The following is a 71,452-nucleotide window of genomic DNA, read 5'->3' on the forward strand; positions in this document are numbered from 1 at the left end:
CAGTGCCAGTGGGTGGGTAGAAGTCTAGGGGAGGAACCAATGTGCTAGTTACAGGGTGTTGCTCAGTTTAGGGGTACCATAACAATGGAGGAGGATAGAAAGCCACAAGAGGGGGGGGCACAGCCGATCTATGTGCCGTGTAAATATCAAGTGGAGGGAGACTGGATCCATTGGTTGAAAGCCTCAGTTTTGCTTTGCCAGGGCCCCAGTACAGCTGAGCACAAAGCAAGCGGATGGAGTTACTGGTTGGCACAGACCCCTCAGCTGGTACAGTTACTGCTTTATACTTGGCACCAAGTGACAATCCTTGGAATACAAGATCCCTGGGGAACTGATGCCCTTTGGGTTGGGGTGAGATTCATTCACTGGAAATTAAATCAGACACCAGCGGCCCCAAGCCAACACGAACCCCCTGATCTAGAGTCTCACCTGGGGATTACAGCCCAGACTCTTCATCTCACAGGAGCATAACTGTATCTTTGTATCCATGTACCTCTGTATCCCTGTATCACTGTACCCCTGTATGCTTGTACCCCTGTATCCCTGTACCCTGTATCCCTGTACCCTGTATCACTGTACCCCTGTATCCCCGTACCCCTTTATTCCCTGTACCACTGTACCTCTGTATCCCTGTATCCCCTCTATCCCTGTACCCGTGTATCACTGTACCCTGTATCCCTGTACCCCTTTATCCCCTGTATCCCTGTATCACGCTAGCTGTGTTTTTCTGCACCTGGGGGTGAGGTCAGTTTCTCCCTCTCTTGTGCTTCCATCACCTTGTTGGCTAATTTATTCACCCCTGTGCACCTCTCTCTGCTCTAATTAACCCCCTGCTTCCCCCTCCTGTGTACTCCCCTTCCCTGCTGCTTGCCCCCCATTCCCGTGCCTCTCATATTATTGTCTGTGCCGGGGGGCGGTCTCCATGCCAGTGGCTGATGTGCCTCCTGCTCTCAGTAATGTGATTGGGGGCTGCAAATCATTTCCAGCTCATTAAATCTCTCCCGAAACTTTCTCCCCCCCCCCACTCACTTTCCAATTCTCTCTCTCAGGATTCTCCTCCCTCCGCAGCATAAAACTCTCCATTTCATTCATTCAGACCCAAGGGAAGGAACTGGGAAGCAGTGAGAGTAGCGGGTCAGCGCCCCCTCATGCTGGGGAACCATTATCTGATCTGGGACAGATTAATAAAAGGGGGCGACAATTCCAGAGGGTGAAACATTGTGCCCTGTACCCACAGTGCCAACCTCCCAACGTCTGACAAGGTAAGAAGAGCCAGGGCACCTGCCCATAACATTCCCCTGTTTGTCTGGAGGGGGGGGGGGAGAATGCTGTAATTTGTGTAATATTACCTCTCCCCCCCAGCATTGAGAGTGAGGTGAGTCTGTCCCCAAAAACATGTTCTATCTCTGCCCCCACTATCTACATCCAATAAATGGATTTACCCCTCAATCAGTTTCCTCAAATATATTTGTTTCTACCTCCCCCCCCCCCCCGAGTTTAGCAAAGTGAGGAAATTCCTTCACTCTCACTGGTAGTCTGTTCCCTGTACCCACTACTCCTTCAGTTCTACCTTCTAATGTCTCTGCTGCCCTTCAAACTGGCAAGAGATTATCTGCCTTTATTCATCCTCTCAGCTTTTCTCGTGCCTCACGGTTACTGGAACCATCTAGAACTTTGCACAATGATCACTATATATTAATATATAAGGGGGATATGATCACTATATATAAATATATAAGGGGGATATGATCACTATATATAAATATATAAGGGGATATGATCACTATATATAAATATATAAGGGGGATATGATCACTATATATAAATATATAAGGGGTATATGATCACTATATATAAATATATAAGGGGGATATGATCACTATATATAAATATATACGGGGGATATGATCACTATATATAAATATATAAGGGGGATATGATCACTATATAAATATATAAGGGGGATATGATCACTATATATAAATATATAAGGGGGATATGATCACTATATATAAATATATAAGGGGGATATAATCACTATATATAAATATATAAGGGGACATGATCACTATATATAAATATATAAGAGGATATGATCACTTTATATAAATAAAAGGGGATATGATCACTATATATAAATATATATGGGGGATATGAGCACTATATATAAATATATAAGGGGATATGATCACTATACTGTATATAAATACATAAGGGGGATATGATCACTATATATAAATATATAAGGGGGATATGATCACTATATATAAATATATAAGGGGATATGATCACTATATATAAATATATAAGGGGGATATGATCACTATATATAAATATATAAGGGGATATGATCACTATATATAAATATATAAGGGGGATATGATCACTATATATAAATATATACGGGGGATATGATCACTATATATAAATATATAAGGGGGATATGATCACTATATAAATATATAAGGGGGATATGATCACTATATATAAATATATAAGGGGGATATGATCACTATATATAAATATATAAGGGGGATATAATCACTATATATAAATATATAAGGGGACATGATCACTATATATAAATATATAAGAGGATATGATCACTTTATATAAATAAAAGGGGATATGATCACTATATATAAATATATATGGGGGATATGAGCACTATATATAAATATATAAGGGGATATGATCACTATACTGTATATAAATACATAAGGGGGATATGATCACTATATATAAATATATAAGGGGGATATGATCACTATATATAAATATATAAGGGGATATGATCACTATATATAAATATATAAGGGGGATATGATCACTATATATAAATATATAAGGGGATATGATCACTATATATAAATATATAAGGGGGATATGATCACTATATATAAATATATAAGGGGGATATGATCACTATATATAAATATATAAGGGGATATGATCACTATATATAAATATATAAGGGGATATGATCACTATATATAAATATATAAGGGGGATATGATCACTATATATATAAATATATAAGGGGGGATATGATCACTATATATAAATATATAAGGGGATATGATCACTATATATAAATATATAAGGGGGATATGATAACTATATATACATATATAAGGAGATATGATCACTATATATACATATATAAGGAGATATGATCACTATATATAAATATATAAGGGGGTATGATCGCTATATATAAATATATAAGGGGATATGATCGCTATATATATAAATATATAAGGGGGATATGATCGCTATATATAAATATATAAGGGGGATATGATCACTATATATAAAAATATAAGGGGGATATGATCGCTATATATAAATATATAAGGGTGATATGATCACTATATATAATTTATAAGTGGATTATGATCACTATATATAAATATATAAGGGGATATGATCACTATTTATAAATATATAAGGGGATATGATCACTATATATAAATATATAAGGGGATATGATCACTATATATAAATATATAAGGGGGGATATGATCACTATATATAAATATATAAGGGGGATATGATCACTATATATAAATATATAAGGGGGTATGATTACTATATATACATTTATAAGGGTGATATGATATGATTACTATATATACATTTATAAGGGTGATATGATCACTATATATAAATATATAAGGGGATATGATCACTATATATAAATATATAAGGGGATATGATCACTATATATAAATATATAAGGGTGATATGATCACTATATATATAAATATATAAGGGGATTTGATCACTATATATAAATATATAAGGGGATATGATCACTATATATAAATATATAAGGTGGATATGATCACTATATATAAATATATAAGGGGGATATGATCACTATATATAAATATATAAGGGGGATATGGTCACTATATATAAATATATAAGGGGATATGATCACTATATATAAATATATAAGGGGGGCATACAATAAACTCTGTAAACTCACACTGATAGACATTGGGGGCTGATACATGGGGGGCTCATTAGCACTAAGGGCATTTGGGTTCCAGCTGAGGTCTCAGTCCTGCAGTAAATATGCGGTTGAAGACAAACAGAAGGCAAATGCTAATTTGTATCGTAATTAGTGAGTGGGCGGGGCTAAGATGCAAGTAGCAGTAACTGCTCAGGAAATAATATAAAGCCCCGGGTGGATTGAGTCAGGCAGCTAAGGATTGGGCTCAGGGGGGAGCATTACTCCAATAGGGGGGCTTTAACCCAATATCCACTATCCAATCACATGCCCTTGTTCTGTATTTCTGGCACCAAGGGGCCATTACTCTGTATGGTACCCAGGACGCACTGTAGGTTTTGGCATGAGGTTTGGGGCTTAGTCTATTGGGAAGGAATGAGCCCTTGGCTGCAGTAGGAAGCTCTAATACTCAGTCGGAACAGTTTGGCTTCTGGTTCTGTGTTTTTATCAGCATTGGACACCTGGTTTATTTAAATGTGAGTGTTCGGCCTCTGGTTTATGTACATATGGGTGTTGGGCCCCTGGTTTGTGTAAATGTGAGTGTTGGGCCCCTGGTTTGAGCATGAGGGGCCCCTTTGTGCCATTGTTGGGTGGGGAGAGATGCAGCAGGCAGGCCACCCTGGGAATACTAATCACTGTGCCATTGTCAATGGTTCTTTGTGCCGCTTGTTCTCCATTCAGACCCTCTCCTACGGAATGCCACAATAGTGCCAGTGTCTGCTCCCCGAAACATAACCTTTCAGAGTCGTCCTCCTCCCCCGTCTCTCTCTCTCTGCAGACTCCAATCCTGTTGGGCAGCCAACCTGCATAAGTACAGCCCTGTATCCCCCCCAGCCACCCCTCATTTCCCACCCCATACCCATCCCCCCATCACTCAACCCCCTTATTTATCCCCCATTCCCTCAGCCCCCTGTCTTTTCCCCAGGCGCCCCTCTGTATCAGAGCCCAGGCCACAGGTGCTGTTGGCAGTGAGGAGCCAGTTGGCATCATGTGTATAGAGCAATGTTGGGGGTTGGTGAAAGTTGGCATCATGTGTATAGAGTGATATTGGGGGTCGGTGACAGTTGGCATCATGTGTATAGATCAATATTGGGGGTCGGTGATAGTTGGCATCATGTGTATAGAGCAATATTGGGGGTCGGTGACAGTTGGCATCATGTGTATAGAGCGATATTGATGGTCAGTGACAGTTGGCATCATGTGTATAGATCGATATTGGGGGTCAGTTAATAACAGGTAGTTGTCTCTTTAGTGCAACCCCCAAATTCTCTGTCTATAATAACCAACAGTCGGGTCCTTTCCCTGCACCTCAAATGAAGGAATTTGACAGCTCCTGATTTACATAGGTCATAGATTGTAAGCTCTTTGGGGCAGGTACTCAACTCTCACAATCACATCAACTAGAAACTATTTGCTTGACCATTTTTGGCACCACAGAGACTCCCATTCAACTCATTGTTCCCACTGGATTGTCTCTGTATCTATTATTTATTAAAGGGGAACTAAAACCAAACAAAGAGTGTGGCTGTAAATTATGTGTATGGATCCCTAGGGTTTGCTACTCTGTAACTGTTCTCTACTCCTTCTGTGTGACTGGTCTCTACTCCTTCTGTGTAACTGGTCTCTACTTCCTCTGTGTAACTGGTCTCTACTCCCTCTGTGTGACTGGTCTCTATTCCTTCAGTGTAACTGGTCTCTACTCCCTCTTTGTGACTGGTCTCTACTCCTTCAGTGTAACTGGTCTCTACTCCCTCTGTGTGACTGGTCTCTACTCCCTCTGTGTGACTGGTCTCTACTCCCTCTGTGTAACTGGTCTCTACTCCCTCTGTGTGACTGGTCTCTACTCCTTCAGTGTAACTGGTCTCTACTCCCTCTGTGTGACTGTTCTCTACTCCTTCAGTGTAACTGGTCTCTACTGCCTCTGTGTGACTGGTCTCTACTCCTTCAGTGTAACTGGTCTCTACTCCCTCTGTGTGACTGGTCTCTACTCCCTCTGTGTAACTGGTCTCTACTCCCTCTGTGTGACTGGTCTCTACTCCTTCAGTGTAACTGGTCTCTACTCCCTCTGTGTGACTGATCTCTACTCCCTCTGTGTGACTGGTCTCTACTCCTTCAGTGTAACTGGTCTCTACTTCCTCTGTGTGACTTTTCTCTACTCCCTCTGTGTGACTGGTCTCTACTTCCTCTGTGTAACTGGTTTATAATCCCTCTGTGTAACTGGTTTCTACTTCCTCTGTGTAACTGGTCTCTATTCCCTCTGTGTAACTGGTCTCTACTCCTTCTGTGTAACTGGTCTCTATTCCCAGGAAGATCTAATACAGGAATTGTAATTAAATCTGTTAGGGTGAGGGACAATTGCCCCAATCAGCTCTCAGATACTTATCCCACAGGTCCAATAGGGATCCAGCAATGCCATGCAGTTCACTTGGGGGTGTTTTAATCCCTGTACAGTGACCCCTCCCTGGCATTGCTGGGCATTACACCTGTATAATGGCTGGTATTGGGGTGCCTGTACCCTTGTTTACTCACAGTCCTGTGCCCTTCATGTCACTATGAGGGAAATGTGGTTATAACACAGGTTACAACAAGTTTTCTCTTGTTCGGCTCTTTAATCAGCTGCCCCAGGGGAGGCAATGGCATTTTATTCCGTGCACTAGTTATCCTTTAACCAATATGCCGGGGGCAATGGAACATTCTGTTACCTGCCCCACACACAGCACATGGCAGTTGCTCAGCAGCCGGCACAGAGAAAACACTGAATAAATCATTAGATCCATCCACTAACGGCCATGGGCACAGCTTCAGCTTGGGGAGAAACTTCCCACAATCCCTTTCTCTTTGGCAGGTAAATCAGTCAAAACATGTTTGGGTTCAAGGTGGAACTCACGTGCTGAGTTAGATGTTACCTGAGTGGGTGAGGAAAGGTCCGGCACTGGTTCTTATGCGAGTGTGTATAGGTGTGTGTGTGTGAGTATATGCGAGTGTGTATAGGTGTGTGTGAGTTTATGTGAATGTATGTGTGTGTTTGTGAGTGTGTATGGGTGTGTATAGGAGTGTGTGTATGTGTATGGGTGTGTATAGGATAGTGTGTGTGAATATGTCTGAGTGTATGTGAGTGTGTATAGGTGTGTGAGTGTGTGTGTGAGAATGTATGTGTGTGTTTGTGAGTGTGTATGGGTGTGTATCAGTAGGTATAACTGTATGTGTGTGAGTGTATGTGTGTGTCTGTGAGTGTGTATATGTGTGTATGTGTTAGTGTGTGTAAATCTCACAGTAAGTGTGTAATTACATTACAAATCAGAAAGGGGGAAATTCCTGGGGGAGGGGATTCACCATGTTGATCCCTCATATTATCCCAAAGGCTCGGGCCCCTTTCTTGTCCCATTTTCCTTTCCATTAAGTGTTAAAGCCCAAGTGGAAATGCAGAGGAGTCATTAATATTCCTGTCACCCCCATTCATCCCCCTGTCACCCCCATTCATCCCCCTGTCAGGAGCAACAAGGGTCCAACATAAACCAAAGAATTCCCATAGGGAGGAAGCAAACCAGACACTTGACTTTGCCTTTTAGAGCATTTATTCCAGCAGAGTTGGCACAAGCTTTCGGGGGCAACCCCTTCCTCAGGTGCAACATAAACCCCTCTGAATAGGTAACCCCTGCCCCCTGCCCATTATCATTGGCTGAAAACTGCCCCCTAATGACCTGAGGGGCAGCTGCTTAAGTGATACCCAGAGAATCGGGTCCCATAGACTGTAAGTGGGGGAAGATATTTGAGTTCATAGGAAGCAGAAGAAGAAGGTTCCCCATACAAATATAATAGGGGGCAGCAATTGGTTCCCTGGATGAGAGATGGAGAGAATCTGCATTTCCCATAGCATTAGTTTTGTACCCCACGAGGGAGTAGTAAAGGGGGAGCAGCCCTTATAAATCTCTATGGTGGAACGTTCTAATACTTCTCATTGATCAGAAGAACAAAGGGGAGATGTGACAAGGCATCACCATGGGCTCAACCACAGACAAAGACTTGGAGACAAAGGGAGAACCAAGAGAGAAACCTGAGGCCATGGGGGGGTTGTGCTCAGGCTGTTTATTTCCCACACAAAGGAAGAAAGGAATGCCCCAATAGCAGCATGAATGGGAGAGAAAGAGGATAGCAGGGCTTTAAATTTGATAATTTCCTCCTGTTCTGACCCCTGGAATAAAACAGAGAAAGTCTCTTATTCAGCCTTTTCATTCCATTTGGAAACATTCCACATGGGAAGAGCAAACAACTGCCTTCTCTTTCACTGGCCTAATTCTCTCCTCATGCCCTGGCTAAATTCTCTCCCCATTCTGTAGCCTAGTTCTCTTTCTATTGCCTGGCCTAATTCTCTTCTCATTCCCTGGCTAAATTCTCTCCCCATTATGTAGCCTAGTTCTCTTTCTATTGCCTGGCCTACTTCTCTGCTTTTTCCCCAGCCAAGTTCTCTGACCATTGCCTGGCTTTCTTATTCATTATTCTGTTGCCTAGTTCTTTCTCCATGGCATCACCTCTCTCCCCACTACTTGGTCAAATTCTCTCCTCATACCCAGGCCTAGTTATCGCCCCATTGCCTGGCCTAATTCTCTCCCCATTCCTTGGCCATGTTCTATATCCATAGTTTTCTTCCCATTATCTTGCTTATATACCCTCTCTGATAATGGCCTACTTCTCTTCTCATTCCCTGGTCTAATTCCCTTCTCATCAAAGGGCCTAGTTCTATTCTCATTCTCTTGCATATTTTTACTTGTCAGATCCAGGCCTAATTCTCTTCCTATTGCCTAGCCTAGTTCTTTCCTTATTCATTGGCATATTTATCTTCCCATCCTCTTGCTTATTTCACTTTGCAGATACTGGTTCTCTTCCCATTTCCTGGTATAGCTCCATTCTCAAGCATTGGGCTTCTGCTTCTTTCATTTTCTTGGCTAGTTCTATCCCTATTCATTGGCCTAGTTCTCTTTTGATTCTTTACCTTCCTTTTTCCTAAAATGGCCTGGTTGTCCTCCTCTTCCCATTCCCTGTGCTAGTTCTCTTCATATTCCCTGGCCTGTTTCTTTCCTTATTCTTTAGCCTAATTCTCCTCCCATATTATCTTATTACCTTTTGCATATAATAGCATAGTTGTCGTCCCATTCCCTGGCTTATAGTTACATAGTTACATAGTTAAATTGGGTTAAAAAACACCATCAAGTCCATCAAGTTCAACCCCTCCAAATGAAAACCTAGCCCCAAACACACACCCCTCCCTGTTCACATAAATGATATATACCCATATCTATACTAACTATAGAGTTTAGTATAGATATGGGCTTAGTTCTCTTCCCACTCCTTTACCTAGTTCTCTTCCCATTCATTGACCTAGTCCCTCACCCATTATTTTGCATACCTCCCTTCTCATTATTTGGCCTCTTCCCATTCCCTGGCCTAATTTTCTTCCCATTCCCTGGCCTAATTTTCTTCCCATTCCCTGGCCTAATTTTCTTCCCATTCCCTGGCCTAATTTTCTTCCCATTCCCTGGCCTAATTCTCTTTCCATTCCTTAGCCTAGTTCTCTTCCCATTCTCTTATCTAGTTTTATTCCCATTCCCTGGCCTAATTCCCTTTTCATCCATTGGCCTAGTTCTCTTCTCATTCCTTAGCCTTGTTCTCTTCTCATTCATTGGCCTAGTCCTCTTCCAAATCCCTTGCCTGGTTCTCTTCCCATTCATTGGCCTAGTTCTCTTCCATTCTTTGGCCTAGTTCTCTTCCCATTCACTGGCCTAATTCTCTTTCCATTCTCTGACCTAATTCTCTTCCCATTCGCAGACCTAGTTCTCCTCCCATTCCCTGGCCTATTTCTCAACTCACTCATTGACCTAACTTCCCATTCCTTGCCCTAGTTCTCTTCTCATTCTTTGAGGTAATCCTCTTCCCATTACCTTGCCTAGTTCTCATCCCATTCATTGGCCTAATTCTCTTTCCATGCATTGACCTAGTTCTCTTCCCATTCCCTGACCTAATTATTTTCTTATTCATTGGCCTAGTTCTCTTCCCATTCCATGGCCTAATTCCCCTGTCATTCCCTGACCTAGTTCTTTTCCCATTCCCTGGCCTAGTTCTCTTCCCATTCCCTGGCCTAGTTCTCTTTCCATTCATTGGTTTAGTTCTCTTCCCATTCCCCGTCCTAGTTCCATTCCCATTCCATTTCCTAGTCCTCTTCCCATTCCATTGCCTAGTTCTCTTCCCCTTCCCTGTCCTAGTTCCCTTCCCATTCCATTGCCTAGTCCTCTTCCCATTCCATTGCCTAGTTCTCTTCCCATTGCCTTAGTTATTTTCCCATTCCCTGTCTTTGTTCTCTTCCCATTCCTTGTTCTAGTTCTCTTCCCATTCCCTGTCCTAGTTCTCTTCCCATTCCATTGCCTAGTTCTCTTACCCATTCCCTTGACTAGTTCTCTTCCCATTCACTTGCCTTAGTTATTTTCCTTGTCTTCGTTCTCTTCCCATTCCTTGTTCTAGATCTCTTTCCATTCACTGCCCTAGTTCTCTTCCCATTCCCTTGCCTTAATTCTTTTCCCATTCCCTGTCTTTGTTCTCTTCCCATTCCTTGTTCTAGGTCTCTTTCCATTCCCTGTCCTACTTCTCTTCCCATTCCATTGCGTAGTTCTCTTCCCTGTCCTAGTTCTCTTGAGGCTCCTCCTAAAGTTGCTTGGCCGCCTGGCAGTTAAAGGGTTTACAGATTCATTCCCAGAAGCCAATGAATGAGCAGCTGTGAGGAGGGTTGTGATTGGAGTGTCTAAATCTTTCCTTGCCAGGCATTTAATAAGTGGAGGATGATGTAAAGGGGAAGTAAGTCCCAACTGCTCATTCTCTTCCTTTCGTCCGAACCCCCCAGGAAGCTCAGATCCCCTTGTACTGAGAGGGATGTAGTGTCAGGCTCCAGAATTGTCAGATCCATTGTCTCTCTGACCCCTTGAGAATTTGCCCATTGGATATTCTATTTTCCCCCGTTATCCAGTCATGCTGCACTTGGGATTTACAGGTACATTGCCCCCTGTTGGGCTTCATGGGAAGTTAGCAATGAATGAAAAAGCCGAGACCTCTTTATGCATCAAACGGGGTGATCCCAAGCTTTATTCCATGGTGCTCTTAACACTGTTCACGAGATCAAACGTTTCTGGACCGCATGGCCCTTCATCAGTGATCACTGATACCCGCATCCCCTCCTGTCTATCGTTATTTCATGGGGAGTTATCCTTCCCTTCCTGGTTATTAGCAACTACATGGGGGGTGTTGGGCAACATTAATTGGGAATCCAGCGCCTGGTCTGTGTGTCAGACAACTCAGTGTATGGACATTTTGTCATTAACTACTAAACTGCCAGTGAAGAAGGGAATATGGAATCTGTTGAGCTGTGCTGCTTCTGTGTATGCTGGGGGTTAATTCATATCCTATTTGTTGGGAGCTGCAGCCATTAGTTTAACCTCAGTCTGTTGTGCAATTCATAATAAGGAGACATGGTCCTACAACCAGTAGTATTCACACTCTCTCTGGCACACGGAAGGTTAAGTATTTCCCTTTCTGTTTAATCTGTCATTACCGACTGCCACCTGCTAGCGACAGTTTCTCACCAGCCAGAAAACTTCCACTACATTGTTTCAATAGGCAGAACCAGCAGCACTGAACTGTCCAATCAATGAATATTGCAGAGCTGCTTATATGAGTATTTTTGTTGTTTAAGTAAACATTTTATGGTTTTACATCCCCTTGAATCAGTTTGTTTTGAGATTATTTAGCGCCACCTGTTGGTCCCCGTTGCCATCAGGAATTTTCTGTTCCACCTGTTCTAAATCCCTAGTTAAAGGGCCAATATATTATTGTGACTCCTTGTTGTCTTGGTTCCTTCCAGATGACTTCTGCAATGAAGGTCTATTACAGTCAGACCACCCAAACAGATAGTCGTCCTCTAATTGGCTCAAGCTTGAGAAGGAGGAGAGTCATGACCAAAGATGGGAGGAGCAATGTCCGCATGGACCACATCACAGACAAAGGGTTCCTCTACCTCAAGGACTTGTGGACAACATTCATTGACATGCAGTGGAGGTACAAGCTGCTCCTGTTCTCCGCAACCTTTGCTGGGACATGGTTTATTTTTGGGGTCATTTGGTACTTGGTGGCTCTGGTGCATGGTGACCTCTTAGAATTTAATGCTCCGGCCAACCACACCCCATGTGTCATGCAAGTGCACACGCTCACCGGCGCTTTCCTCTTCTCATTGGAATCGCAGACAACTATAGGCTACGGATTCCGCTACATCAGCGAGGAATGTCCCTATGCCATTGTCCTCCTCATTACTCAGCTGGTCCTCACCACCATCATGGAGATCTTTATCACAGGAACATTCTTGGCCAAAATTGCCCGTCCCAAAAAAAGGGCAGAAACCATCAAATTCAGCCAGAATGCAGTGGTGTCCCAGCATGAGAGCAAATTGTGCCTAATGATTCGGGTGGCCAATATGAGGAAGAGTCTGTTGATTGGCTGCCAGGTGACAGGGAAGCTCTTGCAGACCCACCTCACTAAAGAAGGTGAGAATGTCCATCTCAATCAGATCAATGTGAACTTCCAGGTGGACACTTCCTCAGACAGCCCCTTTCTCATCCTGCCACTCACCTTCTACCACATTATTGATGAGTCCAGCCCCCTAAGGGATGTGGCCCTTCGCTCAGGAGAAGGGGACTTTGAGCTGGTAGTGATTCTCAGTGGCACCGTGGAACCAACTAGTGCCACTTGCCAAGTGCGGACATCATACCTCCCCGAGGAGATCTTGTGGGGTTATGAGTTCAGCCCAGTGATTTCAGTCTCCTCCAATGGGAAATATGTGGCTGACTTTAGTCTGTTTGACCAAGTGCTGAAAGTGTCCCCTCCATGCTGCATCCATGAGACAGTACGATCTGGAGATTCGGAGAAGCTCAAGCTGGAAGAATCTTTTAGGGATAAACCTCAGAAAGATGGGAGCCCCCTCAGTGTGAGAATCAGTAATGTTTGACTTCCAGGATTAGATAATATAACTATAATTCTTTCCTCTACAGTAGGTACCTGGCACACCCCATAAGGGGCCCAATAACTCCTAGAAAATGGTTAGGAAACCCACCACTTGAATGTTCTAGTAGGTCACTGACCATTCTCATGCGTACTACAGAGGAAGGCTCTATATTACACTGGACATTTATTGTCTTTAGGTTTGGGGGAGGGTGTCTTTTTTGCCTTGAACCCTTTTATTTAATGGAACTGGTGGACATCACTGTGTGGACTAGAGGCACTACAACAGACAACAAGAATGTATTGATTCTTTTACTGAGATCCAAATTCCACAATACCCCATCATCCCCTGGACTCCGAATAGCACCAATAATTTTGCTTCTTCACCAGACTGTTGAGCCAACTTTATGCTTGGCAACTTTTCTAAACCCTATGGCCTTCTTGCTCAAAAGCTTCCACAAGTGCCTGCTCCACTGATGTAAATGTAGGTGGGCTAAAACCCAAGGTAAAACCCAAGACGCTGAGGTTGTCAGGTTCACCCAAATGCTAGTGACTGGAGTAGAGAGCCCCCCTTATCTCAGCACATGCTTAGAACCCCTCAACCCCAACCCTACATGAAGGGCCTACCCAATGGAGCCAAGGAACATGGGTCATTGCTACCAGTCATGGGCATTAAGAGGTAGGCATGCTGCTAGAACCAGTCTTGTTTTGCTGAACATGAGAGGGGGGCACAAAGGCCTTAATCAGGACAAGAGACTTGACCAGAGGACATTTCTCCCTACCATGTAGTACATCTCACTGGATGATAAGAGCTGGGGAACCAGTAACATTAGTGATTTCTATGATACATTTTGTACTTACGCTGCACCCTAAATAACAGAAATATATATATATATATATATATATATATATATATATATATATATATATATAGGCTCATGTGTATGTATATTATATATATATATATATATAAATATATATATACTGTATATATACACATACACAGGAGCCTATACACACGTCTGTCTCTGTGTTACTGGCACTGCCATTCAACTCAAATGGTTTGGTCTGTTCTACCATCAACAAATTGGTTCCCCGTCATTTGGGGCAGGGGGTATCTGAGTGTATAATAATATATTAATGCCAAGGTGGATAGAACAGAGCGGCTACGTACCAGGCGGCTCAGTCAGGTAACATAAAGTAAGTGCAAAGTGGGCAGAGAAAAGGTGCTAAGGAGACCAATGTTGGGCAAAATAGAACCGAGAGAAGCAAATGAGTGAAATCCACAGAACCTGCACTTCTACCCCAATTTTTGTATCCATTGGTCCCAACAATTTCAAGGAAGCTCCTCTTCTTGATAGTGGGATAGAGGGGCCCTAACCCCTACAGTGGGGGTGGGCAGGGCCTAGCGTACCAGTGCTAATTATTGTACAAGCCAATTAGCAGAATTTGAGGTGGAGTGCCTCACATGATGCATTTTTGGTAGATTCCATGGCTTAAAGGGGAAATCTTCTAACATTAAATTGATTGGTTCCAGAAATAAGAGAAGGACAACAGTTTTCTTTCTGACTATTTATTTATTTAATGGGACACAAATTCCAAGTAAACACATTGAGGGTTAGGGACTTGGGGTTTAGGGGTTAAAAACATAGGGCTTTAGGGACTAAGGAGGAGGATCAGCGGTACATCAGGAGCACAGCGGCCTCAGTAATAGCTTTAGTGCTGCTCCATGCATACCCTGTCCCATATCCATTCCAGTCAAAGGCAGCAAAGTCTCCACATTGGACTGGGTTTCCTTCTGGTATGAAGCCTCCTCCTCCAATGCAGTGCTGGGGAGAAGAATGTGGGTCAGAGATAAAGAACCTATTGTTCCTATACCTTCTATATAACTTCTAACCACTTCCAATAACTTCTAGCCATTTGCCCTATACACCCTGCCCAATGGCTTCTATCAAAATTTTCTTATCACCTACCTTAATGGTTTCTGCCCAGTTGGCCCACTCAGTCTTTCCAGGGACTTCTGTCCAACAACCCCATTCTACCAACCAAACCCACAAACCCACTTACCAAATAACTGGCAGTTAGGGTTAGAAGGTTGAACTTGATAAATGTTTGTCTTTTTTCAACCTAAATTACTATGTTTCCCTTTCCTACCAACCAACCAACCCATTAACTTCTGTCCAACTACACCATCTAGCATACTCAATACCCTTTACCCAACAGCCCCATTCTGATAACCAGATAAGGTCTGCTCAATTGTCAACCAACTCTGCCAACTACCAACCATGTTTGCCAACTGTGCCATCAGTCAGGACAATAACATCAAACCTCACATTCTCATTCACCATCCCAATGAGTTTTACCCACCAACCTGCACAATGACTGCTGTCTGACTGGGCCACCAACCTGGTCACTGGCATCTGCCCAATCTCCCATGTATTTGCCCATTAACCTTTACCCAACTGCCCCATCCACTTTGATAGGGTGGTTGGGCAGAAGCCAATGGACAATTTGCCCTGCAACTTATTGCCAATTATCCCATCTACTCTGCCCAAAACCATCATGTCCCCTTTCCTTCTTGTAAAGTTAAGTAAGTAAGTGGGACAGACAGAGATATATGGGATTTGTACACTTACATGTTCTGCATTGCAGCCGGTCACCTTAATCCCAGGGCACAGCGCCAGAGGAGCTCTTTCAGTATTAAACACCCGAAACTGGACAAACCCAGCAATGAATTCTCCTACGAAGGCAAGGAAAGATCCAATGAAACCAACAGCTAGCAATCATTGACTACGTTTACCCATGATTTGCCCACATCCCATCAAACCTCTGCCATTTGGAGAGTAGTACATTGAAGTTGTCTTAGGGTCCCCAAAGTCATACAGAACTGGAACCGCTGGGCCATTGTTGGTCTGGCAGCTCCCAGTATTGTAGATCACTGGATATTTCTGTGAGGAGGTTAAATCCCATTAAAGACAATATCATGTTGGGAAGGTGGAACCAACTTGTATCAGTCAGAGACAGTCAGCACACTAGACTTACAGCCTTTATAGCTCTGAGTATGGAGAATAAGTCTTAGTCTATGGCACCTTCCTCTCGATTCCTCTGTTAGAATTGCACCCTGAGACTCAGTCCTTGGCTCTGGATCAACTGGCCAGGATATGTTACTATGAGCCTCTGGTGCTCTCACCAAGGTTGGACTTACCCTCATGCTCTAGTGCTAAGGTAGGTCATACACCTGCTCTACATTCTGTACTGTCTCCACTGTCCTACATGTTCCAATTCTGACCTTCTGCTTCACCTCTCTAACAATGAAAAGGCTGGTTGAGAGCAACTCAAGGAGTAGAAGATACTCAAGACAATAGCAGTAAGAAGTAGAGGTACCGATTGGGGTAAAAGTTGGGAGACATTTAGGAAGAGCATTATACACAGCCAAAAGTAGGGATGAAAATAATAGGAAAATACTAGGGGCGAGTAGGGGGCAATAAGTGGATTGGGCATTGGGTGGAAGGTTTGGAGCATGGGCAGAGTATGGGAACCAATCATATGGATTATTATATCTGGAACTTTCTATATAACCCCACCTTGTACAGATTGAAGAGATTTCCTCCTTCACTGGGAAAGAAGCCATTGGATGTACGATATCTCAGAAGGGAAGAACTCCTCCACGAAGTCATTGGAGTGTTGTTGGGCACATGCCAAATGGCCAAATCTTTGGCAGAAATGTCATAATAGCCCGGATTCTATATGAACACAGAATTCATTGGAGATTTATTCAGGGCATTTACATTCATATACACAATATCATTGGGACCTCCCTCTACACAATATCACTGGGACCTTCCTCTACACAATATACCTGGGACCTTCCTATATACAATATCACTGGGACCTTCCTATATACAATATCACTGGGACCTTCCTCTATACACAATATCACTGGGACCTCCCTATACACAATATCACTGGGACCTTCCGCTATACAATATCACTGGGACCTTCCTCTACACAATATCACTGGGACCTTCCTATATACAATATCACTGGGACCTTCCTCTATACACAATATACCTGGGACCTTCCTATACACAATATCACTGGGACCTTCCTCTACACAATATCACTGGGACCTTCCTCTACACAATATCACTGGGACCTTCCTATATGCAATATCACTGGGACCTTCCTCTACACAATATCACTGGGACCTTCCTCTACACAATATCACTGGGACCTTCCTCTATACAATATCACTGGGACCTTCCTCTATACAATATCACTGGGACCTTCCTCTATACAATATCACTGGGACCTTCCTCTATACACAATATCACTGGGACCTTCCTCTATACAATATCACTGGGACCTTCCTCTATACACAATATCACTGGGACCTTCCTATATGCAATATCACTGGGACCTTCCTCTACACAATATCACTGGGACCTTCCTCTATACAATATCACTGGGACCTTCCTCTACACAATATCACTGGGACCTTCCTCTATACAATATCACTGGGACCTTCCTCTATACAATATCACTGGGACCTTCCTCTATACACAATATCACTGGGACCTCCCTATACACAATATTACTGGGACCTTCCCCTACACAATATCACTGGGACCTTCCTATATTCAGTATCACTGGGACCTTCCTATACACAATATCACTGGGACCTTCCTATATACAATATCACTGGGACCTTCCTCTACACAATATCACTCGGACCTTCCTCTATACAATATGGATGGAACATTACATTCCAGAAGGATTGATACCTTGTAGTCATCACCAGTTGCTCCCTCTGGAAGACCGAATGTGGCATAATTTGCCCAGTTTCCCTCTCCTCCGGGGTTGTTTATGTTGTTGCCCTGCTGACTGGACCAGCGATCCCCCACTGTGCACTTCCCAAACATGTTGTTCTCATGGACACTGGCCACTAAGGTCCAACCTCCACCATCAGTGGTCATATCACAGAAGGCTTGGTAAGTCTCCCCATTGGCTGTGATCAGATTGTAAATCCCATCTGGAATGCAGAGTATGACTTAGGGTCAGACAAACAGGTTCTTATGTACCCGGTTAGAGCCCAATACACCGGTACTGAGTACTCACCGGTACTTAAATAAGCAGATAATTTGGCTTCACCAACTGAATTTTCCCCAGTACTGACCTTTTGCACTGCTGTCAGAATCCTTGATCTCTTTACAGTTCCTGGAAAATCCATTGGAACTTTCTGTTCCCCCTGTGGGATACTCGAAGTGCAGACTGAAGGGTTCAGTACGACATGTCCCAGTGAAGATCAGAACCACCAGTAAAAGGCTGTGGGGCACCATCTTGTCCTGGGGACAGACACAATCATTTCAGAGATCAACCCGAAAACATGGCACATGAAGTGCCTGGATCATGTTTTTTCCCATATCCTTGTTACTGAAAGGAAGGGGGTCTGTATCCATTATCCACCCAATATGTTAGTTCAGCAGTTGCACTAACCCTTCCTTGTGTATGTAGGGATCCATAGGGTTAAATCCCCTCCTTTTCTAGGACTTCCCCTACTGGCTAAGGAACTCCCAGTACCTGTACTCTAGATACCTTTACCCTAGATACTGGACCTGTACCCTAAATACCTGTACCCTAAATACCTGTACCTGTACGCTAGATACCTGTACCCTAGATACCTGTACCCTAGATAGCTGTAGCCTGGATACCTGTACCTTAGATACCTGTATCCTCCATACCTGTACCCTCCATACCTGTACCATAGATACCTGTACCCTAGATACCTGAGTGGGATAGTCCTCCCCTATTGGCACTGGAACTGTCTCCTGTTCACGTTTAGTACAAAGACCGGGGCTCAATGAATTCAATGAACAGCTCCATGAAAGTGAAAATAAGTGAAAAAGCTGGTGACCGTGCAATAAACCATGTTGTAATGGTAACAACAATTTTAGCTGCAGGTGACTATAGACAGTTAAAGGAGAACTAAACCCTAAAAATGACATATTTTATATAGTATGTATGTATATTTTTATTTGTAAAGCGCTCCTTGAGGGCAAAGCCAGTGTACAACAAAACAATAAATTAGTAGTAACAAACAAGGGGTCATTGGAATAAAAAGTAACAATAAGTACATTATTAGAAATACAGTTCACATAAATATAAAATATAATTACAATGCAGATGAAGTGCTCAGTGTCAAGGAAACAAAAGTCTAGAGGATCCTACCCCGTAGAGCTTACAGTCTAAATGGGAGGGTAACATACAGACACAATTCAGAGGGGTATTAAGGTGCTGTGGGTTACAGTTTGTTACACTGTTATATAAGTGTCAGTTCAGCTGTTATCCAGGTGCTCCCAGAGGGAGTCTTTGAGTTTTGTTATAAAAACATTGAGGGAGGATTCTCTCCTGAGAGATTCAGGAATGACATTCCAAATATAAGGAGTCACAAGAGAGAAGGGTTTGATACAGGAAACAGCAGTAGTAGTGGGGGGTACAACCAAGCGGTTGCTCTGAGAGGAGCGGAGGTTTCGGGCAGGAACATATAGAGAGACAAGAGATGAGATGTAGTGAGGTGCAGAGGAATGAAGGGAAGGTTATGAGGAGGAGGAGGAGTTTATAAGTTATTCTTTGTTTTATAGGAAGCCATGATAAGGACTTCAGCAGCGGGGGGGCCTGTACCTTTTGGATGAGAGGAGGAGAATTCTGGCAGCAGTGTTTAATACAGACTGTAGAGGGGAGAGATGGCAGTTAGGGAGGCCAGTTAGTAGAAGGTTACAGTAATCTAGTCGGGATAGGATGAGAGCATGCATGAGAGTCTTGGATGTATCAGGTGAAAGGAAGGGACAGATTTTGGCAATATTGTGTAAGAAAAAGTGACAGGTTTTGACAGTGGTGTTAATATGATCAGAGAAGGAGAGAGAGGAGTCAAAGATTCCCCCCAGACAGTGAGTTGACAGGATTAATGAGCCATCAATAGAGATAGTAAATAGGGGAGTAGGACCAGGCTTAGGTGGAAAGATGATAAGTTGAGTGTTAGGTTGAGTTTGAGGTGGCGCTGGTTCATCCAATTTGAGATAACCAGGAGGCAGTTAGAGATCTGAGCCTCTGTTTCAGCTGTTAATGAAGGGGTGGATAAATATATTTGGGTACATCAGCATACAGATGATAATTAAAGCCAAATGATCGGATGAGATCTCCCAAAGACAGAGAGTACAGGGAGAACAACAGCGGACCAAGTACAGAGCCTTGCGGCACCCCCACATTAAGTGAAACTGGAGATCAGGTTTTGTTATCATAGGAGACAGTGAATGATCAGTTAGAGAGGTAAGAAGGGATCCAAGATGCAGCCTGGTTATGGATGCCAAGCGAATAGAGAATCTGCATCAGGAGAGAGCAATCAACTGGATCAAATGCACATGATAGGTCAAGGAGGAGAAGGATGGAGAAGTGACCTTTGGCTTTGGCACCTGAAGATCATTTGTAACTCTGCACAGAGCAGTCTCAGTAGAGTGACCAGGCGGAAACCAGATTGTAGAGGGTCCAACAGATCATGGGTGTGTAGAAAGTTAGTAATAGGGGAGAACACAATACGCTCTAGGAGTTTAGAGGCAAGTGGTAAAAGGCAGACAGGACGGTAATATAGTGAACTTATTGCACGAGGCTAAAGTTTGAGCTTGTCAATAGCAGCAATGATCCAGGACTTCAAACTTGTCACAGGGGGTCACCATCTTGGAAAGTGTCTGTGACACTCACATGCTCAATGGGCTCTGATTGGCTGTTGAGAAGCTAAGCTTAGGGCTCGTCACTAATTATCCAGCAGCAGAAAATGAGCTTCCCTGGCTGTAATATAAGCTGATGCTACAGGTTTGCTGATTATTCAATTCTGATGCTAATTGCACTGGTTTCTGTGCTGCCATGTAGTAATTATGTGTATTAATTACTAATCAGCCTTATATTGTGACATTTCTATTCTATGTGTACTGTATATTGTGAGTGGCTCCCTAAGCTCAGTAAGTGACAGCAGCACAGAGCATGTGAATCAGTGAATCAGCAGAAAAGAAGATGGGGAGCTACTGGGGCATCTTTGGAGACACAGATCTTTACTGCTAAAGGGCTGTGGTTGCCTTGGGCTGGTACAGAAGCACAAAACATCAGGTACAACATTTCTACCTACTTCTTTAGTTAGGCTTTACTTCTCCTTTAAGACAAACACAACAGCACCCACACACCAACCAACACACACAAAACCTGCTGCAACCTCTCTCAGGCTTAGACACAGTTACACACTGTGCGACTATGGGAATAAAAAACATCTTACACAAAGGACATAGAGTAAAATATACGTTTCTAGAATCAAAGGGAAAAACATAGAAACCACATATTCTCACCCAAACAGAATTTCCTGGTCCGAGACGCAAGCGGAAACAGAATGAACTCCCACCAAATGGGTCCCTCAAAGTCAATCTGTGTGACCTGCCCCATCCCACATATTCTATCTAATGAACCCAGTACCAAGACCAATACCAAGACCAGTACCAAGGCCAATACCAAGACCAGTACCAAGGCCAATACCAAGACCAGTACCAAGACCAGTACCGAGACCAGTACCAAGACCAGTACCAAGACCAGAACCGAGACCAGTACCGAGACCAGTACCAAGGCCAGTATCAAGGCCAGTACCAAGACCAGTTCCAAGACCAGTACCAAGGCCAGTACCAAGATGAGTACCAAGGCCAGTACCAAGACCAGTCATGTTTGGACTCATTTGACAGTCAATGTTGTTTTGAACCCATAAAACCTAGAAGCAGTTTTTATACAGTTGGTACAAGAGGTGTGGATTCTGTGTTTGAGTTACATTATCATATATGAGAGGTCTTGATAAAAACTCAACTCACATCTATGTGGGCTTTCATCCCCCACATGGCATGGCTCTTATGGGCTTATAGTTGAGCATCACAGGCTGTGACCCCTTTACACCTGACTGATTCCAGACCTGTTAGGTATCTATTTCTAACGGCAGGATGATTTTTTTCATATACCTTGGCATCCTTTATTAACTCTTACAGACCTGTATCATGACAGACAAAGCTTCCAGCTCTGGGGGCCCAGCTCTTGCTCTAGTCCATCCCGGGGGGTTAGAGTAGAACTATTCCTGTTAGTGATGTCCCATTATGATCTACATCCATTAAAGCATTGATAACATTCTGTTCCATGGGGAATATGAATATTGATCGATAAGAAAATGTATATTTTTATATTTAACAACTATTTCTCATGTACCCTTAACTGAATAAATATCTGAATGAAAAGCATTTAACAGGAGGGGGATTGAGACAAGTTGTTTGTTGTGTCTTGAGATGTACTGATTCCCAACTAAAGGTCTACTGGTAGATACCAATCTACCTTTTGAGCACCCCTACCCTACAGTCTGGAACATGGCATCTCTATTCCCTACTGACTGCCACATAGACACACTATACCCTACTGACTGCCACATGGACTCTCTATTCCCTACTGACTGCCACAAGGACTCTCTTTACCCTACTGACTGCCACATGGACACACCATACCCTACTGACTGCCACAAGGATTCTCTATACCATACTGGCTGCCACATGGACACACTATACCCTACTGACTGCCACATAGTCACACCATACCCTACTGACTGCCACATGGACTCTCTATTCCCTACTGACTGCCACAAGGACTCTCTTTACCCTACTGACTGCCACAAGGACTCTCTTTACCCTACTGACTGCCACAAGGACTCTCTTTACCCTACTGACTGCCACATGGACACACCATACCCTACTGACTGCCACAAGGATTCTCTATACCATACTGGCTGCCACATGGACACACTATACCCTACTGACTGCCACATAGACACACTATACCCTACTGACTGCCACATGGACTCTCTATTCCCTACTGACTGCCACAAGGACTCTCTTTACCCTACTGACTGCCACATGGACACACCATACCCTACTGACTGCCACAAGGATTCTCTATACCATACTGGCTGCCACATGGACACACTATACCCTACTGACTGTCACAAGGACTCTCTATACCATCCTGGCTGACACATGGACACACTTTACCCTACTGACTTCCACATGGACTATCTATTCCCTACTAACTACCACATGGACACATTATAACCTACTGACTGCCACATGGACACATTATAGCCTACTGACTGCCACGTCGATACACTATACCCTACTGACTGCCACATGGACTCTCTACAACCTACTGACTGTCACATGGACTCTCTACACCCTACGGACTGTCACATGGACTCTCTATACCCTACGGATTGCCACATGGACACTATACCATACAGACTGGCACATAGACTCTCTGTACCATACAAACTGGCATAAAATCTTTATACCCCTCAGACTGGCACGTGAACTCTCTGTACCTTGTAAACTGGCACATAGATTATTTATACCCTACAGACTGCCACATGGATCCTATAAAGTGTAACAGCTGCTCCCAAAGAATAGAAACCCATCTCTTACCAAAAGCAGACTGCTCATGCTGCTCTGATGTTCGAATATGATGGCTCCTTATATAATGGTGCAAACCTGTTTATCTACATTCCTCTACTTTTTCCATTGAACTCAATGGGCCTTGGGGTTATTAAAGGGGTTGTTCACCTTCAAGCACTTTTTCTAGTTTCCTTTTTTCTATTATCTAAGTGTAAAATTAAAATTTTCTCCTTCTAAAGCAGCTGTGTGAGGGGGGTCAACGACCCTGTAACTGCTCCATGAGTTAATCCATGTGTTTTTCCCTGCTGAGCAGAATCCCTGAGTTTCATTAAAGGCAGTTGTTAGAATTAATACAATAGTTGCACTTATATTCCCATAGATCCTACTGAGAAATGGACCAACTAATTGTAACAACTAAATGTAACAACTAAACGTAGCAACTAAATGTATCAACTAATTGTATCAACTATATGTAGCAATTAAATGTAACAACTAAATGTATCAACCAAATTAATCAATTAAATGTATCAATCAAATGAATTAATTAAATATAACAGTATGTGACAGTTAGAAAATCTAAAGTGGGCAAAAGGAAAATGGAGGATGATCCGTAGCTTATACATCACAACAAATTTGCCAGATTGTGTGAAGATGATGGGAGTATGAACTCTGGATTGGCAATTCTAGATGGGGCATACAGTTTACCAGCTAAGGAGGAAACAGACTAATATTAACTTAACATATAATTCTACACTATGTAATGCAAATTTCAACAGTAAAAGTAGTAACCTCGGCTGTATGCTGCAAATGCACGGAGTTTGTCAGGTAAAATGGGAGACCTGGAATTAATTACATGCTCTAAAAATTATGATATAATTGGTATCACTGAGACCTGGTGGGATGAAACATGTGACTGGATTGGGAATTTAAATGGTTACACCCTATTTAGGAGGGACAGAGGGATTAAATAGCGGGTGGAGGAGTGTGTTTGTATGTAAAGACTGAATTAAAGCCATGCGCTAAAGAAATAACAATAGCTGCCACTGGTGAGGGTGTAGAATCCCTCTGGGTAGAGATTTTGACTGGGCAAAAGGTAACAAAAAGAATTATCATTGGTGTATGTTATAAACCACCTGGTATAAGTGTTGAGTATGAAGCCCAGCTACTCTTGCAGATACAAGCGGCTTCACAGCTGGGTCAAGTTGTTGCTATGGGTGACTTCAATTATCCAGACAGTGACTGGGGTAATGGGGTTGCTAAGACACAAAAAGCTAGTAGGTTTGTAAATATGCTGAATGATAACTTTTTATTCCAGCTCATTCAAGAACCTACTAGGAATAACTCTCTTTTGTACCTGTAATAACTAATAACACTGAACTCATCTCTAACATTTGTGTGGGTGAGGGGCATTTAGGGAATAGTGATCATAACATGGTCTCCTTTGAGATTCTGTTGCAGAAGCAATTCTATAAGGGACCAACTAAAACACTAAATTTCAGACGTACAAACTGTGACAGTATAAGGGCATCTCTGTGACATATTAAGTGGGAAATGCTTTTCACAGGGTTAAACACAGAAAATGGGAAGTCTTTATAATAAATCTACTTGTCAGTATATTCCACTTGTAAGCAAGGAACGTCGTTGCAAAGCAAAACCTTTTTGGTTCAATAGAAGCGTTGGTGTTGAGGTGGGTAAGAAAAGACCTGCTTTTAAGGCTTTCAAGTTATCTGGGACAGCCGAAACATTTATAAGGTACAAGGAGGCCAATAAATCATGCAAAGAAGCTATCAGACAAGCTAAAATGGATATGGAAAAGGATATTGCAGCAAGCAGTAAAAATAATCCAAATTAATTTTTTAAATATGTTAATAGCAACAAAATGAAGCAGGAAGGGATGAGACCCTTAATACCAGAGGAGGGTCAGCTGGTTGATGAGAACAAAAAAAAAGCTGAGATTCTGAACTGTCTACACAAATGAGGAACCAGTAAGTGAAGGTTTCCTTCTTAATAGTCCCAATTCTAGTAATACAACTAATGATGCATGGTTCATACATGATGAAATTCAAAAGAGACTAGATCATGTTAAGATAAACAAAGGTCCAGGGCCAGATGGTATTCATCCCAGGGTACTTAGCGAGCTTAGCTCTGTGATTGCCAAACCTCTTCACTTAATTTTTCATTGAGGTCTGGCATAGTGCCGAGAGATTTGCTAGATGAATTGCTAATGCATTGCCGCTATTCAATAATTCTCAGTCTCAAAACTTTAGGCTGCTTAGTCTGACATGAGCAGTAGGAAAGCTTTTCGAAGGGTTAATAAAGGATAAGATACTGGATTTCATAGCAAATCATAATACTATGAGTTTGTGCCAGCATGGTTTTATGCATAATAGATCTTGCCAGACTAACTTAATTTCTTTTTATGAGAAGGTGAGCAGGGACCTCGATTCTGGGATGGCAGTGGATGTGATTTACTTAGACTTTGCTAATGCATTTAATACAGTGCCACACAGGCTGGTTAAAAATTAAAGTGTTTTAAAGTAATAAATATATAATTCAGTGTTGCCCTGCACTGGTAAAACTGGCGTTTGATTCAGAAACTCTACTATAGTTTATATTAACGAGCTGCTGTGTAGCCATGGGGGCAGCCATTCAAGCACAGAATACACAGTAGATAACAGATAAGTACTACTATAGTTTAAATAAACAAGCTGCTGTGTAGTCACTGCAGCCTTTATAGATTACATTTTTGCCTAACTATATCAGATTTTTATTTTATTTTGTACAGCCTAAATATTCAGAAGGGGTTTGTTACGGTGAGAGCTGTGAAGATGTGGAATTGTCTCCCTGAATCAGGGGTACAGGCTGATACATTAGCTAGGTACAAGGAAGGGTCGGATGCTTTATTCACCAGTAACTCCTCCCAGCAGACACGAGGGAGCCAATGAGATTAGAGGAGGGAAAGGGGTGTTACAGGGAGAGCTGGGAAGTGAATCAGGGGTACAGGCTGATATATTAGATAGGTATAAGAAGGGGTTGGATGGTGTTTAGCAAGTGAGGGAATACAGAGATATGGAAGATAGCTCATAGTACAAGTTGATCCAGGGACTGGTCCATTTTGAAGGAAGGAATTTTTCCCCCTCTGAGGCAAATTGGAGAGGCTTCAGATGGGTTTTCACCTTCCACTGGATCAACAGTTAGGCAGGTTATATATAGAGTTAAGGTTGAACTTTATGGACTTGTGTCTAACTAACTGTGTTACAATGTATTTAAAAGCAAAATGTTTGACAAATATTACCCATCAGGCCTCCTTCGTATGTTGCTCCCACATCACATAGGAGCCAGGAACTGAGCCTGTAAAGGCCAATGAAAACCTGACATTGTTACCCCCATGTATAGGACATATTCAATGTTTGTGGAGCAAAATGAGACAAATATTACTAGTGAGCTCCATAAAGACATGACAGCTAAACCCCAGCACAGAAGAAATAGGAAGTAGAACAATTCTGCAAACTTTTAAGTCATTAACTTTTTCTTCTACAAAGTCCAACAGCAGTTATTCCTTATTTTGGGAGTGATGTGAGGGGAGACAAAGGTTATGGAGCTGATGCGACTCAGGACAGCCTGGATGCTACTAATGGGATCTCTTCTTGCCCACGTCATTGGCAGCAACATGAATGGAAATTACCACTGGGGTTCCTCACTTTGGGGTGATGCTCACACAGGAGAGTAATATATGGGAGGGGGTAACGGACTAAAAAAGACAAAACAAATCAGACTTAGGGGGAGAGAAGAGGGAGGATGGGGAAGAAAAGGAGAGGGGATGAGAGACAGAAGGGAAAGGGGGTTATAGGGAGTAGAGAGACAAATGGGGGAGAGTAAGGCCAAACAGTTCGGGGGGGGGGGGAAGAGATGAGAGTGCCTTGTAGGGCACCACACAGATATTTGAACGGGAAGAGAGACACACAGCAATGAAGGGCCTAATTCCCCAATGATCCCAGCCCCACACAGTGCAAATGAGTGTATAACAGTCAGTAATGAGTAGCCCCGTGCACTGTACGCCTAATAGCAGACAAACTACACAACCAGCACAAGGGTTAAATGCCAGATATTCATAGAATGTCACCGCGCCCTTATAGGCAAATAAATGAGGGCACCGCAGCTGCATCTTCCAGACAAACAGGTTCTTAAGAAAACATTTATTTCCAGAGAAATTAAAATTCATAGAAAATATACAGGTGTAACAGTGTCAGCATGAGGGGAGCTAGCACACCGAGTGCAAATGAGTTCTGGCTATAGTCAGTACAATGGTGGTGTAACTGTCAGATCAGTATACATGCAGGAGGGGGAGCAGGTCTCTAGTCAAATAGCCCAGCACCCCTTGATAAACAGCGCATAGGTAAGACTATTAGGGGGGGGGGGGTAGCAATGGCCTTCCATTGGGCAACAATAGCATTGCTGCAGCTTCTGCTCTGAGTAAGTGGGTTCCAGGAACCTGCAGCCAATCCAAGCGATGCTCTATGGGGTGTGGAGCTCTATGGGGTGTATGACAGTAATACATGATAGAAACACACAAAGGCACTGATGGTGTATAACACACACACACACACACACACACACACACACACACACACACATTAAAGCTCTACAGATGTAGTAGCTCTGTTGGGGGCACACATACACCACAAGGCATGGGCTCACTGCATGGCACAGCTGGATACTTATGAACAAGCAGTGGGGAATCCACCCAAGTCACCTGCCTGTATGGGAATCAATATTATATTCATTTAGTCTAAAGGGGCCACAATTTCATTTACCATCAGCCCTATGAGTACACAGACACAATCCCCACCCCAAATAATTACAGAAAGGGTCCCCCAAAGTTGGAATCTGAGTCATAACTAAAACAGATATAAAAGCACAGTAAAATCATCCGTCTACTGTCAGGGACCCCTCCAGTAACCGCAGGGGAAACTCAGAGAGAAACAGGTAGCGGTGCAAACGGATGCCTCACAATAAGGGCCACAGCTAAGAGGCGCAATCCCACCGGGGCCCCAGATCAGACCAGGAAGGAGGAAGTCTGCTGGAAATTCTTCTGCAAATAAGAACAAACAATAGTCAGGCTATTCCCAAAATTCCTCTGCATCACCCTCCCTGCCACACAGGGCACCTTCTCTTCTTGCTCCCTTTACTCCATCTCCTCATCCACTTCCCTGCTATGTAGTTACCCACTTCCCACAGAGGCACTGAACTACTCCCATATATGTGACATAAAGAGCAGGGAATACTTACATCACTGCGGGTCTCCGATGGTAGGCTGTAAATTACTTTTTTGCTGTATGTGGAGGGGGGGGGGGGGAACAAAACCAAAAAAAAACCATCAGTCTCGAGAAGAAAAAAAGAAAAAAAAAGAAAAAAGGAGCAGCGTGTACTTACACACACACGTGTATGTGTGTGTATATGTATGTATGTGTGTGTATATATATATATATATATATATATATATATATATATATATATATATATATATATATATATATATATATATATATATATATATATATTGCAAGCGGAGTAATACAGGGAACTGTACCCCCTGCTGTAAATAAGGATATTAGAAGTCACTGAGGGGTTGTTCTGTGACCATATAAAGGCACAAGGCTGCAGGCCGAGTTATACAGGGAACTCTGAGTATCACTCATGTATTATAAGGGATAATGTACCCCCTACTGTAAATGATAAGGATATTAGAAGTCACTGAGGGGTTGTTCTGTGACCATATAAAGGCACAAGGCTGCAGGCTGAGTTATACAGGGAACTCGGAGTATCACTCATGTATTATAAGGGATAATGTACCACCTACTGTAAATGATAAGGATATTAGAAGTCACTGAGGGGTTGTTCTGTGACCATATAAAGGCACAAGGCTGCAGGCCGAGTTATACAGGGAACTCTGAGTATCACTCATGTATTATAAGGGATAATGTACCCCCTACTGTAAATGATAAGGATATTAGAAGTCACTGAGGGGTTGTTCTGTGACCATATAAAGACACAAGGCTGCAGGCTGAGTTATGCAGGGAACTCTGAGGATCACTCATGTATTATAAGGGATAATGTACCCCCTACTGTAAATGATAAGGATATTAGAAGTCACTGAGGGGTTGTTCTGTGACCATATAAAGGCACAAGGCTGCAGGCTGAGTTATACAGGGAACTCTGAGTATCACTCATGTATTATAAGGGATAATGTACCCCCTACTGTAAATGATAAGGATATTAGAAGTCACTGAGGGGTTGTTCTGTGACCATATAAAGGCACAAGGCTGCAGGCTGAGTTATACAGGGAACTCTGAGTATCACTCATGTATTATAAGGATAATGTACCCCCTACTGTAAATGATAAGTATATTAGAAGTCACTGAGGGGTTGTTCTGTGACCATATAAAGGCACAAGGCTGCAGGCTGAGTTATACAGGGAACTCTGAGTATCACTCATGTATTATAAGGATAATGTACCCCCTACTGTAAATGATAAGGATATTAGAAGTCACTGAGGGGTTGTTCTGTGACCATATAAAGACACAAGGCTTCTGAATCAGGAAGCAAGTGCCATTTGTGAGTAATATAGAGTAAGGTGTGGAGGAATGAAGGAGCAGTAATGGAAGTGGTACGGTGTTAGAGAGCCAGCACAAGATAAAAAGAGAAGGGACTGAGTGTGTACTTGGCAGGAACATGGGATGATGCTGTGGCTGTTGGCAGGTGGCAGTCAGGCCATAGAGGAGAAGCAGGACATTACAAAGAAAATGTTCCACTTACTTTTCTTTCCCTGAAATAAAGAATAGAAATGGGAGAGATGAGGATTTGTACAAAGTGAACAATAAAGTACAAGAAACACTGCACGTGGCATTGCAGATTCCTGTAGAAGGGGCACAAGGCCAGACCATGAGTGGGAGGAGCAAGCCCATTGATACTGATCACTGCCTGTCGGCCCATAACCCCCTGCATGCAACACAGAAGATGGAGTCCATCAGTTAAGAAAATTCAGCTTTGCCCCATTTTGACCCCTGATATCAGTGCAGCACCTACACATTAGGCTTTATTGCAGAATCACCTCACAGTACAATGTGTGGGCTAGCTACAAAACCCAAACATATACACTGACTATAAAGGCAACCCCCCCCCACCCCTTTTTACTACAGAGCTCAACTATACTAATCTGAAGTTTTACTCCATGTTAATGAAAGAAAGAAGAGTCCGGGTACTTACTATCCAGGTATCCACGGCTATAGGCAAACCACATTCCAAAGCCAATCAGAGCCAGTATCAGCAGGACGATAACCACCGCTGCTACGATACCACCCACATTAACATCCTCTGCAAGAGCAAGTAATAATGGGTCACCAACAGCCTCTGCAAAGGGCAAGTAAATAATGGGTTACCAACACCCTGTGCAAGGGCAAGTAAATAATGGGTCACCAACAGCCTCTGCAAGGGCAAGTAAATAATGGGTTACCAACACCCTGTGCAAAGGGCAAGTAAATAATGGGTCACCAACAGCCTCTGCAAGGGCAAGTAAATAATGGGTCACTAATACCCTGTGCAAAGGGCAAGTAAATAATGGGTCACCAACACCCTGTGCAAAGGGCAAGTAAATAATGGGTCACTAACACCCTGTGCAAAGGGCAAGTAAATAACGGGTCACCAACACCCTGTGCAAGGGCAAGTAATAATGGGTCACCAACACCCTGTGCAAAGGGCAAGTAAATAATGGGTCACCAACAGCCTCTGCAAGGGCAAGTAAATAATGGGTCACTAATACCCTGTGCAAAGGGCAAGTAAATAATGGGTCACCAACACCCTGTGCAAAGGGCAAGTAAATAATGGGTCACTAACACCCTGTGCAAAGGGCAAGTAAATAATGGGTCACCAACACCCTGTGCAAAGGGCAAGTAAATAATGGGTCACCAACACCCTGTGCAAAGGGCAAGTAAATAATGGGTCACCAAGACCCTGTGCAAGGGCAAGTAATAATGGGTCACCAACAGCCTCTGCAAGGACAAGTAAATAATGGGTCACTAACACCCTGTGCAAGGGCAAGTAAATAATGGGTCACTAACACCCTGTGCAAAGGGCAAGTAAATAATGGGTCACCAACACCCTGTGCAAAGGGCAAGTAAATAATGGGTCACTAACACCCTGTGCAAAGGGCAAGTAAATAATGGGTCATCAACAGCCTCTGCAAGAGCAAGTAAATAATGGGTCACTAACACCCTGTGCAAAGGGCAAATAATGGGTCACTAACACCCTGTGCAAAGGGCAAGTAAATAATGGGTCATGGAGTTGGGAAGCACAGAATGCTTGGATCCAATGCGGTGTATGTAGCCTGTGTCTAATGTCCCCTGAGGTTGCGCTGTCTGTATGTGATCCACGTGTGAGTGGCATGTCCCAATGGAGGATGCAAGAGGCTGCACTATATGGCGGTGCTATAGCAAGGATAATGTACTTACGGACATCCATGCGCACAAGATCAGACGCCTGCTTTCCCTGGTTGTTGGTGGCCTCACAGTAATACTCCCCACTGTCTGAGGTGGACACAGCAGCAAATTTCTGAGAAAGACAAACACAAGGATCTCATTTAGGTTCTGTCATTAGGGCAGTCTCTGTGGCCGCTCCTCCCATGCTCCTAGCACCCTGCCTGCACCCTCCAGAGCTCCATGCCTTTGCTCCATATTCCCTAGAGCCCTGGCAGCTTCTTCATCCTCTATTCAACTGCACCCTGCCAGCAACTGAACCCCAAAACCTCATTTCAGCCCTACCACATTGCTCCAGCTCCCTTGTACCTTTACTGGCTTTTGTCTCCTTCTCTCATCCCTAGCGCAGAACCAGCTTGTAGCAGCCCCAGCCCTGCCCAGCAGCAGCCCCAGTCCTGGCCACTCACACACAGAGGAGGCACAAACAGAAGTACTCACCAACACTCCAGTTTTGGGATCAATGGTGTAAGTGGAGTTCTGGGGGGCTATTTGCATTGGGGACTTATTTCGGTACCAAATGAAGGTGGGGGGTGGGTATCCATCATTCTCTACACAGAGGAGCTCTGCCACACTGCCCGTACTTACAGATCTTGGCACCTGAGCCACGGGCTTTGAAGGGGCAACTGGCAAGAGAAAGGGAGAGTCAGGCCACTGAGGAAATTCAGATAAAAGGAGAATTGGGGGAATTGTTCTTACCTATAACCTGGAGCTGGATCTTGGCTTCCCCATACAACGTTTTGCTTCCAGTGCTGGTCACCTCACAGGAATACTCGCCGGCATCTTTCCGAGTGATCTGTTTCAAAGTGATACCCTGTGGGTAGGGAATAGCACGGTCCTTGTAGGACGCTGCCGTGGGGAGGAATAAGAATGAAGGTTCTGATCTTGCCGAGAGCTCAGAAAAACACCAGAACCTTCCCATAGGTCACTTACCCGTCAGGGATCCATCATAGAACACAAAGCTCGTCTCCTGGTCTTTGTTTACAAACTTCCACTCCACTCGGGGACTAGTGAAGTCACTTGAGTAAGAACATTGCAGTTCAGCAGCTACAAGAGAAGTAAGTTGATGTATGAGCCCAGTTCCATAGCAGCTCTATGAGCACAACTCATGGGCTTATCAATGCGCTCCCACCAAAAAGACACAAGGTACTTACACTCCCCTTCCTTTACAATGATCGTTGGATTGGGAGTTGTCACTGCAGCAAGAGTTACAGTCCCTGCAAAGAAGAAGAAAAGGGTTGGGGGGGGGGCAATAAAGGGATGTTAAAGGGGCTGTTCACCTTCGAAGCACTTTCAGTTCAGTTGGTTTCAGATTGTTCACCATAAACAGACTCCCCCCCCCCCCCCAATTACTTTCCATCTTTTATTGGTTAGTTTTACCAACAATTAAGTTGGAAGTTCCTGTTTCTAGTGTTAGTCTGGCAGCTCAGTGATCCACGTGCAGATTCTGAACTTACATCTAGTGAATACATCTCTCAGTAGGATCTATGGGGAATATAAGTGTAACTATTGTATCAAGTCTAACAGTTGCCTTTAATGTCACTCAGGGATTCTGCTCAGCAGGGACAAACACATGGATCAGTTACAGGTTTGCACAGGATACACAGTAGATAACAGAGAAGTACTACTATAGTTTATATAAACAAGCTGCTGTGTAGCCATGGGGGCAGCCATTCAAGCACAGGATACACAGTAGATAACAGATAAGTACTACTATAGTTTATATAAACAAGCTGCTGTGTAGCCATGGGGGCAGCCATTCAAGCACAGGATACACAGTAGATAACAGAGAAGTACTACTATAGTTTATATAAACAAGCTGCTGTGTAGCCATGGGGGCAGCCATTCAAGCACAGGATACACAGTAGATAACAGATAAGTACTACTATAGTTTATATAAACAAGCTGCTGTGTAGCCATGGGGGGCAGCCATTCAAGCACAGGATACACAGTAGATAACAGATAAGTACTACTATAGTTTATATAAACAAGCTGCTGTGTAGCCATGGGGGCAGCCATTCAAGCACAGGATACACAGTAGATAACAGAGAAGTACTACTATAGTTTATATAAACAAGCTGCTGTGTAGCCATGGGGGCAGCCATTCAAGCACAGGATACACAGTAGATAACAGAGAAGTACTACTATAGTTTATATAAACAAGCTGCTGTGTAGCCATGGGGGCAGCCATTCAAGCACAGGATACACAGTAGATAACAGATAAGTACTACTATAGTTTATACAAACAAGCTGCTGTGTAGCCATGGGGGCAGCCATTCAAGCACAGGATACACAGTAGATAACAGAGAAGTACTACTATAGTTTATACAAACAAGCTGCTGTGTAGCCATGGGGGCAGCCATTCAAGCACAGGATACACAGTAGATAACAGAGAAGTACTACTATAGTTTATACAAACAAGCTGCTGTGTAGCCATGGGGGCAGCCATTCAAGCACAGGATACACAGTAGATAACAGATAAGTACTACTATAGTTTATATAAACAAGCTGCTGTGTAGCCATGGGGGCAGCCATTCAAGCACAGGATACACAGTAGATAACAGAGAAGTACTACTATAGTTTATATAAAAAAGCTGCTGTGTAGCCATGGGGGCAGCCATTCAAGCACAGGATACACAGTAGATAACAGAGAAGTACTACTATAGTTTATATAAACAAGCTGCTGTGTAGCCATGGGGGCAGCCATTCAAGCACAGGATACACAGTAGATAACAGAGAAGTACTACTATAGTTTATATAAACAAGCTGCTGTGTAGCCATGGGGGCAGCCATTCAAGCACAGGATACACAGTAGATAACAGAGAAGTACTACTATAGTTTATATAAACAAGCTGCTGTGTAGCCATGGGGGCAGCCATTCAAGCACAGGATACACAGTAGATAACAGATAAGTACTACTATAGTTTATACAAACAAGCTGCTGTGTAGCCATAGGGGCAGCCATTCAAGCACAGGATACACAGTAGATAACAGATAAGTACTACTATAGTTTATATAAACAAGCTGCTGTGTAGCCATGGGGGCAGCCAGTCAAGAAGTAATACTATAGTGGAAATTGAAGTGGTGTGTGTGTATAGTGGGTGCCAGGAGGAGCAGGGGGTGCTGTTACACACACTAATACTACAAGAAGCACAAGCAGATCTAATAGGGAGGCAGCAGTATAAAGGGACAGGCAGGTAACAGGCAGGTAACAGACTGCTGAGGAGAGACAGATACTGACACACCAGTCTTACAGGTTCTGCCACATTCCCGGGGGACATTTGAACCTGTACAAAGTAAACAGATCACACACTTTCATCAGGCCATGTCTCCCCGAGGCCATTTCTCCTGCAACACAGACGGACTTGTACAAGTGCCACTAATAAATACAGCAAAGGTGCATCTCCCCCCAGTTCCACTCACACACGTGACCCCTCACACACAGGTACAGCAGGTGCCCATATCCCACACACACGACTCCTCTCTCTCACACACACACGATATTAATGAGCGAAAAGCCCGGCAATGTGATCCTCACACAGACAGCAGCACAGGAGTCCTACTCCCACTGCCCTCCGGGAGTTGCCCGCAGTCGCCATGTCGTCTCCTTCCTTCTCTCGACGAAACTGAGAATAAACAACCTGTACTGACCCGCCCTCCTGGAACGTCACTGCGCACCTGAAACTCACCTAGAGCCCGACCAGAGCCCCATTGGTTAGAAGGATTAGTTCCCGGCTCCCATTGGAGCACTGCGCTGTCAGTCAGACCCTTACTCGCCTAATATGAATAACATTTGAAATTTGGGGTGGGTTTTACAGGTGATTAACGGAATGAGCTGTCAATCATCCTTTTCCTGAGATACACGCCCCCTACACGCCTTTAGTTCCTGAGCGGATGTAACCCAGCAACCTATGGTCCTTAGGGATATTGACCCACAATGCAACACAACAGGAAGCGCATGAAACGAAGCCCCAACAGCAGGAACTATCGGCTCTTGTGCCATCTCTTCCCCCATAATGCACTGCAACCAGGCTTTGGACTTGGACCAGTGTTACTGTCAGGTCTAATTTACACAACCGGCCCAGAGTCACTTCACCAGTAGCTCAAAAATAGCCCAATATGTCCAGGGAAAGAATAAAGATAAATATATAGGAAAGTCAGTGATTCCAAGTACAGTGATCTAGTTCCCTCTAATGGTGTTTTTCCCTTTCAGTGTTGGTACTTGGGGAAGATTTACATCTGTATTGAGTTCTGAGTCACCAATATACCTGATTTCTCCATTCCACTTTATTTCCTTGCAAAATCATTCAAGGAACCCCCTCAGAATTATAATAATAGTAAAAAGATGCAGGTTGAGAGTGTTACTCCATTAAATAATGGTACCAGTATGGTTGTAACCGATACAGAAAAGGCAAAAGTGCTAAATCATTTCTTCAGTGTATACAATAGAGGAGTCTGAGTTCCCTGGCTCACTTCATAGCTGAACTGTTGGCTCAGCTCAATCTAGTCAGTGGCTGATTTAGGATATGATTCATAAAGCTTTAATAAATATGTATGTAAACAAAGCGCCAGGGCCTGATGGAACACACCCCTGGGTTCTAAGAGAGCTTAGTTCAGTTTAGAAGGGCCCCTATTTCTGATTTTGTCATACTAGCATTCATCTGGTATAGTACCTATGTATTGGAGAAAAGCTGATGTCATTACAATATTTAAAAGGGGATTACAATCTCAGCCTTGCAATTATAAACCAGTAAGTCTGATATCTGTGGTGGGCAAATTATTTGAAGTCTTGTTAAGGGATCACATTCAAAACATTGTCCTAGTGAAGGACATTATGAGCAGCAATCAGCATGGCTTTATGGATAGGTCATGTCAGACTAATGTGATTGCTTTTTATGATGAGGTAAGTAAGATGCTGGACAGTGGGGGGGCAGTAGATCTACTTGGATTTTGCCAAAGCATTTGATACTGTGCCCCACAAACAACTGCTTTCTGAACTAAGGTCTGTTGGGCTTAATGAAGTCGTTTGCACATGGATAGGAAACTGGCTACAGGATCGGGTACAGAGGTTGGTTGTTAATGGGACATTCTCTACTTGGAGTAAGGTTCTTACTGGGGTCCCTCAGGGCTCAGTATTGGGGCCACTTTTATTTAACTTGTTCATTAATGACTTAGGGGAGGGGATTGTAAGTAATGTATCAGTGTTTGCAGATGAGACAAAACTATCAGCCCAATTAATTCCATCCAGGATGTGGCACTTGCAACAGGATCTTGACTAACTGGCAATCTGGGCAGCTAAGTGGCAAATGAGATTCAATGTTGATAAATGTAAAGTCCTGCACCTGGGATGTAACAATATCCACTTATACCCTTAATGGGACTGCACTAGGCAAATCCATAATGGAGACGGAGCTTGGAGTCCTTGTAGATAATAAACTTGTCTGTAGCAAGTAATGCCAGTCAGCAGCATCAAGGGCAAATAAGGTCTTGACTTGTATTAAATGGGGCAGAGAGTCACGGGAGGAGGGGGTCCCACTGTATAGAGCACTGGTAAGGCCCCATCTAGAATATGCCCTACAGTTTTGGTCTCCATCACTCAAACAGGACATTATTGTATTAGAGAGGGGACAGAGAAGGGCAACTAAGCTGGTAAAGGGAAAATCTTAGCTATGAGGAAAGACTGGCCAAATTGGGGATGTTCACGCTGGAGAAGAGGCGCTTAAGGGGAGATATGATAACTATGTATAAATATATAAGGGGATCATATAATAATCTCTCTAATGATTTATTTACCAGTAGGTCTTTCCAGCTGACACAAGGTCACCCATTCCGATTAGAAGAAAAGAGGTTCCAGCTAAATATTGGGAAGGGGTTTGTTACAGTGAGAGCTGTGAAGATGTGGAATTGTCTCCCTAAATCAGTGGTACAGGCTGATACATTAGATAGGTACAAGGAAGGGTCGGATGCTTTATTCACCAGTAGCTCCTCCCAGCACACAGGAGGGAGCCAATGAGATTAGAGGAAAGGGGTGTTACAGGGAGAGCTGGGAAGTGAATCAGGGGTACAGGCTGATACATTAGATAGGTATAAGAAGGGCCGGATGCTTTATTCACCAGTAGCTCCTCCCAGCAGACAGGAGAGAGCCAATGAGATTAGAGGAGGGAAAGGGGTGTTACAGGGAGAGCTGGGAAGTGAATCAGTGGTACAGGCTGATACATTAGATAGGTACAAGGAAGGGTCGGATGCTTTATTCACCAGTAGCTCCTCCCAGCAGACAGGAGGGAGCCAATGAGATTAGAGGAGAGAAAGGGGTGTTACAGGGAGAGCTGGGAAGTGAATCAGTGGTACAGGCTGATATATTAGATAGGTATAAGGAAGGGCCGGATGCTTTATTCACCAGTAGCTCCTCCCAGCAGACAGCAGGGAGCCAATGAGATTAGAGGAGGGAAAGGAGTGTTACAGGGAGAGCTGGGAAGTGAATCAGTGGTACAGGCTGATACATTAGTTAGGTACAAGGAAGGGTCGGATGCTTTATTCACCAGTAGCTCCTCCCAGCAGACAGAAGGGAGCCAATGAGATTAGAGGAGGGAAAGGGGTGTTACAGGGAGAGCTGGGAAGTGAATCAGTGGTACAGGCTGATACATTAGATAGGTACAAGGAAGGGTCGGATGCTTTATTCACCAGTAGCTCCTCCCAGCAGACAGGAGGGAGCCAATGAGATTAGAGGAGGGAAAGGGGTGTTACAGGGAGAGCTGGGAAGTGAATCAGGGGTACAGGCTGATACATTAGATAGGTATAAGAAGGGGTTGGATGGGACGTGTGTCTTTTTTCAAGCTAACTTACTACTCTATTAAAGAATCTTTCCAAACTGAAATATATAGCTAAGTAAATATTTCACTTTTACATCCTTTGCCTCGAGCCCCCATTTACGTCTGTACCACCCCCCAGATATCAGCTGACAGGAAATAGTGCAGCCGTTATTGGAACAGGAAGAATTGTGGGAGGAAAGACAAAACTCTGCTCATTGGCTCATGTAAACTAACGTGTGTGAATTGCAGGGTCCCAGGGGGTGGCCCTTAGTACTTAAAATGGCAGTGTTCTATTTAGGATTACCCAATGGCACCCAGAGTATATTGATATGGAAATGGTTTATCTCCATGAAGCAGGGTTTTATACAGTATCTTTTTATATGCATCTACATTTGTATTTAGTTTTCCTTTAATTCTCTTTAAGGCTGTCACATGACTTCCCACTGAGAGATGATTCCTTAAATTGCTTAGCTCTTCCTCCACTAGCTGTAAAGGTCTTTCTACATAGGGAACACATGATGGCCATAGGGAAACATATTGACTTGGGTTTGAAACCGGCACTAGTACCACCTAGGTCTGGTCCATCTATAAGTAGAAATTGGTTCAACCAGATTTATTTAGGTCTTGGCACAAATTCATTGGATTGGGAGCTCAAGATGGGCAAAACCTGAGGCCTCTTTGAGACATAACATATCCCCCCCCTTAAATTCTAGATCTTTTCTGGATTTTTCCCCGTTTGTAGAAGGAGGGTTGGCTCGTTTGCATTTAGGCCTTGCTCCAGGGGTAGGAGGAAGAAATGTGAAACTCCCTGCAGCCTTGCCTGTCCCCTAGTGGCGGGAGTGGGAGTTACACTGTGAAGTAGTTGGGCAGTTCCAAGGTTATTTATGGCAGAACAAAGAAAAATGCAGGCAGGTCGCAAATATTGGGTGATTATGTTGCATGACTTCTTTCTTGGGGGTGTGGCTGTGGGCGTGGCTACAGTGCACAAGTCTTGCGGGAGAAACATGCGCCTGGTAGTTTGTGGTGCACCTGTAACTCGGTTGTGCCCAGTAGTGCTAGTATGTCGCATCATTCAGTGTAAGTCTTGCGACAGAAAATGCGCAAATGTCGGTGGCCAAAGTGGCTTATTAATTGTACTTTAAAGCATTTGTGCGCCACATTATAAAATATACGCATGCGCTGGGCAAACGTTGCACCCATTTTAGCGCCCCGGTGTCTCTTATTGCGTATAATGTTGCTGGAGTGTCAGTAGCCACGGCCACTCACTTCTTGTGCCACACTCAGTGCCACTATATGATGTGTTGTATAATGTGTTATACACCCACTGATGCCCATTTCCCTCACTGGGCACTAGCCCCTTCCATGATTCATCCTGCAACTCAAGCTGCTGTTTAACTACACCTCCCAGGCAAAGCCATATAGTGGCTGTTGTCTGAGCATAATAGAAGTTTAAAGGGGAAGTTGAAGCTCCTCCATGACTGCGCCTTACAAGGCAGTTTGCCCTTTGTTGTCAGAGTTACAAAGCAGTAGCCTCTCATGCAGGAGGCAACAAGCACTACACCCACCCACCTTGCCACTAGCCACAGGCAAAAACATTCCTTAGCCTCGTCACATATTCCATTCTAGATCATCCAGCAACCAGGGACCTAACTACCAGCACAGTTGCTGTTTCTTCTATGACACACCCTGTGTATATGGGACATAAGCAGGTACCATCAAAGTGTTCTGGTAAATAATGGGTTCGGTATCCCCCAACACAAAAAACTTACCCTCCACCCAAGCCTTGCTCCCAACTCCCAGCACCTTCATTACTTGTACTTTCCACTAACTCTGCCCTTCTCTTGATTTCCTGAAGGGGGCGACTCTCCACTGACACAGTGTGCCCATGCTGAGTCTCCTTTCCTTGCATTATCTCTATTCTCCCTGTTAGGCTTAGTTTCCCCTTTGAACTGACCATATTCCTGTGAACTCGGCAGGGATTGATATTATCACAATCCTTCAGACTGTTTGCCGAGTATGAACCATTTCCACATTAAACGGGCGCTACACGTTTAAGTTAATTTTTACTATGTTATAGAATGGCTCATTCTAAGCAACTTTTCAATTGGCCTTCATTATTTTTTAATAGTTTTTTTAATTATTTGCCATTCAGACTCTTTCCAGCTTTCAAACTGAAGACACTGACCCCAAGTAAAAACAAATGCTCTGTAAGGCTACAACAATATTGTTATTGCTACTTTTTATTACTCATTTGTATATTCAGGCCTCTCCTATTCATATTCCAGTCTCAAATTCAAATCAGTGCATGGTTGGTATGGGAATTTAGACCTTAGCAACCAGACTGCGGAAATTACAATCTGGAGAGCAGCTGAATAAAAATTTAAATAATTAAAAAAAACACTAATAATAAAAAATGAAAACTAATAGCAAATTGTCTCAGAATATCCCTCTCTATATCATACTAACCCCTTTAACCCCAGAGGGACTAAATACATTTTATTGGTTAAGGGTTAAATCATCCCACTGATCTCTGATACATTTTCATTTATTACCTCCATGTCGCCTATACCCCAGGCACAACTCCCTTTCAGCTTCATGTAGTGACACTGGGAGAGTGGGGGGGGGGGGGGTGTGGGCCCCTGTGCAAGGGCCAAAGTTGCGACAATTACATGAATAAAGACACAAAGAATGGAGTGCAAATCAGTGCAGAGATTTAATTGCAAGAGGAGCAGGGAGAATAAGTTACACTTATCAGAAACTAAACGGTGGTAACGGGGCACGTGAAACGGATATTTGTCCCCCCCCCACACACACTAATTTTGTCAATGTCCCTCCTTTTCAGCCCATTCCATGTAGGCACCGGGGTAGTTGCGTGCGCTGCAAGAGAGATAGGGTTGCACGTTACACATGGGTTCAACTCAGACAGGGCAAGGGGGGGGATAGGAACCTGATGGTCAGGGGAGGGAATAGGAAGCAGGTGGGCAGGGGAGGGAATAGGAATCAGGTGGGCAGGGGAGGGAATAGGAACCCCGTGGGCAGGAGAGGGAATAGGAAGCAGGTGGGCAGAGGAGGGAATAGGAATTAGGTGGGCAGGGGAGGGAATAGGAAGCATTTGGGCAGGGGAGGGAATAGGAAGCAGGTGGGCAGGGGAGGGAATAGGAACCTGATGGGCAGAGGAGGGAATAGGAACCCCTTGGGCAGGGGAGGGAATAGGAATCAGGTGGGCAGAGGAGGGAATAGGAACCCCGTGGGCAGGGGAGGGAATAGGAATCAGGTGGGCAGAGGAGGGAATAGGAACCCCGTGGGCAGGGGAGGGAATAGGAATCAGGTGGGCAGGGGAGGGAATAGGAATCAGTTGGGCAGGGGAGGGAAAAGGAACCTGATGGGCAGAGGAGGGAATAGGAACCTGATGGGCAGAGGAGGGAATAGGAACCTGGTGGGCAGAGGAGGGAATAGGAACCTGGTGGGCAGGGGAGGGAATAGGAACCCCATGGGCAGAGGAGGGAATAGGAACCCAGTGGGCAGGGGAGGGAATAGGAATCAGGTGGGCAGAGGAGGGAATAGGAACCCCGTGGGCAGGGGAGGGAATAGGAATCAGTTGGGCAGGGGAGGGAATAGGAACCTGATGGGCAGAGGAGGGAATAGGAACCTGATGGGCAGAGGAGGGAATAGGAACCTGGTGGGCAGAGGAGGGAATAGGAACCTGGTGGGCAGGGGAGGGAATAGGAACCCCATGGGCAGAGGAGGGAATAGGAACCCAGTGGGCAGGGGAGGGAATAGGAATCAGGTGGGCAGAGGAGGGAATAGGAATCCCGTGGGCAGGGGAGGGAATAGGAATCAGTTGGGCAGGGGAGGGAATAGGAACCTGATGGGCAGAGGAGGGAATAGGAACCTGATGGGCAGAGGAGGGAATAGGAACCTGGTGGGCAGAGGAGGGAATAGGAACCTGGTGGGCAGGGGAGGGAATAGGAACCCCATGGGCAGAGGAGGGAATAGGAACCCAGTGGGCAGGGGAGGGAATAGGAAGCAGGTGGGCAGAGGAGGGAATAGGAATTAGGTGGGCAGGGGAGGGAATAGGAAGCATTTGGGCAGGGGAGGGAATAGGAAGCAGGTGGGCAGGGGAGGGAATAGGAACCTGATGGGCAGAGGAGGGAATAGGAACCTGATGGGCAGAGGAGGGAATAGGAACCCCTTGGGCAGGGGAGGGAATAGGAATCAGGTGGGCAGAGGAGGGAATAGGAACCCCGTGGGCAGGGGAGGGAATAGGAATCAGGTGGGCAGAGGAGGGAATAGGAACCCCGTGGGCAGGGGAGGGAATAGGAATCAGGTGGGCAGGGGAGGGAATAGGAATCAGTTGGGCAGGGGAGGGAATAGGAACCTGATGGGCAGAGGAGGGAATAGGAACCTGATGGGCAGAGGAGGGAATAGGAACCTGGTGGGCAGAGGAGGGAATAGGAACCTGGTGGGCAGGGGAGGGAATAGGAACCCCATGGGCAGAGGAGGGAATAGGAACCCAGTGGGCAGGGGAGGGAATAGGAATCAGGTGGGCAGAGGAGGGAATAGGAACCCCATGGGCAGGGGAGGGAATAGGAATCAGTTGGGCAGGGGAGGGAATAGGAACCTGATGGGCAGAGGAGGGAATAGGAACCTGATGGGCAGAGGAGGGAATAGGAACCTGGTGGGCAGAGAAGGGAATAGGAACCTGGTGGGCAGGGGAGGGAATAGGAACCCCATGGGCAGAGGAGGGAATAGGAACCCAGTGGGCAGGGGAGGGAATAGGAATCAGATGGGCAGAGGAGGGAATAGGAACCCCGTGGGCAGGGGAGGGAATAGGAATCAGTTGGGCAGGGGAGGGAATAGGAACCTGATGGGCAGAGGAGGGAATAGGAACCTGATGGGCAGAGGAGGGAATAGGAACCTGGTGGGCAGAGGAGGGAATAGGAACCTGGTGGGCAGGGGAGGGAATAGGAACCCCATGGGCAGAGGAGGGAATAGGAACCCAGTGGGCAGGGGAGGGAATAGGAAGCAGGTGGGCAGAGGAGGGAATAGGAATTAGGTGGGCAGGGGAGGGAATAGCAATCAGGTGGGCAGGGGAGGGAATAGGAATCAGGTGGGCAGGGGAGGGAATAGAAAGCAGGAGGGCAGGGGAGGGAATAGGAATCAGGTGGGCAGGGGAGGGAATAGAAAGCAGGAGGGCAGGGGAGGGAATAGAAACCTGATGGGCAGGGGAGGGAATAGGAATCAGGTGGCAGGGGAGGGAATATGAAGCAGGTGGGCAGGGGAGGGAATGGGAATCAGATGGGCAGGGGAGGGAATAGGAACCCCATGGGCAGAGGAGGGAATAGAAACCCCGTGGGCAGGGGAGGGATTAGGAAGCAGATGGGTAGAGGAGGGAATAGGAATCAGGTCAACAGGGGAGGGAATAGGAAGCAGGTGGGCAGGGGAGTGAATAGGAACCCCATGGGCTGAGGAGGGAATAGGAACCCCGTGGGCAGGGGAGGGAATAGGAAGCAGGTGGGCAGAGGAGGGAATAGGAATCAGGTCAACAGGGGAGGGAATAGGAAGCAGGTGGGCAGAGGAGGGAATAGGAATTAGGTGGGCAGGGTAGGGAATAGGAAGCAGATGGGCAGGGGAGGGAATAGAAAGCAGGTGGGCAGGGGAGGGAATAGAAACCTGATGGGCAGGGCAGGGAATAGGAATCAGGTGGGCAGGGGTGGGAATAGAAAGCAGGTGGGCAGGGGAGGGAATAGGAACCCCATGGGCAGAGGAGGGAATAGGAACCCCGTGGGCAGGGGAGGGAATAGGAAGCAGGTGGGCAGAGGAGGAAATAGGAACCTGATGGGCAGGGGAGGGAATAGGAAGCAGGTGGGCAGAAGAGGGAATAGAAAGCAGATGGGCAGGGGAGGGAATAGGAATGAGGTTGTCAGGGGAGGAAAAAAGGAAGCAGGCGGGCAGGGTTAGGGTCAGTGAGTGAGGTTGTAATACGTGGAGTCAGAATGGAGTTACTGCAAGGAGGTGAGAGCAGAGTTAGTGGGGAGGTGAGTGTCAGGAGAGGCGGAGCAGGGATAGGAGATGGTGGGGAAGTGTAAGGTGATGGTAGAAGGAAGAGCAATCAGAGAGGAGTCTCCTGACCAGCAGCCCATGCTATAGGAGGGAGGTAGGTGGGTTGGGGAGAGATAATGATTGAAGACTGCTGAGCAGGTTAACTCCTGTATCCTACCATCACAAAGCTGCATATGAGGGTGCAAGCCTCCCACAGCTAAGACCAAAAGAACATAGATGCAAAGCTGATCTGACCCAGAAGTTACATGGGGGATGGGGGTCAGATCAGCTTTGCATCTATGTTCTTTTGGTCTCACACCTTGTATTGCCCCTATTTATATCATCCTAATTTTCTGCTCTTCCCTTAGTGCCCCTGGGTCAGACTTACTGGGAGTATCCGAGCGCAGCTGCAATCGCTGTAGCCTGGGCTCCTCTTTTCCCCATGAAACAGTGAGTGATAATGTTCTCCTCACTGGGTTTGGGTTTCTCTACATGAAACGTCTTCTGGAAGGTCTCGGGGTCCATTCTCAGCGCCGCCTCAAACTCAGCGACTGAAGGGCAAAAGGTAAACCATAAGAATTACCAGTGGGTATAGTGTCACTCAAAGGGAGGGGTCAGCGCTGGTTATAGTGTCAATCACAGGGAGGGGCGGGGTCAGCACTGGGTATAGTGTCAGTCACAGGGTGGGGTCAGCAGTGAGTATAGTGTCAATCACAGGGAGGGGTCAGTGCTGAGTATAGTGTCTGTCACAGGGAGGGGTCAGCACTGAGTATAGTGTTAGTCACAGGGAGGGGTCATCGCTGAGTATAGTGTCTGTCACAGGGAGGGGTCAGCACTGAGTATAGTGTCAGTCACAGGGAGGGGTCAGCACTGAGTATAGTGTCAGTTACAGGGAGGGGTCAGCGCTGGATATAGTGTCAGTCAAAGGAAGGAGGGGGGTCAGCAGTGAGTATAGTGTCAGTCACAGGGAGGGGTCAGTGCTGGGTATAGTGTCAGTCACAGGGAGGGGTCAGCACTGGGTATATTGTCAGTCACAGGAAGGGGCGTGGTCAGCAGTGAGTATAGTGTCAGTCACCGAGAGGGGTCAGCACTGGGTATAGTGTCAGTCACAGGGAGGGGTCAGCACTGGGTATAGTGTCAGTCACAGGGAGGGGTCAGCAGTGAGTATAGTGTCAGTCACAGGGAGGGGAGGGGTCAGCGCTGGGTATATTGTCAGTCACGGGGAGGGGTCAGCACTGAGTATAGTGTCAGTCACAGGAAGAGGCAGGGTCAGCAGTGAGTATAGTTTCAGTCACAGGGAGGGGTCAGCACTGGGTATAGTGTCAGTCACAGGGAGGGGTCAGCACTGGGTATAGTGTCAGTCACAGGGAGGGGTCAGCAGTGAGTATAGTGTCAGTCACAGGAAGGGGCGGGGTCAGCAGTGAGTATAGTGTCAGTCACAGGGAGGGAAGGGGTCAGCAGTGAGTATAGTGTCAGTCACAGGGAGGGGAAGGGGTTAGTGCTGAGTATAGTGTCAGTCACAGAGAGGGGAGGGGTCAGCACTAAGTATAGTGTCAGTCACAGGGAGGGGAGGGGTCAGCACTGAGTATAGTGTCAGTCACAGGGAGGGGTTAGTGCTGAGTATAGTGTCAGTTAGAGGGAGGGGAGGGGTCAGCAGTGAGTATAGTGTCAGTCACAGGGAGGGGAGGGGTCAGCACTGAGTATAGTGTTAGTCACAGGGAGGGTAGGGGTTAGTGCTGAGTATAGTATCAGTCACAGGGAGGGGAGGGGTCAGCAGTGAGTATAGTGTCAGTCACAGGGAGGGGTCAGCAGTGAGTATAGTGTCAGTCACAGGGAGGGGAGGGGTCAGCACTGAGTATAGTGTCAGTCACAGGGAGGGGAGGGGTCAGCACTGAGTATAGTGTCAGTCACAGGGAGGGGAGGGGTCAGCACAGGGTATAGTGTCAGTCACAGGGAGGGGTCAGCACTGGGTATAGTGTCAGTCACAGGGAGGGGTCAGCACTGGGTATAGTGTCAGTCACAGGGAGGGGAGGGGTCAGCACTGGGTATAGTGTCAGTCACATGAGGTTCCAGACTTACCTGGGATATTGATGGAATTTGGGATCTTGCCCCTCTGCACCTCCTCTGGGTTCCTCACATCAATGATGTACCCGGTGCTGCTTTGGCTCAGCTTCTTGACCTCCTCGTATGTGGCGTCTCCTGCTCGTGGGACAGACACAAGGACAACGCTGAACTACAACTCTCACTGACACAGCAGAAAATTCCTAAGCCTTCCCCTTTGACCATTGTGCCCCTCCCCACTTGGTATTTCCATGCATAAGCCTTTATTATCACTGCACCAGAGCCCCTGGGCGAGTCTTACAGTTTAGCACAACAGGTGGGGGGAGGGGAGAAGCCACAACTACTGGATACAAATAACTGGCCTGTCACTCATCACATGGGCTTCTTCCTAATGGTGCTGGCTGGTTGTTATGGTTACTCCCAGCTAATTGTTCCTTTCATTTCACACCAGTCCAGACGGCTCTGAGTAACTGGGAATCTGCTGAATCACTGTGACTCTGACCAACTGCAACTGGCCCTGACTCCGCCCACAATAGTAGCAGAACCATTATTATTATTATTCTTATTATATGCCTTTATTTACATAGCATCCCTATTACATGATTCCCATCAGTCCGTGCCCCAGTGAGCTTACACTCTAATGTCCTATTTCATTAGTTCCTCTCCCAGTGAGCTTACACTCTAATGTCCTATTTCATTAGTTCCTCTCCCTCTAATGCCATATATCATTAGTTCCTTTCCCAGTGAGCTTACACTCTAATGTCCACGGGCATATTCCCGGCCAGTTCCGGGTGTACGGAGGGGGGAGGGGGGCCCCGCTGCGTGTCCCGTGCCAGGGCCCGCCCCCCTCTAGTTCCGTTTCTGCTAATGTCCTATTTCATTAGTTCCTCTCCCAGTGAGCTTACACGCTAATGTCCTATTTCATTAGTTCCTTCCTCTCCCAGTGAGCTTACACTCTAATGCCATATATCATTAGTTCCTCTCCCAGTGAGCTTACACTCTAATGTCCTATTTCATTAGTTCCTCTCCCAGTGAGCTTACACGCTAATGTCCTATTTCATTAGTTCCTTCCTCTCCCAGTGAGCTTACACTCTAATGCCATATATCATTAGTTCCTCTCCCAGTGAGCTTACACTCTAATGTCCTATTTCATTAGTTCCTCTCCCAGTGAGCTTACACTCTAATGCCATATATCATTAGTTCCTCTCCCAGTGAGCTTACACTCTAATGTCCTATTTCATTAGTTCCTCTCCCAGTGAGCTTACACTCTAATGTCCTATTTCATTGGTTCCTCTCCCAGTGAGCTTACACTCTAATGCCATATATCATTAGTTCCTCTCCCAGTGAGCTTACACTCTAATGCCATATATTATTAGTTCCTCTCCCAGTGAGTTTACACTCTAATGTCCTATTTCATTAGTTCCTTTCCCAGTGAGCTTACACTCTAATGCCATATATCATTAGTTCCTCTCCCAGTGAGCTTACACTCTAATGCCATATATCATTAGTTCCTCTCCCAGTGAGCTTACACTCTAATGTCCTATTTCATTAGTTCCTCTCCCAGTGAGCTTACACTCTAATGCCATATATTATTAGTTCCTCTCCCAGTGAGCTTACACTCTAATGTCCTATTTCATTAGTTCCTCTCCCAGTGAGCTTACACTCTAATGCCATATTTCATTAGTTCCTCTCCCAGTGAGCTTACACTCCAATGCTCCTCTCCCTCCTGCACTTCCTGTGTAGCACAGAACAGAATTTGAATCCATAAGAACAAGAGGATCCCTGTGTGCCAGTGTATATGGGGGAGTGGGGGAGGGGAAGTACATCACGTATGTCAGTGAGTTGCGGCAGTAGGACCCTGGGGTACTTACCAGCGCTCATGATTCTAGTGCAGATTCGGCCGATGCAATGAGGTAAAATGACGGATCTGCAGGAAACGAGTCGCCTGTAACTCCGGAACATTTCTCCACCCACAGTTCCCTCCCCCCTGCTAATATGGAAACAGGGAGGGGCCAACCCAGGAAACGCCCAGAACTGATCAGTCACTTCTGCTCCTACTGCCCTCCCTCCCCTGTATTCATCTACTGCCCAATATACCTGCCCTCCCCCCAGTATTCATCTACTCCCCAATATATCTGCCCTCCCCTGTATTCATCTACTCCCCAATATATCTTCCCTCCCTCCCCTGTATTCATCTACTCCCCAATATACCTGCCCTCCCCCCTGTATTCATCTACTCCCCAATATATCTGCCCTCCCCTGTATTCATCTACTCCCCAATATACCTGCCCTCCCCCCTGTATTCATCTACTCCCCAATATATCTGCCCTCCCCTGTATTCATCTACTCCCCAATATACCTGCCCTCCCCACTGTATTCATCTACTCCCCAATATACCTGCCCTCCCCCCTGTATTCATCTACTTCCCAATATATCTGCCCTCCCTCCCCTGTATTCATCTACTCCCCAATATACCTGCCCTCCCCCTGTATTCATCTACTCCCCAATATACCTGCCCTCCCCCCTGTATTCATCTACTCCCCAATATACCTGCCCTCCCCTGTATTCATCTACTCCCCAATATATTTGCCTTCCCCCCTGTATTCATCTACTCCCCAATATATCTTCCCTCCCCCCCTGTATTCATCTACTCCCCAATATATCTGCCCTCCCCCCTGTATTCATCTACTCCCCAATATATCTGCCCTCCCCCCGTATTCATCTACTCCCCAATATATCTGCCCTCCCTCCTGTACCCCCAGATCTTCTCCCTTGAGTTCACTGGGTTCCATTCCATTAACTGGACTTTCCATTCTTTCTTTGTTTAAAGGGCCGGGAGCTGCTTGTTGCCATAGTTACACTCCCCTTTCAGAATGACCTTGATCTTCAACACATGCATTTCAATGTGACTGTACACACACACACACACACACAAACTTTACTGTAAACATGAACCTCTGTCAGGCATCATAAACATTCCTTTGTATTTTTGCTTTGGTTTAGACCCCCCCCCGGTTATCTTACCCATAATCACTTGCAGTGACACATCAATAGGGCTCTTTATTTGTCACCACATCACTTTGAATTAAGGTAGGTCTGACACTTTTAGAAGGACCCAAGGTTATAACTTACACCCTGGCCGGGGATCTAACAGCTGTGTCCCTATGACAGTAGCCACACACATGTCCTTTCTCAACAGAAAGCATGAATTTAGTTTTAACATTGCCTCACATACATTTCTGCTCCGGCACCTTGTGTTTCCACTCTGAGCTGAGGCTTGCACACCCTCGCACACACAAATTTACCTTCTCTCACCTCCTGAGACACTCCGTCTGGCTTACCCCATTAGCAGCCATGGTACCATTTCCACACCCTCATTTGCACTGATGTAATGACACAGCCTGGCATTTAGTTCAGGTGCTGCCCGCACACTTTCTATTGCTAAACAGAGATGACAGTTGTTCCACTTCAGTGAAATCTGTCAGTTTGTCTGGACCTGAGGTCAGACATTAGAACTCTCCCTCCCTATAGGACAACAAAGTGTTACTCTCCTGGCTTTAACCCTTTGTTTACTGGAGAACGCACTTTATTCAACTAGGGGTCGCCCTACTATGGGGGTCACATGCTCATAAATCACATTCAGTAACATTTTGCACAGGACAAACCCTATGAGCCAACTGGTTTCATTCATTGCCCCGTTAAACTCTTTGTTGTTCCCCCACATCTCCCGGAATTGGGAAAATCTGTGCCCAAAAGATTCTCCTTATTAATGTCCCTGGGGAGTGGACAAGTTTCCCTTTCATTGTTCCTGCCTATTGAGGATCTCCTGTGTATTGGGATCTCCTGCGTACTGAGTATCTTCTGCATGTTAGGGATCTCCTGCATATTGGGGATCTCCTGCGTATTGGGGATCTCCTGCCCACTGGGTATCTTCTGCATTTTAGGGATCTCTTGTGTATTGGGGATCTCCTGCATATTGGGGATCTCCTGCTTATGAGGGATCTACTGCGTACTGGGTATTTTCTGCATATTGGGGATCTCCTGCTTATGAGGGATCTACTGCGTACTGGGTATTTTCTGCATATTGGGGATCTCCTGCTTATGAGGGATCTACTGCAAAACGGGGATCACTCATCCTGACACACGCCTCTTCTTTCTTTCTGTATTACACACTCATCCTGACACACCTCTTCTTTATCTCTGTATTACACACTCATCCTGAAACTGATCATTGCCTTTACCTTTTATTACGCACTCACTGTGACACTGATAACAGCCTGTACCTTGTGTTGCACACTCACTGTGACACAATTACCTGTACTAATGCAGAAACTATGCTGCTACATTCTTTATTTAACTCTGTTATTTAGCTCTGTTAAATAAACAACGGAGTAGCATAGATTATGGCATTGGTGTATTTGTTCCCTAATATATTCACTTTGGCATTGCTATAGAACTGGTTAATTGGTGTAAGAGAATCATTCACTGCTATATAACTGGTTTATTAGTGAAAGAGGAGCATTCACTGCTATAGAACTGGTTTATTAATGAAAGAGGGGAATTTACTGCTAGAGAACTGGTTTATTAGTGAAAGAGGAACATTCACTGCTATAGAACTGGTTTATTAGTGTAAGAGGTGAATTTACTGCTAGAGAACTGGTTTATTAGTGAAAGAGGAGCGTTCACTGCTATAGAACTGGTTTATTAGTGAAAGAGGAACATTCACTGCGATAGAACTGGTTTATTAGTGTAAGAGGTGAATTTACTGCTAGAGAACTGGTTTATTAGTGAAAGAGGAACATTCACTGCGATAGAACTGGTTTATTAGTGTGAGAGGTGAATTTACTGCTAGAGAACTGGTTTATTAGTGAAAGAGGAACATTCACTGCGATAGAACTGGTTTATTGGTGTAAGAGGTGAATTCACTGCTATAGAACTGGGTTATTAGTGAAAGAGGAGCATTCACTGCTATAGAACTAGTTTATTGGTGTAAGAGGTGAATTCACTGCTAGAGAACTAGTTTATTAGTGTAAGAGGTGAATTCACTGATAGAGAACTGGTTTATTAGTGAAAGAGGAGCGTTCACTGCTATAGAACTGGTTTATTAGTGTAAGAGGAGCATTCACTGCTATAGAACTGGTTTATTAGTGTAAGAGGAGCATTCACTGCTATATAACTGGTATATTAGTGTAAGGGGAGCATTCACTGCTATATAACTGGTTTATTAGTGAAAGAGCAGCGTTCACTGCTATATAACTGGTTTATTGGTGTAAGAGGAGCATTCACTGCTATAGAACTAGTTTATTGGTGTAAGAGGTGAATTCACTGCTAGAGAACTGGTTTATTAGTGTAAGAGGAGCATTCACTGCTATAGAACTGGTTTATTAGTGTAAGGGGAGCATTCATTGCTATATAACTGGTTTATTAGTGAAAGAGCAGCGTTCACTGCTATATAACTGGTTTATTGGTGTAAGAGGAGCATTCACTGCTCTTGAACTGGTTTATTAGTGTAAGAGGAGCATTCACTGCTATAGAACTAGTTTATTGGTGTAAGAGGTGAATTCACTGCTAGAGAACTAGTTTATTAGTGTAAGAGGTGAATTTACTGCTAGAGAACTGGTTTATTAGTGAAAGAGGAACATTCACTGCGATAGAACTGGTTTATTGGTGTAAGAGGTGAATTCACTGCTATAGAACTGGTTTATTAGTGAAAGAGGAGCATTCACTGCTATAGAACTAGTTTATTGGTGTAAGAGGTGAATTCACTGCTAGAGAACTAGTTTATTAGTGTAAGAGGTGAATTCACTGATAGAGAACTGGTTTATTAGTGAAAGAGGAGCGTTCACTGCTATAGAACTGGTTTATTAGTGTAAGAGGAGCATTCACTGCTATAGAACTGGTTTATTAGTGTAAGAGGAGCATTCACTGCTATATAACTGGTATATTAGTGTAAGGGGAGCATTCACTGCTATATAACTGGTTTATTAGTGAAAGAGCAGCGTTCACTGCTATATAACTGGTTTATTGGTGTAAGAGGAGCATTCACTGCTATAGAACTAGTTTATTGGTGTAAGAGGTGAATTCACTGCTAGAGAACTGGTTTATTAGCGTAAGAGGAGCATTCACTGCTATAGAACTGGTTTATTAGTGTAAGGGGAGCATTCATTGCTATATAACTGGTTTATTAGTGAAAGAGCAGCGTTCACTGCTATATAACTGGTTTATTGGTGTAAGAGGAGCATTCACTGCTCTTGAACTGGTTTATTAGTGTAAGAGGAGCATTCACTGCTATAGAACTAGTTTATTGGTGTAAGAGGCGCATTCACTGCTATAGAACTGGTTTATAAGTGTAAGAGGAGCATTCACTGCTATAGAACTGGTTTATTAGTGAAAGAGGGGAATTTACAGCTAGAGAACTGGTTTATTAGTGAAAGAGGAACATTCACTGCGATAGAACTGGTTTATTAGTGTAAGAGGTGAATTTACTGCTAGAGAACTGGTTTATTAGTGTAAGAGGAACATTCACTGCTATAGAACTGGTTTATTAGTGTAAGAGGAGCATTCACTGCTGTAGAACTAGTTTATTGGTGTAAGAGGTGAATTCACTGCTAGAGAACTGGTTTATTAGTGTAAGAGGAGAATTCAATGATAGAGAACTGGTTTATTAGTGTAAGAGGAACATTCACTGCGATAGAACTGGTTTATTAGTGTAAGAGGTGAATTTACTGCTAGAGAACTGGTTTATTAGTGAAAGAGGAACATTCACTGCGATAGAACTGGTTTATTAGTGTGAGAGGTGAATTTACTGCTAGAGAACTGGTTTATTAGTGAAAGAGGAACATTCACTGCGATAGAACTGGTTTATTGGTGTAAGAGGTGAATTCACTGCTATAGAACTGGGTTATTAGTGAAAGAGGAGCATTCACTGCTATAGAACTAGTTTATTGGTGTAAGAGGTGAATTCACTGCTAGAGAACTAGTTTATTAGTGTAAGAGGTGAATTCACTGATAGAGAACTGGTTTATTAGTGAAAGAGGAGCGTTCACTGCTATAGAACTGGTTTATTAGTGTAAGAGGAGCATTCACTGCTATAGAACTGGTTTATTAGTGTAAGAGGAGCATTCACTGCTATATAACTGGTATATTAGTGTAAGGGGAGCATTCACTGCTATATAACTGGTTTATTAGTGAAAGAGCAGCGTTCACTGCTATATAACTGGTTTATTGGTGTAAGAGGAGCATTCACTGCTATAGAACTAGTTTATTGGTGTAAGAGGTGAATTCACTGCTAGAGAACTAGTTTATTAGTGTAAGAGGTGAATTCACTGATAGAGAACTGGTTTATTAGTGAAAGAGGAGCGTTCACTGCTATAGAACTGGTTTATTAGTGTAAGAGGAGCATTCACTGCTATAGAACTGGTTTATTAGTGTAAGAGGAGCATTCACTGCTATATAACTGGTATATTAGTGTAAGGGGAGCATTCACTGCTATATAACTGGTTTATTAGTGAAAGAGCAGCGTTCACTGCTATATAACTGGTTTATTGGTGTAAGAGGAGCATTCACTGCTATAGAACTAGTTTATTGGTGTAAGAGGTGAATTCACTGCTAGAGAACTGGTTTATTAGCGTAAGAGGAGCATTCACTGCTATAGAACTGGTTTATTAGTGTAAGGGGAGCATTCATTGCTATATAACTGGTTTATTAGTGAAAGAGCAGCGTTCACTGCTATATAACTGGTTTATTGGTGTAAGAGGAGCATTCACTGCTCTTGAACTGGTTTATTAGTGTAAGAGGAGCATTCACTGCTATAGAACTAGTTTATTGGTGTAAGAGGCGCATTCACTGCTATAGAACTGGTTTATAAGTGTAAGAGGAGCATTCACTGCTATAGAACTGGTTTATTAGTGAAAGAGGGGAATTTACAGCTAGAGAACTGGTTTATTAGTGAAAGAGGAACATTCACTGCGATAGAACTGGTTTATTAGTGTAAGAGGTGAATTTACTGCTAGAGAACTGGTTTATTAGTGTAAGAGGAACATTCACTGCTATAGAACTGGTTTATTAGTGTAAGAGGAGCATTCACTGCTGTAGAACTAGTTTATTGGTGTAAGAGGTGAATTCACTGCTAGAGAACTGGTTTATTAGTGTAAGAGGAGAATTCAATGATAGAGAACTGGTTTATAAGTGTAAGAGGAACATTCACTGCGATAGAACTGGTTTATTAGTGTAAGAGGTGAATTTACTGCTAGAGAACTGGTTTATTAGTGAAAGAGGAACATTCACTGCGATAGAACTGGTTTATTAGTGTAAGAGGTGAATTTACTGCTAGAGAACTGGTTTATTAGTGAAAGAGGAACATTCACTGCGATAGAACTGGTTTATTGGTGTAAGAGGTGAATTCACTGCTATAGAACTGGTTTATTAGTGAAAGAGGAGCATTCACTGCTATAGAACTAGTTTATTGGTGTAAGAGGTGAATTCACTGCTAGAGAACTGGTTTATTAGTGTAAGAGGTGAATTCACTGATAGAGAACTGGTTTATTAGTGAAAGAGGAGCATTCACTGCTATAGAACTGGTTTATTAGTGTAAGAGGAGCATTCACTGCTATAGAACTGGTTATTAGTGTAAGAGGAGCATTCACTGCTATATAACTGGTTTATTAGTGTAAGAGGAGCATTCACTGCTATAGAACTGGTTTATTAGTGAAAGAGGAGCATTCACTGCTATAGAACTGGTTTATTAGTGTAAGAGGAGCATTCACTGCTATAGAACTAGTTTATTGGTGTAAGAGGTGAATTCACTGCTTGAGAACTGGTTTATTAGTGAAAGAGGTGAATTTACTGCTAGAGAACTGGTTTATTAGTGAAAGAGGAACATTCATTGCGATAGAACTGGTTTATTAGTGAAAGAGGAACATTCACTGCTATAGAACTGGTTTATTAGTGAAAAAGGAACATTCAGTGCGATAGAACTGGTTTATTAGTGTAAGAGGAGCATTCACTGCTATAGAACTGGTTTATTAGTGTAAGAGGAGCATTCACTGCTATAGAACTGGTTTATTAGTGAAAGAGGAACATTCACTGCGATAGAACTGGTTTATTAGTGTAAGAGGTGAGTTCACTGCTATAGAACTGTTTTATTAGTGAAAGAGGAGCATTCACTGCTATAGAACTGGTTTATTAGTGTAAGAGGAGCATTCACTGCTATAGAACTGGTTTATTAGTGTAAGAGGAGCATTCACTGCTATAGAACTGGTTTATTAGTGTAAGCGGAGCATTCACTGCTATAGAACATGTACAGAGGAATCAATTCACTTCTCAGTTCTCTTCTGTTAGAACTTGTGGAAGCTGGGGAGGACTCCATTAAACAAACAGACTTGAACACAAGAGATCTGATATACAGTATCTGTCTCACCAAACACTGCCACCTTGTGGCTAAACTGGGCAACACTAAAACTTATGATTTCACTCAGGGACAGGAGACAATCTCCTTTATAAACTAAGGGGCCTCTTAATGGTCAAACTGTAGTGGAATCTATTTACCACTTACCTACACTTGTATTACACACTCACTGTGATACCCATAAATATTTCTACCTTGTCAATAAACTGGTACAATTACCATTCTTGTCTTATTCTGGTCTCAGCAACCCTTGCTTCCATCCAAAGCAGTATATACAGTGTTGCAGCATAATCCCTGCACTGAATGGTTTCATTAGCCACCTACTGGATTGAATGAAAATACTTCTACCTTGTATTACACACTCATAACTGATTTATCCCTAACAGATCCCTGGCACAGTCGGTAACAGTACTTCCTGCAGTGTGTCAGTAACTCCCTGCACTGTCAGTAACTCCCTGCACTGTCAGTAACTCCCTGCACTGTCAGTAACTCCCTGCATTGTCAGTAACTCCCTGCACTGTCAGTAACTCCCTGCACTGTCAGTAACTCCCTGCACTGTCAGTAACTCCCTGCACTGTCAGTAACTCCCTGCACTGTCAGTAACTCCCTGCACTGTCAGTAACTCCCTGCATTGTCAGTAACTCCCTGCACTGTCAGTAACTCCCTGCACTGTCAGTAACTCCCTGCACTGTCAGTAACTCCCTGCATTGTCAGTAATTCCCTGCACTGTCAGTAACTCCCTGTACTGTACTGTTAGTAACTCCCTGCACTGTCAGTAATTCCCTGCATTGTCAGTAATTCCCTGTCCTGTTCATTCCACTGCTCAGTTATTTATGTGAATGGATAGAGATGCACAGTTGGCCCGCCCCCTCATTCCTGGTCAGTTCCATTGTTTTCCTGGGAATTCCTTGGATGGCAGATTTCCAATCTCCGCACTGTGTTGGGAAAGTGAATAGAGAGGGGAGAGCTCTGGTCTCATTGATCAAATAAAGGGTTATCAGGAGTGACCCAGTTCTCTGCCCTCATTAATCTATAAACAGAACCACTGGGTGGGGCCGGCCCAATTCCAGCACATTGGGACTGAGCGTCAGCTCCCGGGCACAACATTGAGAGAGAGGCCAAATCCACTTGCTGTAGCTTGTACCTGAGGCAGTTGCAGGGAGTTGCCCATTTCATGCCCAACAAGTACAGACGGCTCTCAGGCTCAGTTCTGCGCCACCATCTTTAACCCTTTAACAATTTGACTGCACATGAACTCTAGTGCACAGTAGTGCATAGTAGTGCATAGAAGGGCATAGTAGAGTAGTAGTGCCTAGCATTGAATAGTAGTGCCTAGCATTGCCTAGTAGTGCATAGCAGGGCATAGTAGTGCATAGTAGTGCATAGTAGTGCCTAGTAGTGAATAGTAGTGCCTAGTAGTGAATAGTAGTGCCTAGTAGGGAATATTACTGCCTAGTAGTGCAAAGTAGTGCATAGTAGTGCATAGCAGTACAAAGCAGGGCATAGTAGTGTAGGGACCTATAGGATATCTTATCCCTATAGAGTTAATCCCCTAACTTTTGTATGTAGTTCTCTTTTCCCTTGTTATTGGGCCAAGCCTTCTAACTGGTAAAGTGTAACCCCCTCACCTATTGGACAAAGAGTGTAATGACACTCCCCTGCCACACTGCTATATAGTGTTGTGTAGGGAGTGGCCTCTTCCTCTTTGGCTCCTGGTGCTGCTGCTAGGTGAATCCCCATAGAGACTCTTTGGCTCCTGGTGCTGCTCCTAGGTGAATCTCCATTGAGCCTGGGATCACCATAGGCCCCAGTAAGCGTTTACCCCAGAGGGACCTGACACCTTTGGTGCTAAGTCGGGGACCAGGTAACCCCGTGAATGAGGAACAGCTAATATAGTAAGATCTTGTTATAGACTCTCTAGGAGAGTAAGACAGAGAGGTGTAGCAGAAAGAGCAGTTGTCGCTCCAACGAGGATTGTAGTAGGGAGTAGCTTCCCACAAAGCCTGTTTGCCTTTAGAGCAGGGAACTCAGTTGATAGGCATGTAGGTTAGCAAAGGACTACCTGTACCCTACCTGATCGATCCCGATCCCCTCACTGGCAACGTCGGTTAAACTGGGAATTGATGTACACCTATCTGCAATATCCTTTGGGAGTCGCATCTGTCTGACTGTGATCCTTGCTATGTCCAAAGTGATTCCATCTGCTGTGTCCTACACATCTTTGTAAGTAAACCTGTGGTCATTTGCCTCTGGCATAATAAATCTGTGCACCTGTTTTACTATCCAAGAACCTCCTGGCGTCCATTATTCTATTTTTACACTTATATGCCTGTGAGTTGTAGTTCAACTACAGTTTAAAGGGGAAGCTTCCATTTGGCGAAGGCTTGCCCTGGGTGAGGATTTGCAATGTAACCCATGCTCACTACCTAGCTGGACACCCTTAACTCCTAATTGGCAGGATAGGCCAAGAAAGCATTACAGTAGTGTATAGTAGTGCCTAGTAGGGAATATTACTGCCTTGTAGTGCATAGCAGGGCATAGTAGTGCATAGTAGAGATTGGTAGTGCCTAGTAGTGTATAGCAGGGCATAGTAATGCACAGTAGTGCCTAGTAGTACGTAGTAGTGCCTAATACTGAGGAATATACTGGGGAACATATTGGGTTAAAACTGGGGGACATATTGGAGAATATACTGGGGGACATACTGAGGAATATACTGGGGAATATACTGGGGGACATATTGGAGAATATACTGGGGGACATATTGGGGAATACTGTATACTGGGGGACATATTGGGGAATATACTGGGGATACATTGGAGAATATACTGGGGGACATATTGGGGAATATACTGGCGGACAAACTGGGGAATATACTGGGGTACATATTGGGGAATATACTGGGTTTCTATTGACAGTCTCTTTCACCTTTCTGACTATATTAGTATATTAGTGTCGGTGAGAGTGATAGTGAACACACCTAGGGGCACATTTACTAAGGGTCGAATATCTGATAGTGAACACACCTAGGGGCACATTTAGTAAGGGTCGAATATCGAGGGTTAATTAACCCTCGATAATCGACCCTCAAAGTAAAATCCTTCGAATATCGAAGTCGAAGGATTTACCACAAATACTTTGTTTGCAGGAAAAATGAACGATTCGAAGGATTTTAATCCATCGATCGAATGATTTTCTTTCGATCAGAAATAGCTTAGAAAATTTATGGGGAAGGTCCCCATAGGCTAACATTGTAGCTCGGTAAGTTTAAAGTGGCGAAGTAGGTAGTCAAAGTTTTTTTTAAAGAGACAGTTCTTCGACTATAGAATGGTCGAATGATTTTTAGTTCGAATCGTACTAATCGAAGTCGTAGTCGAAGGTCTGGTCGAATTACCCAAAAAAAACCTTCGAAATTCAACGTTTTTTTACTTTGAATCCTTCACTCGAGCTTAGTAAATGTGCCCCCTAGTGTGCAAGTGAGGAGAGGAGGGAGTGTTCTGCTTCTGTGTTCATTTCGTACAACTGCTGCTCTCAACATGATCTGGACTGTGTCCCCCCTGCTTCAGCCCCAACTCCCACTGCAGGCATGTATCATGGGAAGACTGGTATCGTGGTGAGAAAGGCATCATGGGAAGGCTGATATCATAGAAAGGTGAGCATCATGGGAAGGCAGGTATTATGGGAAGGCGGGTATCATGGAAAGACACCCGAGGCTCATGCCAACTCTGCTGGGCACTTATCAGTTTTGGTGCACTCCAAAATTTGGTGCACTCCAAAATCAATTTTTGTGTGTGCCACACCAAATTCGGGCTCGGCGGCCCACTTCAAGTATGTCCATGGCCCGGAGGTTGGGGACCCCCTGCTCTAGAGTCTTCCTGCACTTATAATACATAGTAAGTACATAGTAAATACATAGTAAGTAAGGTTGAAAAAAGACACACGTCCATCAAGTTCAACCTTTTAGTTTTTTTTTTTTTTTTAAATCTGCCTAACTGCTAGTTGATCCAGAGGGGTTAATGTGTCAGAGGGGTGTTAGTAGTTAAGGAAGAGACACAACACTGTACACATATACACATATACACTATACACTGGCCTAGTAGTGTTATCATATACTCATTATAAAGCCTTTTCTGCTGGATACTTCCCTCTGCTGGACTCATTGTACAATTTCTAAGATCAACCAAGTGCAAGTCCCAGCTAATGTTCAGTCTCATTCCACTAGAGCTTTGGCCTTCCAAGCCCAACTTTCAACTCTTAACTTGAATACGATGATATGGTTGGCAAATGAGATGTAGAAGATTAGGTCTTCAAACAGGGTTGTTCTAGAGACGTCACTGTACTAGATTACTTCAGCGCACTGCCAAATTTTAAATGCAATGGTGCTTCTTTCCTCTAAGACTTCACTGCAAGTCTTTAGTATAAACATAACCAGTAGAACAAGGAGAACAGTCCAAGGCAGAATATCTGCTACAATGTAATTTATTAGCAGCTACAAAACACTACATGTCTCGGGCCTCAAACGCCCTTTATCAAGTGTTCTAGAGACGTCATCAAGGTACTTCATTGTCCCTCCCACATTGTGTCCTTTGATGTTTAGGAATACGTTTTCATTCTTACCGGGATTTAATCTTCCTCAAACATGGAAAACAGCTGAGGGGCAGGTTTTTTTTTCCTTCACACGGGAATCAGCATTTTTCATACAAGAAGATGGTTCAGTTGAATTTGCCCTTGAACTGATGAGGTGGCCAATGGAGCTGGGTGTCTCAGTCACATGATAAGACCCATATTTTTAGTATTGGGGTGACCCAAGCTTCATCACTGGGTGTTTCCTAAAAATCATAAGCTGGTAATGATGTGGTTAAGAGGAAAACTATTGACTGAAAAGCACGAAGAGCAATTTGGCCCAAATCCACTTCAGACCACCAGACATGGTTTCAGTCTGGCCTGAGATTGGCCCTAATGTGAAGCAGCAATCATAGCCTTTAGAACATTGTTGTATTAGATACATTTTTGCCACTGAGAAATTCTCAAGAAGTCTGGAGTTCTTGCTTCCCACACATGTCCAGTTGGAAGAAGGTGGCCTATACAGACCACATGGGCTGAACATTGACAACATGGATCAAGACCAATTTAAGGCATTAAAGGAGAATGAAATGTTTTTTAACCTGGGAGTGCCCAAAGTTGGCACCCCCAAGTGATTGTATTTACTTACCTGATACCCCAGGCTTGGGCTCTTATCAGCAGAAACTGCACCAGCCTGGGGTTCGTACAGAGAGAACCACAAAGCCCTGATTTGGCATCACCAAGAAACTTTGACCATGATTGTGTGCCCGCCCCCAACAGTTTTTACAATTGAGTGCGGCTTACAAGTTAAAAAAAAAAGGTTGGGGACCCCAGGGTTTATAGGGTTCCACATACAAGCCCCATTTATGGGGGACAACCCTAGCAATAGATGTTCCCAGTAGTGCACATAAAACATTGTCATGATACAGGCCTGTAATAGTTAATAAAACAAGGTATCATGAGCAATATTTCTGGCAGTATCTAAATCAGACACATAACAGGTCTCTTCTCACTATGGTCAGAGGGGTCAGAGCTGTAATGCCCTTCTGTAAGTCCTGGCTGATAAGAGCCATTCCATGTGGAGGGGAAGCCCAAGGAGGGAGAACTTAAAGTTCCCAGCAAGACCCTCACAGGTGAAGTGAAGGTCACATATAAGGTATACTCAAATATATTTATCCTCACAGAACCCAGACCTGTTGTAACAACAGTATAAAAAACTGGTGATGGGTTCAAGGCAATTTCAGATTTCTGACTAGTCCAAACATGACTAGGTTTGGTACTCTGTGTATTAGATATGGATATCTGGGCAGGGGCAGGTCACACAGTATTGATGTTTAGTATCTATGGAATCCCTGAGAGAATTAATAACCAATGAATATAATATCATCTCTCTCATATGTTCCTATAAGGAGTTATGGTCATTATATTCTTGGTCCAGTTCCTACTCACAGGAGCTCATACTCACTCAATCTGTGTCCTGCTAGGCCACGCCCCTTGCATTCCTGAGGGAGGGGGGAGTGTGCAGTTACCTGATGCCCTGAAATCACTGATAAATAGTCAGCTCTTCTGACTAAACTTTGGATTTACTTTGGAGGACCAATTGCGATTAGTAGTTATCCCGTTTGTTTCCCCTTGCCTCCAGGACCAGGAATTCTATATCTTCGGAGTTAAGTATAGGTTTTCCATGTTTTCCCTTTTATTTTACAACTGTTTGTAATTGTATGTCTCTTTTTGTAACATCTTTTTGTATATTGCACTGTTATACCTTTTATAATATGAAAGAGAATTCAATAAGATTGTCTTTGATGCTCTAAACGAACCTATCCTGAAAGAGTGTAACTGTGAGCCTTAACCCTCTGCATGCTGGAAGTGTAAGAATAGTGGTGCAAGGAGCTTGCTGGTCCCATTGTTCCTGATTTGCCATTGTGCAATGTTGTCTCTGTATTCATTGTGTCCCCCATTGTTTCTGTGAAGGTAATGAAATAGCAAGTAGCCGAGTGTGAGAACTTGGAATGAAGTGTGGGCTCCAGCATAGTGCATGAGAGGGTCTATTCAGCAAAAGGGAGAGTTGGGAGAAGGAAGTATCAGGGAGCCCTCACTGTGACCCCCAAAGATAATTTACACCCCCACATCTATAGTCATATATTTCATGATCAGCCCAAGCTTGACATTCACTAGTGGTATTCAAGATGCAACTCTTTCTTGATTTAAATCTAATATTTCTGATCTTTCTTTTCTTTAACCCTATGTCCCAGTTGAGGTTCCTCCAGGGTCTTAGCCCCACACTTTTCTCAGTCCACAACACATCCCTAGGGAAGCCCATTAACGTCTCTGGATTCCCACTGATCTGCCCATCTGCACTATCCCAACTCACTAAATCCATATCCCCAACTCACTAAATCCCTATTCCCAACTCACTAAATCCCTATTCCCAACTCATTACATCTCTATCCCAACTCACTGCATGCCCACCATCACCTTATCAATCCCTAAGGTTCACCCATATGATTATGTCATGTAAGATCCCCCCCATGAGGCAATATAGCAAAATAGAAGCCCAGCTGAGAGTATTACTTGTTTATTAAATACCCAGCAGCCACGCTGGCACAAGGAGAGAGGAGAGTGGTGGGGCCCCAGCTGGTCCTACAAGTCTCATCTGGGCAACACTCTGGCCTTCAGGGAAGCAAGACAAGGTGCCCAATGTACAACTGCCACTTGCAGGAATGCCAATGAAGTTGTGGAAGACTAAAATAGTCCATTTGATTAGGGTCCCAGTGTGGCTATGGAACTGGCAACAGAAAGTAGATGGCACCGTGGGTGGATTTTCTTCTTTGGCCCCTGAGGGTCTTTCCAAAGCAAACAGAAAAGTATGGACAGAACCCGAACATAAAGCGAAGGATAACATTTGTCCTCAAAAAAAAAAAAAGGGGGGGGTGGGGGCAAGTGTGACATAGAAAACAGACAAATATACACATTATACAACCCATTCCCAAGCATGGAGAAGGATAGTGATGTTCTGGCACCGCCCACAAAACACCAGGCTCCTCCCATCTTATTGCTCACACACAATATTTACATTATTGTAGAAATGGGCAAAGCACCAATAGAAAAGGAAGCTGGGGGAACCAAGGAGACGTTCAATTGGGCAAGAGTTAGTTTTGGGGTCTCCCGTCGGCTCACATCGCTCCATTCATCGCCCATCGCTTTTAATGATGATCTCCACCCCATGATGGCGCAGCTGGGTCCGAAGGATCAGATTTTTGTTTTTAAGATCTTCCACCTGAAAGAAGAGAATTTCATTTGTCTGTATCAGTGACAGTCTGTGACAGTACAAGGGTTAATCACAGACAAATCTCCTCAAAACTCTGCCCAATAGGGGGTGGCAGTGCAAGGGTTAATGATTGGAATGATCCCCTGTATTTTGTATTAATAGCAACCCCACCTGACACACTCCTGGCCACGCCCACCTCATGCATACGTAATTAGGGGGGAATGCCCCAGCAGCAATAAAAAGGGGGGAGTCGGCAATTAGAGAGCCAAATTCCCTTGGGACGATGTACCCATAATTGCTAGCCAAATTCCCTTGTGTTTTACACCTTTTATCTGAATCACTGCTTTGTCTCTTTCTTTAGATTTATAGAACTATTACCTGTTTGTGTGTGGCGAGAGATCTAAGGCTACTGTAACCCTTTGTCTGCTGGAGAGCTTGTTGTACTAGTAGAGCGTAACCCTGACTGGTATGAAGTGAGTGTTGTAGAGAGCAGAGAAATAATCATATTATTGTGTCAAGGATAGAAGTGGCAGTTGGTGGGTTTCGCCGACAGTCTAACCCGTGTGTAATATGGGTGATAAGACATAAACATGGAAGTGCCACTTGCCTGACAAGAGGAGACCAATAATAACAGGCAGCTATTAACCCTTGGGTACAAGATGAAATACCATTAGAATACAAGGTTATGGAATGAGTGTGTCCCTTTAAGCACAAGCCCCACCCTCTCAAATCAATAAGGCAGTACAGGCTCTGCTCTCTAATAGTAATGAGTGAAGATTCTGCCCAAAATACAAAGGACAGACCAGGACCCACCATGTCCGCAAAGCCCCTTCCGCCTCACCTGCTGCCTGAGCAACTCATTGTCCATTTGCAATTGGTCCACATTCTGCAGTTCCTCCGAGAGGCGCAGGTTGCTCTGTCGCAATTCCTGGATATAGTCGCAGGCCTTGGACAAAATGCCGCCTTTGCTCTGTTAGAAACACAGAAACACCCCTCACAGTCCCCCGTGTATGGAACAGTCCCCTCCCACTTTTACACAAACAGGGACTACATTTCCCACAATCCCCTTTCCTGATAACACAATGCCAAATTGGATTATGGGATAGGAAAGATCTGAGATTTAGGCACAGGACTAATGGCGAGACATGTTGCCACTTACCTGCCCGGATTTGGTGCTCTCCATAGAGCAGTCAGGGATGATTTTAGACAGCTGAACGATCCAGTTGTTGATTTTGTCCCGACGGCGCCGTTCCACTAAATATAAAAGCAATGTAACCAATAAGAGCAGTGAGAGGCTGGGTTTGGGGGGCGGGACATAGTAAAGGATAGGACAATACTTATAATACTATTCTCATCAGTGACAGTGTTACTATGTGTCAGTATAGAAAATATATAGATAATAAGCCCCTCCCATGGGCTGGGAATCAGCAGAGTCAGTGTAAGGAGAGATAATAAGCCCCTCCCATAGCCTGGGAATCAGCAGAGTCAGTGTAAGGAGACATAATGAGATGTGTATAATAAGCCCCTCCCATGGGCTGGGAATCAGCAGAGTCAGTGTAAGGAGAGATAATAAGCCCCTCCCATAGCCTGGGAATCAGCAGAGTCAGTGTAAGGAGAGATAATAAGCCCCTCCCATAGCCTGGGAATCAGCAGAGTCAGTGTAAAGGAGACATAATGAGATGTGTATAATAAGCCCCTGCCATGGGCTGGGAATCGGCAGTCAGTGAAAAGAGAGATAAGCCCCTCCCAGCAGCCACACGGACTAACAGATTCACTTACCCTCATTGTGCTGCGCTCGTCTTTTGTCATCTCGAGTAGTTCGTGGGCCATCGGACTTTCTGTGGGAAACAAGTAATAAGCCATGGGCTTGGGAAGGTGCAGAGTTACTAAGCAGCTCAGGCCATTCCCAGCATGCACCGCACACTTACAGTCCTATGTTGTCTATATTGGGGATTGATATAGAAGCCCATGTGTAGAACATTGGGGTTTAGAAGAAGCTTCCTCTGGACCAACTAGTAGTAAGGCAGGTTATAAAGAGATTTAAAGGTGGAATTGATGGACGTGTGTTTTTTCAACTGAACTTACTTATTATGTAACAACACCCTGACAATTATATTGCCTCCCGTGCCTGTAACGTTGTCAGTTTATAATGAAGGACTAAGGCCCTGGGCTCCCAAAGTTCTAGCTCTGCTGCCTCCACCTGCTTTTTGTACGGCTTCCACTTGCACTCTACTGCTTATGGTGTAATTGTCCCACGGAATAAGGGGAGGGATACTTACGGAGAATATGGATGAGTTCTGGGTGCTATGGACCTCTGGGACCCTCCCTGTAGAACATCTTGTGGTGACATCATCACATAGAACTGACCTATAAGGGAAAGGAAAGACGCTAGGGTCCTGGTACTATTGGTTGTAGCTTATCCAAGTACTAGTTATCAAGAGTGAGGGGAAATGGGGAACAATGAATTGAGGGGAATGAGATTATTTTAGGGGTTTAGAGGCTAACAGAAATAAAATATAGAGTTATAAGGAGAAATAAAAGTAACAAGTATAAAAAGTAACAAAGATAAATACAGGGAGCAGCCTTCCAGTAGAGTCGGTGGGTTGAATACAGTAAAGGTATCAGAGATGAAAGAAGAGGAACATAAAGAAGAGCTTAGTTTTAGACAGGGAGGACGGAACAGTATGAAACACATGGTTATCAGACTTAGAGACATGAAGTCCTAGAGAGTGTAGAGAGAGAGCAGTAGCACATGAAGTCATAGAGAGTGTAGAGAGAGCAGTAGCACATGGCCTCCTAGAGAGTGTAGAGAGAGAGAGAGAGAGAGAGCAGTAGTACATGAAGTGGTAGAGAGAGAGCAGTAGTAGTAAATACCCGGGGCCGTGGATCCGGCCTGTCCTATGAGAGTGTCAGTGGTGTGGGTGGTCACTACAGTGGAAGTGCTGGAGTCTGTGACTGTGGTGGGAAAGTAGGTGTAGTGAGTCTCTGGCCCCGACGCATCAGTCTCTCCGGCATCATCGCTGGTGAATGCCCCCTGGATCACAGCCTGCAATACAAGCAGAGTTATATATTGGGGTGGGGGGTCCCTACATGCAAGAAAGTCTGACTCACCTGGCTCATGGATTGGGTGGCCGGGAAGCCACTAATAGCCCCGGTGCCCTCTGTCTGCCCATCCAGCTGCCCCTCTGCCACCTGTATAACTCGATACATCACCTGGAAGAGACACACTGGGGGTTACAGCGAGTGTAACGGGGGCCACACAATGGCAGCAACATAGGAAAGTCCTACCTGTGTCCCCCCATTCTCCGTGCGGAACACGTATTTGACATTGGGATCAGAGAATGTGGCAGCTGATTGGATACTGGCGATTGCTACACTGGTGGGATCTTCCCCTGTTGCTACAGCTCCTTGTGAGAGAGAAGATCAGTTATTTGTGCTGGACTAGTGCATGTCACAAACATGGGGCATCATGTGCTACACTAGCCCACATAATGGCAATGGATCACCCTGTGCTACTCACATGCCCACATCATTTATACACAATCCTGGTCGCACACAAGGGGGTGAGAGAGCTACACAAACTGGGGGCTGTCACTATACAAGGTCCAGTAGCCAAAGCCAGATTGTCATGAGAAAATCCCACAGTGCGTTACACAACATTTACAATTACATATTGTTAGAAGACAAAAGGGGAGGGACCTGTCACCAAGAGCTAACAATCTATAAATGTAAACCTCCCCAAGAAGGGGCGGCCCCTGTGCAATGTCACATAGCATGAAGTGAGACGGGCCTAAACACAAGAGCCACACAAAATCCAGAGTGAAAGAACAAGTCCGGCATTAAGGTAGCCATACACAGATTTGATTGCACAAATTACCCATTTAAGGAATATCCCATAAAATGGTGTAATTATGGGCTACAAACAACTGTAACATTTACAATCATTGCGGCCACCTCTTCGGTTTACAAGTTTAGTTGTGAAACACAATGGGCCGGGGGATGGGAGGATCAGATAACGATTGCTCAGCAAATGATCACTGTCTTTATTTTGTAAAGCGGGGCTAAATGTGACAGTAATGAAAGGAACACGCGGTTTATAGAGGCAACACGGCAAACATAGGACACACGTCTCCTCACATGTCAATAACATCATTGGATAAATGGTTTGATGAGTTAGCCAATAGGATTGTGCCTGTGTATGGCCCCTATAGTTACTGATCCACACACATGAGTAAGTGCAGAGCCTATGGCCCCATCATCTCACCCTCCTGCACCCGCACACTTCCTTCTTCAATATCCGCCACTTTCTGCTGCCTGGAAAACATGAAGAAAACACAGTGAGTTTATTGCCACATAGTGCCAGGCCGCGGGCTCAGTAATGCACAAGAACTGACAATCTCACCCCTTCATCTCTCTGTGCAGTTCTACATCAGAAGCTTCCAACCTCTGGGGAAAAGCACAAAACAAATGATTGGCTGTCCCACTCAACCCACACAACATATTTTCCCAGGAATTATATATATATATATACACAGACACACACAATAACAAGGCCAAATGTGAGAGGGGAAAATAAAGAGAAGGCAAGAGCCAAAGAGAGAGTTAGGCGTGAGGCTGGGAGTGAGAGGAGACAGCGAGAGAGAGTCACAGGCAAAACCAGACAAGAGACAATGGAGTGACAGGGAGGAGGCCAGAAGTGAGAGGCCAAGGAGGGAGCCATGTAGGAGACTGGGAAAGAAAAGCTGAGAGGAAAAAACAGGTGGGATGGAAAGGGTGAGAAGCACAGGAGATACTCAGGCAGAATGAGGAGCAGGAGACTGAGGGGGTAAAGGTGCAAAGAAATCAGGGTGTCAGTGGGGGAGGGAGGGGGGTGGAAAGGAATCAGGGTGTCAGTGGGGGAGGGAGGGTGCAAAGGAATCAGGGTGTCAGTGGGGGGAGGGAGGGTGCAAAGGAATCAGGGTGTCAGTGGGAAAGGGGGGTGCAAAGGAATCAGGGTGTCAGTGGGAAAGGGGGGTGCAAAGGAATCAGGGTGTCAGTGGGGGAGGGAGGGTGCAAAGGAATCAGGGGTGGTCAGTGGGGGAGGGAGGGTGGCAAAGGAATCAGGGTGTCAGTGGGAAAGGGGGGTGCAAAAGGAATCAGGGTGTCAGTGGGAAAGGGGGGTGCAAAGGAATCAGGGTGTCAGTGGGGGAGGGAGGGTGCAAAGGAATCAGGGTGTCAGTGGGGAGGGGCACGTGCAAAGGAATTCAGGTGTCAGTGGGAAACGGGGGGTGCAAAGGAATCCAGGGTGTCAGTGGGGAGGGAGGGTGCAAAGGAATCAGGGTGTCAGTGGGGGAGGGAGGGTGCAAAGGAATCAGGGTGTCAGTGGGGAGGGAGGGTGCAAAGGAATCAGGGTGTCAGTGGGGGAGGGAGGGTGCAAAGGAATCAGGGTGTCAGTGGGGGAGGGAGGGTGCAAAGGAATCAGGGTGTCAGTTGGGGGAGGGAGGGTGCAAAGGAATCAGGGTGTCAGTGGGAAAGGGGGGTGCAAGGAATCAGGGTGTCAGTGGGGAGGGAGGGGGTGGAAAGGAATCAGGGTGTCAGTGGGGGAGGGTGGGGGTGCAAAGGAATCAGGGTGTCAGTGGGAAAGGGGGGTGCAAAGGAATCAGGGTGTCAGTGGGGGAGGGGGACGTGCAAAGGATCAGGGTGTCAGTGGGGGAGGGAGGGGGTGGAAAGGAATCAGGGTGTCCAGTGGGGGAGGGGAGGGTCTCTGGGAATCAGGGTGTCAGTGGGGGGGGGGGTGGAAGGAATCAGGGTGTCAGTGGGGGAGGGTACCTGGGAATGAGTAAGAAGTGGAGGTGAAGGAGGAGCCAGACATTAGGGCCCTCAGTCAGTCAGTGTCCGTATATTAGAGGAGGGGCCAGGCCGGGTACAACACACACAGGGGGGACACAGGCAAGAGGACTATTTGGGGCGGAAACATTTCCTACATCCAGTCCAGTAGTTCGGTCGGGGGGTGTCTGCGCCAGTGAGGGGCCCAATACCTCCAATACCTGCTGCCCTCTCCTCAGTTCTCCAATTCAGCGCTCCACAGAGATCCGTTCATGCGCACTGGATTCCCGTTCTGCCATTTTTTCTCATGGCGGAAGACCCTGCCACTTCCGGCACCGCCATCTTGGAATTGTGTTTTTACTAGTGTGGTGGGCGGGACTATGCGCGTCATCAGCTCTGGTTTGTTTTTGTGGCTCCCACTTTGCCCTGAGGGGCCCCTGAGGCGTCTGTCATATGTTTTATTTCCTGGGACTCACTTTTCGTCTCAATTCCAATTTGGCCACAGTTCTGTCATGTTAGAGACCCCTTCTCTTAGTCAGGGATTATTTGGGGCAAGAAACACACCCCAAATGAACTAAAAGGCTCCCCGACATTCATTGTCTTAGAATAAATCCTACTGTACCCCGAGTTCATTTGTATCAGACATCAGTACATTTGGGGTGTATGAGACACGAGTACATTTGGGGTGTATGAGACACGAGTACATTTGGGGTGTATGAGACATCAGTACATTTGGGGTGTATGAGACATACCAGTACATTTGGGGTGTATGAGACATCGTACAATTTGGGGTTGTATGAGACCACGAGTACATTATGGGGTGTATGAGACACGAGTACATTTGGGGTGTATGGAAGACTTGAGTAACATTTGGGGTGGTATGAGACATCAGTACATTTGGGTGTATAGAGACACGAGTAAAATTTGGGGTGTATGAGACATCAGTACATTGGGGTGGTATGAGACATCAGTACATCTTGGGGTGTATGAGACATCAGTACATTTGGGTGTAATGAAGAACACGAGTACATTGGGGTGTATGAGACATCAAGTACATTTGGGGTGTATGAAAGAAACACGAGTACATTGGGGTGGTATGAAGACACGAGTACATTTGGGGGTGTATGAAGACATCAGTACAATTTTGGGGTTATGAGAACACGAGTACATTTGGGGTGTATGAGACATCAGTACATTTGGGGTGTATGAGACATCAAGTACATTTGGGGTGTATGAGAAACATCAGTAACATTTGGGGTTATGAAGACATCAGTAACATTTGGGGTGTATGAAAGACACGATCATTTGGGGTTGTTTAAAAATGGGCAGACATCAAGTACAGTTTGGGGTGTATGAAGACATTCAGTACATTTGGGGTGTATAGAGACAGTCAGTACATTTGGGGTGT

At 44.8% G+C, this 71,452-nt stretch overlaps 5 protein-coding genes across 12 annotated transcripts; 1 reads left to right on the plus strand and 4 right to left on the minus strand.

Moving 5' to 3' along the window:
• The first annotated feature begins 1,072 nt into the window (after positions 1-1,072).
• kcnj10.S (potassium inwardly rectifying channel subfamily J member 10 S homeolog) lies at positions 1,073-13,954 on the plus strand. Its single transcript, XM_018233658.2, has 2 exons — positions 1,073-1,262; positions 11,922-13,954. The coding sequence occupies exon 2, from the start codon at positions 11,922-11,924 to the stop codon at positions 13,056-13,058; it is 1,137 nt and encodes a 378-aa protein (XP_018089147.1). The 5' UTR covers positions 1,073-1,262; the 3' UTR covers positions 13,059-13,954.
• Positions 13,955-14,617: 663 nt separating this feature from the next.
• LOC398308 (lectin type 2) lies at positions 14,618-23,604 on the minus strand. The gene is made up of 7 exons (NM_001088763.1): positions 23,590-23,604; positions 18,228-18,396; positions 17,836-18,083; positions 16,636-16,794; positions 15,879-15,999; positions 15,688-15,791; positions 14,618-14,880 (listed from the first exon to the last, which is right to left on the minus strand). The coding sequence occupies exons 2-7, from the start codon at positions 18,388-18,390 to the stop codon at positions 14,728-14,730; spliced, it is 948 nt and encodes a 315-aa protein (NP_001082232.1). The 5' UTR covers positions 18,391-18,396; positions 23,590-23,604; the 3' UTR covers positions 14,618-14,727.
• Positions 23,605-27,740: 4,136 nt separating this feature from the next.
• Positions 27,741-35,770, minus strand: f11r.S (F11 receptor S homeolog). 3 transcript variants are annotated; one of them, XM_018231838.2, is made up of 10 exons: positions 35,626-35,770; positions 33,242-33,304; positions 33,021-33,134; positions 32,787-32,936; positions 32,529-32,713; positions 32,067-32,166; positions 30,826-30,969; positions 30,376-30,385; positions 28,849-28,891; positions 27,741-28,651 (listed from the first exon to the last, which is right to left on the minus strand). In XM_018231838.2, exons 1-10 carry the CDS (start codon positions 35,684-35,686, stop codon positions 28,616-28,618), a joined length of 906 nt encoding a protein of 301 aa, XP_018087327.1. In that variant the 5' UTR covers positions 35,687-35,770; the 3' UTR covers positions 27,741-28,615.
• A 5,815-nt stretch (positions 35,771-41,585) lies between these two features.
• Positions 41,586-48,920, minus strand: tstd1.S (thiosulfate sulfurtransferase (rhodanese)-like domain containing 1 S homeolog). Its single transcript, NM_001097957.1, is given in 4 exon segments — positions 41,586-41,773; positions 45,327-45,489; positions 47,018-47,137; positions 48,871-48,920. Coding segments are annotated over 4 exon segments (348 nt in total). The 5' UTR covers positions 48,881-48,920; the 3' UTR covers positions 41,586-41,718.
• Positions 48,921-63,530: 14,610 nt separating this feature from the next.
• usf1.S (upstream transcription factor 1 S homeolog) lies at positions 63,531-70,398 on the minus strand. 6 transcript variants are annotated; one of them, XM_041574320.1, is made up of 11 exons: positions 70,266-70,398; positions 68,642-68,685; positions 68,504-68,553; positions 67,528-67,646; positions 67,351-67,452; positions 67,114-67,285; positions 66,519-66,606; positions 66,019-66,077; positions 65,399-65,493; positions 65,081-65,209; positions 63,531-64,248 (listed from the first exon to the last, which is right to left on the minus strand). In XM_041574320.1, the coding sequence occupies exons 2-11, from the start codon at positions 68,647-68,649 to the stop codon at positions 64,159-64,161; spliced, it is 912 nt and encodes a 303-aa protein (XP_041430254.1). In that variant the 5' UTR covers positions 68,650-68,685; positions 70,266-70,398; the 3' UTR covers positions 63,531-64,158.
• Between the last annotated feature and the right edge of the window lie 1,054 nt (positions 70,399-71,452).

The sequence above is a fragment of the Xenopus laevis genome, chromosome 8S (genome assembly GCF_017654675.1).
Source record: "Xenopus laevis strain J_2021 chromosome 8S, Xenopus_laevis_v10.1, whole genome shotgun sequence".
NCBI lineage: Eukaryota > Metazoa > Chordata > Amphibia > Anura > Pipidae > Xenopus > Xenopus laevis.

Bases quoted from the DNA above. Each gene is read 5' to 3' on its own strand.
- f11r.S (XM_018231838.2), bottom strand. From the start codon at position 35,686: ATGGCGACTGCGGGCAACTCCCGGAGGGCAGTGGGAGTAGGACTCCTG. The intron at 33,305-35,625 runs GTGAGGATCACA...TCTTCTTTGCAG, and splicing joins ACTCCTGTGCTGCTGTCTGT to GGACTGTAACTCTTGCTGCA. The intron at 32,167-32,528 runs GTGAGTACTTCT...TGTCTTTCTCAG, and splicing joins ATCCCAAAACTGGAGTGTTG to AAATTTGCTGCTGTGTCCAC.
- usf1.S (XM_041574320.1), bottom strand. The intron at 67,453-67,527 runs GTAGGACTTTCC...TGTCTCTTCCAG, and splicing joins CGGAGAATGGGGGGACACAG to GTGATGTATCGAGTTATACA. The intron at 64,249-65,080 runs GTGAGGCGGAAG...CTCTTCTTTCAG, and splicing joins ATGAGTTGCTCAGGCAGCAG to GTGGAAGATCTTAAAAACAA.
- LOC398308 (NM_001088763.1), bottom strand. From the start codon at position 18,390: ATGGTGCCCCACAGCCTTTTACTGGTGGTTCTGATCTTCACTGGGACA. The intron at 18,084-18,227 runs GTCAGTACTGGG...TCTGCATTCCAG, and splicing joins TTCTGACAGCAGTGCAAAAG to ATGGGATTTACAATCTGATC. The intron at 16,000-16,635 runs GTGGGGTTATAT...ACCTCCTCACAG, and splicing joins ATCTCTTCAATCTGTACAAG to AAATATCCAGTGATCTACAA.
- kcnj10.S (XM_018233658.2), top strand. From the start codon at position 11,922: ATGACTTCTGCAATGAAGGTCTATTACAGTCAGACCACCCAAACAGAT.